Source organism: Arachis hypogaea, chromosome 6 (assembly GCF_003086295.3).
Source record: "Arachis hypogaea cultivar Tifrunner chromosome 6, arahy.Tifrunner.gnm2.J5K5, whole genome shotgun sequence".
Lineage (NCBI taxonomy): Eukaryota > Viridiplantae > Streptophyta > Magnoliopsida > Fabales > Fabaceae > Arachis > Arachis hypogaea.
Genome location: NC_092041.1, coordinates 88,363,484 through 88,435,572, shown reverse-complemented (window position 1 = coordinate 88,435,572; position 72,089 = coordinate 88,363,484). Strand labels below are relative to the sequence as shown.

The 72,089-nt window shown below is 35.9% G+C and overlaps 3 protein-coding genes and 1 long non-coding RNA gene across 5 annotated transcripts in view; 2 read left to right on the top strand and 2 right to left on the bottom strand.

Moving 5' to 3' along the window:
- LOC140173709 (protein MAIN-LIKE 1-like) overlaps positions 1 to 251 on the bottom strand; it is a 1,124-nt gene extending 873 nt beyond the window's left edge. Inside the window, exon 1 of the mRNA XM_072198231.1 lies at positions 94 to 251. Coding sequence (XP_072054332.1) covers positions 94 to 251 — 158 coding nt within the window. The remainder of the gene's footprint in view (positions 1 to 93) is intronic.
- Positions 252 to 19,133: 18,882 nt separating this feature from the next.
- Positions 19,134 to 23,862, top strand: LOC112696864 (NADH--cytochrome b5 reductase 1). Its single transcript, XM_025749785.2, has 9 exons — positions 19,134 to 19,586; positions 20,346 to 20,487; positions 20,588 to 20,678; positions 20,784 to 20,861; positions 21,393 to 21,473; positions 21,576 to 21,665; positions 22,031 to 22,096; positions 22,761 to 22,847; positions 23,494 to 23,862. The coding sequence occupies exons 1-9, from the start codon at positions 19,484 to 19,486 to the stop codon at positions 23,584 to 23,586; spliced, it is 831 nt and encodes a 276-aa protein (XP_025605570.1). The 5' UTR covers positions 19,134 to 19,483; the 3' UTR covers positions 23,587 to 23,862.
- A 2,192-nt stretch (positions 23,863 to 26,054) lies between these two features.
- Positions 26,055 to 30,930, top strand: LOC112696863 (probable arabinosyltransferase ARAD1). Of its 2 annotated transcripts, XM_025749784.3 has the most exons (3): positions 26,091 to 26,305; positions 26,419 to 27,497; positions 30,107 to 30,930. In XM_025749784.3, the coding sequence occupies exons 2-3, from the start codon at positions 26,529 to 26,531 to the stop codon at positions 30,671 to 30,673; spliced, it is 1,536 nt and encodes a 511-aa protein (XP_025605569.1). In that variant the 5' UTR covers positions 26,091 to 26,305; positions 26,419 to 26,528; the 3' UTR covers positions 30,674 to 30,930. The 2 variants fall into 2 exon arrangements, with proteins under 2 accessions (XP_025605568.1, XP_025605569.1); XM_025749783.3 differs by having other exon boundaries at positions 26,055 to 27,497.
- A 17,934-nt stretch (positions 30,931 to 48,864) lies between these two features.
- On the bottom strand, positions 48,865 to 57,021 carry LOC112696862 (uncharacterized). The gene is made up of 3 exons (XR_003150953.3): positions 56,303 to 57,021; positions 56,128 to 56,230; positions 48,865 to 49,130 (listed from the first exon to the last, which is right to left on the bottom strand). It is a non-coding gene; the product is annotated as an uncharacterized lncRNA (long non-coding RNA).
- Between the last annotated feature and the right edge of the window lie 15,068 nt (positions 57,022 to 72,089).

Genomic DNA, 72,089 nt, shown 5'->3' with positions numbered 1-72,089 from the left:
CAGCCGCTCACGTAACGCCCGTCCACTGGCAAACCCAACTGGTATGCCACGTCCTGGAGTCTGATCGTGCACTCTCCGAACGGCATATGAAACGTGTGCGTTTCCGGACGCCATCGTTTGACGAATGCACTGACAAGGGCCTCGTCTAACCGGAACCATCTATCGTTCAGCCTTGTAAGATGGTATAGACCCGTCATCTGAAAGTACGGAACGTATCTATCATCGAGTCGCATGCCCTGCTGCCGCCGCATGCTCCTGATGCATCGCTGAGGTTGTGTAACACCCCACCATACAGAGTCTTATGCTTAAGTCATAATTCAGAGATGGCAAGGTATTACGACCTCTATAATAAAAATTTAGTACGTATAGTAGTATGAATAATTGATTATAACTAGGAGCCTTTGTAGAAAAAGGGGTAAACAAAAATCGCAACTCAAAGCGCAACACTCCGATCGATAACGTAACGAACAAGGATAACCAACGCGTGATTATATATACACAAAGGAGTGTCCAAAAATAGGAATATCAAGACTCAAGATCCGGATGCGAAGATAACCGGTCCGAGCATAGCAACATATACATATGATAAAAATAAGGAAAGACCCCAAAGGAAACCCAAAGGGACACAAATACATAAAACCTAATCTCCAAAATCTCCCATAAGAGGAGTCATCACAGTTTGTATTATTTAATGGAGATAAAAGTATCTAAGCAAAATATACAACCCAAAACATAGTCCCGAGAACAAAGGATCTTCGCAAATCTAGAAGTCTCCAGCAGGCCTCAGCGGGAAACCTCATGTCCTGCATCTGAAAACCATAAAATTCGCATGGGTGAGAACCAGAGGTCCCCAGCATGGTAACAGCTCCCACATATATAATAAATAATAAAGGAGGAAAGCCGAAGGCAATCCTAGAACTTCCTCCAGATAATATCAAAGCTTATAAACAAGCTAAACCATATAAGGGCATCTAACTAAAGATACTTCAGTCTAACTAATACTTCCCTTTCCAATTCCTTCAAACCCCCCAACCACCAGCAGGAGTATAATGTAGCAAACACAGTTATATCAGACAAGAAATATACAATTAGGAACAAGTAAGACATGTAGACAATTAGCAAGTAATATGCAGTCAAATAGGCAATCTCAAACAATTCATATAGTATGCATATGATGAATGCCTGTTCCTAGTGGCTGATGATATCATCTGTCGGTTATAGAGCCAACCCAACAAGTCCTGGTAGCTAACCATTGGACTGTCCCTCTGTCACGCATCCCCAACTCGAGTTATACTCGTTATAAACTTGATCATAATCATGATCTATATCCATCACCCTCACTGGTGAATATTTACGGGGGCGAGCTCATCCGGGTCTTTCACAGTGCCCGGCCACACTTATGACATAGGGTCAAAAGAGCTTCGAGTCTCAACCTGGAGCACGTGGTGGCTAGCCACTGCTTCCTCCCAGGGAAACTCTCATCTCCAACAGTGGAAGTGCAACATTCACAATTCATTCAACAGCATATATGCATTTATACATGGCCATAATCATGGCTCCGCCGTAACACGGCAATAATCTAGCTATCCGGCTCACGGTTAAATCCATAACCAGCCAATCGGTATCACGGTTAAATCCATAACCAGCCAATATTCATAGCATACACAGCTATTCCGGCTCACGGTTCAATCCAGAACCAGCCAATTCATAAACAATTACGGCCCTCCGGCCAATGGCATAACAAGCACTTCCACCACCATCCTCCACATCTCACATAATCATCAATGACTCTCATTGATTATTCATTTTCCCTTGCTTCACTCGCAAGTTACCACATCCACTAGCTCCTTCTCTCATGGCTAGGCATATCATAATGATTTAAGATATAAGTGGTGAGATCGGAGGCTTAGAAGTATGAAATTTGGCTTTTAAAACTCAAAATCAACTTTGGGATGAAGACAGGGCCACGCGCACGCGCACTCCACGCGCACGCGCACTCCACGCGCACGCGCACTCCACGCGCACGCGTGGACGGCCTCAAAAACTTATCGACGCGCAAGCGTCATGCACGCTAACGCGTGGGTTAAAAGTTTGCCAATCGACGCGTGCGCGTCAACCACGCGTACGCGTGGGTGTTCTCGTGCCCCAGGCACAACACTAGCACAGTTCTGGCATAACTCTCTGGAAATTGGATGGGCATTGGGTGCAGCACCATCGGCGCGCCCGCGCACATCACGCGCACGCGTGGATGGCATTTTTGGGAAGAACGGCGCGCACGCGCCAAGTGCGCCCACGCGCAAGGGGTCATTCTGCTAAAAATTTTCTAAGTTAAAAGCTGCAGAATTCACCAATTTAAACCCCAATCTTCCAACGGACATAAATTTCTCATTTTAAATCGTTTTTCACCCGTTCTTCGAACGGCATGGACATCCCGGATCCAATTTCATTTCTAAATAGATTTGGCACAAAACAGAGATCCGTAGTTCAAGTTATGTCCCACCAAAGTGTGCCCAAAAACCATGTTTTTCATAAAAACCACAAATTGCCATTTGCAAACAAGCCATTTCCAATTCTTTTCAAAATCAATCAAGACATGCCATTTTCATCCCTTTTCTTTGAAATCAATCAAAATATATCAATTTCAACATCAAGCCTCCTCAACTCACACATTGAGATTTTACCACAATATACAAAATCACTATCTCATCATTCTAACCCACTTCACCCAAGTGGCTCAAACTCAAATATATTGACATATCATATACTCTTACTCATGCCAATTCTCAACAACACCAATTCCAATAAATCATCATGGTACATAATCAATATCATACTCACCATCAACATGGTTCCACCCACAATTCAACCATAACCAATCATCAAGCATATATCACAACATGCATATTTCTCATACATTATACCATCAAGGCATCATTAATCATCATCACATATATGACCACATCATATATCTCAATCATTCAACAACATCAACCATTCAATGCCTATCTTAGGGCCTCTAGCCTAAGTATTTCCTACCACATTACATATTAGATACGGGAAGCCGAAACCATACCTTAGCCGATTTCCCAAGCTCAACCGGAGCACTTCCAATTCACTTATCCACAAGCTCTCAAGGCCTCAACACCTCCAAGAACAGATTTTTTACCACCAAACCCTTTCCAAGCTTTTCAAAATCACCAATCAAGCTCCAATATTCACATATACACAACCTAAGCCACAATCATCATACCCATACACAACATCTCAATACCAAAACATCATAGAACAACAAAATTACACTAGGGTTGAGAATCTTACCACACCCAAGGTCCAAGGAGACAAGATTAACCTTCTCCTTCAAGAGAGTTGGGTCCTATAACATCAAAGAACCCAAAATCTCAACATTTCACCCATGAAACTCGAAAATAAGGGCTGAAATTTTGAACAGGAACACGTGGCTTACGTCAAGATTGATTGTATGGGTTTTGTAGAGCTCTCCGCGGTGAATGCGTGGCCGCAAACAGAGCGGCAATCGGAGCTCTAGACCAAAAGTTATGGTGGTTTGAAGATCAAGTGAGAGAAAGAACTTGAGAGAGTGTTCTTCCCTCCATGGCCTCCATTTTCTGCATGTGAGTGTGTTTAGTGAAGAGAGAGAATGCTGAAAACTAGGGTTTTAGTTTAGTTATCTTGGGCCAAGGGTCCACTTTGGGTCCGTTTGGCCCGGTTTGGCCCGTTCGGTCCAATCTTGGCCCGAATTCTATAAAATTGGTACCGAAATTCTCGTCTCAATCTCCTCTACCACATTTAGCCATAAAAATCACATTTTAGGCTTTCTAGAATAAATTCTCATTTATGGGTTAATTAGCCGTTAATTAACTGGGTTTTACATTCTACCCACCTAATTGGGAATTTTGCCCACAAAATTCAAATGCAAATACCTGAGAATAAATGCGGATAATCCGTTCGCATCTCCGACTCAAGTTCCCAAGTGTGTTCCTCAACACCGCCTCGACTCCAAGCCACTTTGACTAATGAAACCTCTTTCCCACGCAACCATTTGATACTAGTATCATCAATTCTGACCGGAGCCACTGGAAGCGTCAAATCTTCCTTTAACTGAATCGACTCAGTTCTAACACATGGCTAGCATCAGGGGTGTACTTCCGAAGCTGCGACACGTGAAACACGTCGTGCAGATTCGAAAGGTGAGGTGGTAGAGCCATCCGATACGCCACCGGTCCAATCCTCTCCAGGATCTGAAATGGACCAATGTATCGAGAATTCAACTTCTTTACCTTAATCGCCCTACCTACTCCTGTAGTCAGCGTAACCTTAAGGAAAACATGATCTCCTTCCTCAAATTCTAAGGGCTTTCACCTCTGATCGGCGTAACTCTTTTGACGACTCTGCGCCATAAGCATCCTATCACTGATTTTCTTGACTTGTTCAGTAGTCTCAGCTATCATTTCCGGCCCTAACAAGCTTTTCTCTCCAGCTTCATACCAACATAGCGGAGATTGACATTTCCTCCCATACAAGGCCTCATACGGTGCCATTCCGATGCTCGCATGATAACTATTATTGTATGCAAACTCCACTAATGGCATATACCGATCCCAACTCGCCGGTTGGTCCAAAACACAAGCTCTCAACATATCCTCTAGTGTTTGGATTGTCCTCTCGGATTGACCATCTGTTTGAGGATGGTAAGCCGTGCTCAAGCTTAATCGGGTTCCAAAAGCTTTCTGAAATGCACCCCAAAACCTTGAAGTGAAACGAGGATCTCTATCAGAGATTATAGTAGCAGGTACACCATGAAGTCTCACAATCTCCTTTATGTATAACCGTGCTAGCTCCTCAAGGGTGTAAGTCATCCGAATGGGTAAAAAGTGAGCTGACTTCGTCAGTCGGTCCACAATCACCCAAATAGCATCAAAACCAGCCCTAGTCCTTGGCAATCCCAACACAAAGTCCATTACAATACTTTCCCACTTCCATTGTGGAATCTCTAAAGGTTGCAACATCCCGGAAGGTCTTTGATGTTCAATCTTTACCTTTTGACAAGTTAAGCACTTTGAAACATATTCCGCCACATCATTCTTCATACCCGGCCACCAAAACATCGCCTTTAAATCATGGTACATCTTAGTACTTCCCGGGTGAATGGAGAATACGCTTTTGTGTGCCTCCTTTAAAATATCTTGCCTCAAAGTGCCAACATCTGGCACAATGATCCTACCCTTGAATCTCCATAACCCATCTTTTTCTTCCGAAACTCTCCATTATTTTCCTTGCTCAATAGCCGGTAACACCTTCCATAACGCTTCATCATTTTGATGAGCCTTTAGGAGTTCGGACTTAAAATCACTTGAGATCTCTAATCGGCTCAAACACAAAGTTCCGGATACTTCTCGAGCACCAATTTTTAGGCTCTCGAATCCCTTGAGCAACTTCTCCTCTTGAAGCATCATCCAAGCCGCATATAACGACTTCCGACTTAACGCATCCGCCACTACGTTCGCCTTTCCCGGATGGTAATGCAACTCAAAGTCGTAGTCTTTCAACAATTCCATCCACCTTCTCTGCCTCATATTAAGCTCTTTCTGATCAAATAGGTACTTCAAGCTCTTATGATCAGAGAAAACTTGGAACTTAACTCATAAAGGTAATGCCTCCACACCTTCAAGGCAAACACAACCGCAGCGAGTTCTAAATCGTGCGTAGGGTAACTAACTTCATGAGGTCTCAACTGTCGTGAGGCATACGCCACCACATTATGATGCTGCATCAGCACGCACCCTAAACCCTTTAATGAGGCATCACAATACACCTCAAATGGCTCATTCAGCTCGGGTAACACTAACACAGGTGCAGTGGTCAACTTTTTCTTCAATGTCTGAAAGCTCTCCTCGCACTCAGGAGTCCAAACAAACGGAGTATCTTTGCGGGTTAACTTTGTCATTGGCAAAGCTATCTGTGAAAAGCCCTTGATAAACCTTCGGTAATAGCCAGCTAAACCCAGAAAACTCCTTATCTCTGTCACGGTGGTTGGTTGCTTCCAATCCATCACAGCCTCCACCTTAGTTGGATCTACGGCTATTCCCTTCTTACTTACCACATGGCCCAAAAACTTCACCTCACTCTTCCAAAACTCACACTTAGACAGTTTTGCATAGAGTTTCTTCTCCTTTAGAATCTGCAACACGGTCCTCAAGTGTTCCGCATGCTCTTCTTCAGTCTTGGAATAAATCAGTATGTCATCAATGAAGACAACAACAAATTTATCCAGAAACGGACAGAAAACTCTATTCATGTAATCCATGAATACGGCAGGAGCATTCGTCAACCCAAAAGACATTACAGTGTACTCGTAATGACCATAACGAGTCCTGAAAGCGGTCTTAGGGATATCCTCACCCCTCACCCTTATCTGGTGATAACCGGATCGCAAATCGATCTTGGAGAAAACTCCAGCTCCTTGTAACTGATCCATGAGATCATCAATTCTCGGCAATGGGTACTTATTCTTTATTGTAACCTTGTTCAGCTGCCTGTAATCCACACAGAGCCGCATACTCCCATCCTTCTTCTTCACCAGTAACACTGGAGCACCCCACGGAGATACACTTGGTCGTATAAAATTCTTTCCCAACAAATCCTCTAACTGAGACTTTAGCTCGTTCATCTCTAACGGTGACATCCTATAAGGAGCACTTGAGATTGGTCCCGCCCCGGGCACCAATTCAATAACAAACTCAACCTCTCGGTTAGGTGGAAACTCATCAGTATCATCGGGAAACACTTCCGGAAACTCACACACAACCGGAATCTGTTCCAACCTTTGATCATCACCCGAAACGCCCGCGGCTAACAACATGATACCCTGACATTCGGTTCCGGAACAGTTCACCATCATCGAATTCAAGTAATAATTATTCACCACGACCGGCCCTTCGGTATCTTCCGGCATAAAGTACACCGACTTTATAGAACAATCTAGCAGAACATGGTTCTTAGATAACCAGTCCAATCCCAAGATAAGATCAAGACCAATCATCGGTAAGCAGACTAAATTATGAACAAAATCACACTGCTTGAACCTAAAGGAAACTTCCGGGCATCCTAGCCTAGTTACCATGGCTTCGTGGGTAGCATTGTACACTCTTAGATCATAACCTAAAGTTACAATCTTCAGTCCTAACTCATGGGCTTTCTTAAATGCAATGAATGAATGTGATGCTCCCGAATCAAATAAAGCATTTAAAGTTTGTCCAACCATTTCACAGTTACCTCGAATAAGTGTCTCAGATCCCTCAGCTCCTACAACTGAAGTGGTGAACACCCGACCAGTCTGTTGTGCTTTCCCAGCACCTTGTTTCTGCTTCTCAGGACAATTTGCGACTTTATGCCCCGCCTTTCCACAATTATAGCACAAACCCCATCCGGCCTTGCATGGTGCTCCCGGATGGTGACTTCCACACCTAGTACAAGCTTGATCATTCTGAGGTTGCTTCCCAAACTTCTTCCCTTGGAAATTGTTGTTGTTGCTGGGCCTCCTGAAAGAGTTCCCCCTCTTGAACGACGGACCTCTAGGCGCAAAGCTCTTCCCTCGGTTTTGTGGGAATGATCCTTTGTGACTCCCTTTCTCAGCGGTTACCCTTTTCACACACTCTTCAGCAACCCTACACTTGTTTACCAACTCGGAGAAGGTCCTAATCTCCATTGGTCCCACTGAACTGAAAATATCACTCCGGAGTCCTCCTTCATACTTAACACACTTCCATTCCTCATATTCCACCGGAGTCCCTTGGCACATACGAGAGAACCTGAACAGCTCCTCAAACTTGTCAGTATACTCTGATATGGACATAGTACCCTGCTTCAGCTGTAACAATTCAAGTTCCTTAGCCGTCCTAGCAGAAGTCGGAAAGTACTTCTTATAGAACTCCTCTTGGAAAACATTCCAAGTGATGTAGTCATCACCCTGCTGCAGAAGACGTCGGATACCTTGCCACCAATGCGACGCTTCACCTGTGAGCATATAGGTAGCAAACTCGACACGCTGTCCTTTAGGTACCACTTGTGCTTGCAGTGCTCGCTCTATAGCCTGAAACCATGTATCAGCCTCAGTCGGACTAGTAGTTCCCTTGAACTTAGGTGGATTAACCTTCAAAAAGTTTGCTAGTGTCATCGGGCCCTGAACTCCACCTCCATCATTACCATGGTTGTTCATCTGTTGACCAAGAGCCTCAGCAGTGGCTTGCGTAGCAACAGCCATGTTCTCCAACGCAGTCATAAAGTTCACCGGGTCATTAGGGTTATTCTCCGATGCACGAGCATTCGTACGACCTCTCGCACTACCTCTACCGCGTCCACGAGGCGCCATCTGGTTCCTATACGCACCAAACAATCGATATTAAGTTGATCAGTCTCAATATCGGAAGTCTAGTACTTCAAAGTCCCAAATGCATGCTCATGAACGTTTATGCCAATTATATCAAGCAGATATACTAATAGCACATAACACACACACAGAGAATGCACAGAAGCATAGTCAGTCCATCCCTCAGGCTCTACAGGAACGAACTGCTCTGATACCATAATGTAACACCCCACCAAACAGAGTCTTATGCTTAAGTCATAATTCAGAGATGGCAAGGTATTACGACCTCTATAATAAAAATTTAGTACGTATAGTAGTATGAATAATTGATTATAACTAGGAGCCTTTGTAGAAAAAGGGGTAAACAAAAATCGCAACTCAAAGCGCAACACTCCGATCGATAACGTAACGAACAAGGATAACCAACGCCTGATTATATGTACACAAAGGAGTGTCCAAAAACAGGAATATCAAGACTCAAGATCCGGATGCGAAGATAACCGGTCCGAGCATAGCAACATATACATATGATAAAAATAAGGAAAGACCCCAAAGGAAACCCAAAGGGACGCAAATACATAAAACCTAATCTCCAAAATCTCCCATGAGAGGAGTCATCACAGTTTGTATTATTTAATGGAGATAAAAGTATCTAAGCAAAATATACAACCCAAAACATAGTCCCGAGAACAAAGGATCTTCGCAAATCTAGAAGTCTCCAGCAGGCCTCAGCGAGAAACCTCACGTCCTGCATCTGAAAACCACAAAATCCGGATGGGTGAGAACCAGAGGTCCCCAGCATGGTAACAGCTCCCACATATATAATACATAATAAAGGAGGAAAGACGAAGGCAATCCTAGAACTTCCTCCAGATAATATCAAAGCTTATAAACAAGTTAAACCATATAAGGGCATCTGACTAAAGATACTTCAGTCTAACTAATACTTCCCTTTCCAATCCCTTCAAACCCCCAACCACCAGCAGGAGTATAATGTAGCAAACACAGTTATATCAGACAAGAAATATACAATTAGGAACAAGTAAGACATGTAGACAATTAGCAAGTAATATGCAGTCAAATAGGCAATCTCAAACAATTCATATAGTATGCATATGATGAATGCCTATTCCTAGTGGCTGATGATATCATCTGTCGGTTATAGAGCCAACCCGACAAGTCCTGGAAGCTAACCATTGGACTGTCCCTCTGTCACGCATCCCCAACTCGAGTTATACTCGTTATAAACTTGATCATAATCATGATCTATATCCATCACCCTCACTGGTGAATATTTACGGGGGCGAGCTCATCCGGGTCTTTCACAGTGCCCGGCCACACTTATGACATAGGGTCAAAAGAGCTTCGAGTCTCAACTTGGAGCACGTGGTGGCTAGCCACTGCTTCCTCCCAGGGAAACTCTCATCTCCAACAGTGGAAGTGCAACATTCACAATTCATTCAACAGCATATATGCATTTATACATGGCCATAATCATGGCTCCGCCGTAACACGGCAATAATCTAGCCATCCGGCTCACGGTTAAATCCATAACCAGCCAATTGGCATCACGGTTAAATCCATAACCAGCCAATATTCATAGCATACACAGCTATTCCGGCTCACGGTTCAATCCAGAACCAGCCAATTCATAAACAATTACGGCCCTCCGGCCAATGGCATAACAAGCACTTCCACCACCATCCTCCACATCTCACATAATCATCAATGACTCTCATTGATTATTCATTTTCCCTTGCTTCACTCGCAATTTACCACATCCACTAGCTCCTTCTCTCATGGCTAGGTATATCATAATGATTTAAGATATAAGTGGTGAGATCAGAGGCTTAGAAGTATGAAATTTGGCTTTTAAAACTCAAAATCAACTTTGGGATGAAGACAGGGCCACGCGCACGCGCACTCCACGCGCACGCGTGGACGGCCTCAAAAACTTATCGACGCGCAAGCGTCATGCACGCTAACGCGTGGGTTAAAAGTTTGCCAATCGACGCGTGCGCGTCAACCACGCGTACGCGTGGGTGTTCTCGTGCCCCAGGCACAACACTAGCACAGTTCTGGCATAACTCTCTGGAAATTGGATGGGCATTGAGTGCAGCACCATCGGCGCGCCCGCGCACATCACGCGCACGCGTGGATGGCATTTTCGGGAAGAACGGCGCGCACGCGCCAAGTGCGCCCACGCGCAAGGGGTCATTCTGCTAAAAATTTTCTAAGTTAAAAGCTGCAGAATTCACCAATTTAAACCCCAATCTTCCAACGGACATAACTTTCTCATTTTAAATTGTTTTTCACCCGTTCTTCGAACGGCATGGACATCCCGGATCCAATTTCATTTCTAAATAGATTTGGCACAAAACAGAGATCCGTAATCCAAGTTATGTCCCACCAAAGTGTGCCCAAAAATCATGTTTTTCATAAAAACCACAAATTGCCATTTGCAAACAAGCCATTTCCAACTCTTTTCAAACTCAATCAAGACATGCCATTTTCATCCCTTTTCTTTGAAATCAATCAAAATATATCAATTTTAACATCAAGCCTCCTCAACTCACACATTGAGATTTTACCACAATATACAAAATCACTATCTCATCATTCTAACCCACTTCACCCAAGTGGCTCAAACTCAAATATATTGACATATCATATACTCTTACTCATGCCAATTCTCAACAACGCCAATTCCAATAAATCATCACGGTACACAATCAATATCATACTCACCATCAACATGGTTCCACCCACAATTCAACCATAACCAATCATCAAGCAGATATCACAACATGCATATTTCTCATACATCATACCATCAAGGCATCATTAATCATCATCACATATATGACCACATCATATATCTCAATCATTCAACATCATCAACCATTCAATGCCTATCTTAGGGCCTCTAGCCTAAGTATTTCCTACCACATTACATATTAGATACGGGAAGCCGAAACCATACCTTAGCCGATTTCCCAAGCTCAACCGGAGCACTTCCAATTCACTTATCCACAAGCTCTCAAGGCCTCAACACCTCCAAGAACAGATTTTTCACCACCAAACCCTTTCCAAGCTTTTCAAAATCACCAATCAAGCTCCAATATTCACATATACACAACCTAAGCCACAATCATCATACCCATACACAACATCTCAATACCAAAACATCATAGAACAACAAAATTACACTAGGGTTGAGAATCTTACCACACCCAAGGTCCAAGAAGACAAGATTAACCTTCTCCTTCAAGAGAGTTGGGTCCTATAACATCAAAGAACCCAAAATCTCAACATTTCACCCATGAAACTCGAAAATAAGGGCTGGAATTTCGAACAGCAACACGTGACTTACCTCAAGATTGATTGTATGGGTTTTGTAGAGCTCTCCGCGGTGAACGCGTGGCTGCAAACGGAACGGCAATCGGAGCTCTAGATCAAAAGTTATAGTGGTTTGAAGATCAAGTGAGAGAAAGAACTTGAGAGAGTGTTCTTCCCTCCATGACCTCCATTTTCAGCATGTGAGTGTGTTTAGTGAAGAGAGAGAATGCTGAAAACTAGGGTTTTGGTTTAGTTATGTTGGGCCAAGGGTCCACTTTGAGTCCGTTTGGCCCAGTTTGGCCCGTTCGGTCCAATATTGGCCCGAATTCTATAAAATTGGTACCGAAATTCTCGTCTCAATCTCCTCTACCATATTTAGCCATAAAAATCACATTTTAGGCTTTCTAGAATAAATTCTCATTTATGGATTAATTAGCCATTAATTAACCAGATTTTACAGGCTGCGCATGAAATGCACCACATTGTTAGAACCAGCTTAATAACCAATGACAGACATAACCAACACGAAAAATCATCAACAAAACATTATACTAAATAAACCACATAAAAATACATGAACAAGGACCACATGCAAAACAACTTACATAAAACACCAAAATATGAAACCAACATAAACCACTAACATAAATGAGCTAACATAAAACAACTAAAACAAACCGCTAACATAAACCACCAACATAAACCACTAACATAAACCGGCAACATAAATCACTAACATAAACCACTAACTTCAACCACTAACATAAACCACTAACATAAACTAGCAACATAAACCACTAACTTAAACCACTAACATAAACCACCAACATAAACCACCAACATAAACCACTAACATAAACCACTTACCTAATCCACTAATATAAACCACCAAGATAAACCACCAACTAAACCACCATCTAACCCACATGCAAAACTACTAAGTCACAAATACCGCTAGCATAAAAAATATTTCCGTACTAACCTCGTCGTTGATGACCCCGACTATATGAGCAACTCCGTTCAGGCGATATAACCGTGCCGGATCATCCCCCATCAGCAGAGTATTCCGTTCAGGTCTTCATCGGAGAGAATCTGGGTCATTTTCTCTGAAATTTGGTGGGGTAGGGGAAGGAAGAATGGTTCGAATGAGGCTGATTCGAACTCCTTATATAGCCGAATCACTACTAATTCGAACCAGGTAGGTTCGAATTATGAAGGAGCCACGCTAACGGTAATTTGAACCAGGGTGGTTCGAATTACATACGTTGCAAACTTGGCTATAGTTCGAACGAAGCTTGTTCGAATTACGTTGGATTGAAGTTCGAACCAGGTAGGTTCGAATTACATGCAAAGTTTCCTCAGCCTAATTCGAACTAAGCTGGTTCGATTTATTAAGAAGTCTAATTCGAACCATGCTGGTTCGAATTATATAAAGATAGGGCATGGCTCATTGCTGAAACGAATTTCACTTTGGCTTATTTAGGTTATTTGCAACTTGCCTTGGCTTATTAGGGTTTTTTGCCCAAAATAAAATATTTAAAAGTTTGAGGTTAAAAACATAGATAACAAGAGTTTAAAAATAAAAGTTTTACGAAGCTAAATTTTTAAGAACAGATATAAATATTATTTATTTACCATTTAAAATATCTTATTTATATTATTGCTATTATTTTATTAAGAATATTAATTAGTAAAGATAGCATTAATATTGTTGTAGGTCAGAAAAGAGCAAACAGAGTGATTTTAAAAGCTTTAGGAAACACCGACTTAATTAAAAAATCTTATGATTGTCTTTCCATAAAATACTTAGTGGGTGATGAGAGAACAGTATGAAGATAGTTTGAACTATTAAGGATAATTAAGTAAAAGAATGAAGAAAGAGAAAAGAGAATACGACACGTGTGATTATAAAATGATTAAAAGGTCACGAGAGGGTGACGGAAAATAAATAGTTATAGTTCGATATGAAAATGTTAAGTCATGGGCTTTATATGTGAATGATTGTGTGGGAACGCCCGTGTATATGGAATGGCCTCCAAAAGAAAGGGTCACATACTTCAGCTGAAGAACCAGTGCCTGCAAGAGGTTGGAACCTTGCAGAGATTATGCCGTTGGAATGCCTTATCTGACTTGCGAGTCAGATTGCGTCAGGTGCGCGTCGAAACCGACAAATGAGCTCATTACCTGCGATAGGAATAGACATGCATCATCTCTGTTTGTTTATTTTGCATTTAGTTTGGTGTTGTGAATTGTTTGTGGTTGCTTGAGTGTGTTTGTGATTTTTACTTATTGTTAATATTTGAATCTCTATGACTGGTTATTGTTTTGGCTCTCTATGTTGGGCTACGATTAACTGAACTGCGATACATATATATATATATATATATATATATATATATATATATATATATATATATATATATATATCTTTGTGATTAAGTAATTAAAAGAAAGGACTTTTCCTTTTCTTATTTAAAGTTTTGATTCGTATTCGCGAAAGCTCAATATTAAATAAAGATAATATAGAATAAAAAGGATTAAAGGTAAGTAACGCCTTGAGCTTTTGGTACGATTATGAGGTACTAAAATTAGGGTATTACACATAATAATAGGAAGCTTTGCTGCTGCCTTCGAGGCTCCTTCCCCAACTCTACTCTCACACACTCACAACACTAACCACACAACAAAGGCAGAGCTTCCTCAACCTCTCTGTCGTCGCCTCTTGCGCAGCCTCCGTTTCGGCGGCGCCGCGCCACTCATCGTCTCTCTCCAACCTAGTCTCTCACACTCGAACGCGATAAAAGCAGAGCATGAAGCCTCATCCTTCTCTGTCATCGCCTCTCGTCGGCCTCCATCTCGTCACTATGCCATCGCCATCCCTTTTACGTCACCAGGTCGTCTCGTTTTCTCACTTTGCTGCTGCCTCCCTCTCTACTTGTTGTCGTCATTGCTCGTGCGTATGCACTATTCTCTTATCTCCTCTTTGTCTCTTTTTGTCTCTATTTTTTTTTGGCTCGGTCTCTCCCTCTGCGTGTAGTCAAGATGAGTTTTTTTAGTTATTCCATCATTATTATTTAATATTCTGGATGATTCTTGTTTTTGATTCTGTTTTAATGTAGCTCCAATGATTACTTTTTTATTTTGTAAGTGTTGTTGATTTTTTCTAATTGTTGCTATTTATTTTTGTGATTGTTGGTGTTCCTATTCTGATACAGAGGTTACTTGAAGTTCAAGGCATGATCATATCTAAAACTCTTTAAAATTTTAAAGAAAATCAATGAGACGTTGACTTGCAATTTATTTGAGTTGGATAAAATATTAGTGAGTCTGACTTTTGTTTAGGTTGATTGATGCTTGTTATTTAAGTTGATTGATTTTTTTATTGTTGTTGATTTTTTTGGAATCATTGCTAGTTTTTTTCAATAATTTTTGCTAATTTTAATCTTTTATGATGATGTTGTTACAGTGATGATTAGATTTGAAAGGTGAGAATAGTTGAAGAGAGTGAGAGAGAGAATTCGGTGAAGATGGTGAAGATAGTTTGGAGATTAAAATTTTAAAAGGGAAAAAGGAACCAAATTTTAAAAATAAAATTTTCTTTGCTACGTCAGCTAATCATTATAGTGCTAGCGTGGCAGAAATAAGTGCAATTCAGTTTTTCGATGGTAAGTGATAGACGAAAAGTGTTTTAAAGACTATTATAAATCTTGGAGTGTAACTTCAAAAATAAATTTGAGTAATTACTAACTTTAAAAACTACATTAAAATTCTAGTACAATTACTAACTTTAGAAACTACATTATTAAGACTTAACTAGGGGTGTTTGTGGTGCGGTTTGAATTTTGAATAAAAAACTTATCCGATTCAAACGCTAATTTTACTTGCGGGGCGGTCTAGATTATTGAAAGATTTAAAATAGAAAATCTGATCCGATCCGATCCAATTTCAAGTAGATTGAATTGGATTGAATTTACGGTTTTGTAAATTAAAAAATTAAATATATATAACAAGTCTTAACATTAAATTTTAAATAATCAATAATGACATAACAAATCTCTCGACAATATCTTAAAAAGCCAATGATAACATAACAATAAAAATAAAATTATAGATTAGTTAAAATAAATAAATAAATAATATTTTGAACATAAAATATTTATTAAATAATAATAATACATGAATAATATAAAAATATATAATAAATTGAATATGTTATAAATATAATTATAAATATAATAATAAAATCATAATATTATAACACATTGTGCGATTTGGATTGAATTGGATTGGTTATAAAAAGTAAATTTAAAACCTGATTCGATGCAGTGATTTGCAAAAAATAGAATTCAATCAAATTCGAATTAATACGATTTTAATCAATTTTCAATATAAAATAAATTAGATAAACAATTTAATTTAGATCAGTTTAAATTTAAACACTTTAAACTTAACTCATCCTAAAACACACCAATATAAATAATATATGGAATGAAAAATTTGGTGGAACGGCATAAATTAGTAAACCATTTGCGCGTACCATATGTGTGTGCCATAACCAGAAAGCTGAAAAAGAATTAAGAAAACCACGTAGGTCCCTGCTAATAAATTCTCACTACTCAACCAGGAAGTAGTTTACCCAAATTTTGCAGATTAAGAAAACAACAATAAAATCAAAGAGGAGAAAGGGGGAATAAAATTAAATAAAGGGCGATTTATACATTTAAATAAAATAAAGATTAAAATTATTCAAATACAACATTTTTATTAAACAGCTATATTTCAATTTTATAATTAATCAATATAAATTGCTATTATTGATAAAATTTTTAAAATTTATACATAAATTATTATAAATAATAAAAATTTATATAAAAACTGACTAAGTCATATATAAACCGATAGAAGTCGTAGCAGTTTATAAAAAAATAACTTCAATATGTAAACCGCGATAAGATATGACAGTTTATGAAAATATTTATATTTTATATTTAGTTCTAAATGCATACACAAATTAGATAAATAATTTTAAATATAAAAATATAAATATTAAAAAAATCTATTTAAATTTGTAAAATATAAAATTTTAAATTAATTACATAATTTTTTTTATTCTATTTTGTTGGATCGATTGATATTGGCTTAAAAAAATTATATTTTTTTTATATATATTTAAGTCTAGTTAAAAAGTTTAAATATTTTCGTAAATCGCTATGCGTTGAAATTGATTTTTCATAAATGGCTATTGCTTCTATCTATTTATAACTTAGTCAATTTTTACATAAATTTTTTATTCTATGGCAATTTTTGTATAAACTTTGAAAATCCTAAAAACCGTAATGATGTATATAAATGATTACAGAAATAAATGTAACAATTTTTTAAATATTGTTATTCTAAAAGTTACATGAAACTGAATTATTTTTTGGGTTTGAATGTGAGGTCTAAATTCTTTTTGAATAACTTCCAATATTTTTGGTGTCGAGGTAACACTGTTCAAGTTTCTTGTGAATAAATAAAGGGACATCTGAAAGGGACTTCGATATTTAAATTAGTAAGGATTTAATTAGGATTTTAGTAGATTGAGTTTTAAATATATTTGAGAGTGTCAGTATATTTATAATAGAATATGTAATCATTTTTTAGAATAGTTTCGCTTTTATTGGTGAATGACTGTTCTTTTTTTTTTTTAAAAATTATTGAAATCTTCTTTCTAGATAAATAAAGGATATTTTGAGAGTTAATTACTTATTTAGATAAGTAAGATTAAATTACTGTCGTCGCGTTCGACCTCTATAATATCGAATAAGTGTAGATGAGGTCAGATTTTTTAAGTGTAGACTTTTATTCGTTTTAGACATAACTATATTTTTGGGACAGAATTTTAAATCCTATCTATCTAAATATGTAATTTACCCTAAAATAAAATTGAGTTGAGCCAACATTCATTATTTTTAAACCATCACTGATTTCCTATGCATGCTTTAATTTTAATGCTGCTCCCATTGCCTATTTTTATTATATCCTTATCCTTAAATAATAAGTAATAACTATCACAAATGTACCGAAATAAAGCCCTAACATACATTGACAAAGACATCCCACATCCTCTTGACAATGTCAAAAACACTCGCTCATTTTGCGAAAATAGAATGCAATTATCTCAACATTCAACAAAATACTGAAAATAGTAAAATATCAATTCAATTATTCAACGGTCAAACGTAGAAAACTGGAGTTTATAGATCAAATTGAAAACTGAACCCCAAAAATATTTAAAATGTTTATTTAATAGTTGTATTTTAAATAAGAATTAGTAAATCTTCTGGCATACATATATAATGCAAACATTATATTTTCCCCCTACAAAATACGCATAACATACAAACATTATATGTTTCATAGTGTCTTTTAAGTTAGTGATGAATAGTTTTTAAAGCATATTTACACCTTTAACGACATATAATTAGGTATTTGTATAAAATTTTTAATTTTAATATAGATAAGATAAAAGACTATATTCAAGCCAATTTTATTCGTATTCAAAACTAATATAGAAAAGAAAAATCTTACAACTTTATAAAAATATTCAATAAAATAAGAAAGCAAGGATGTTTAGATGATTTTAATGAATTATTTATCCTATAACATTATAAAAAATTTATGAATCTTTAGACGAGTTCAATTATGATACGTTGAATTATGTTTATGTTTATTCAAATATTTTTTTCACAGATGTAGTAAGGGGAGAAAATGAGAGTCCATGCTAAAAAAGATGCAAAATTAACCATTAAAATAAGGGAGCCACCCAGATAAAGACATCTAAAATGTCTTTTTTTAAAAATGTTTTTTAATAACTAAAATTTAACATATATAATCGATTAAACTGTGTATTTTTTTTTGTCAAAATTAGACTAGACAAATTAATTTGACAAAAAAATGATAAATCAAATCTTGAAGCAGTTTAAATTAATATTATTTTTTTATAAAAAATAACTATAATATTTTTATTATAGAAAAGGACTAAAATACTCTTATTTTATATATATATATTAATTTTAAAAATTCTAAATCCTAACTCTATGACAACAAAGAAGTAAAGGACTAGAATTTACTATTCTCAAAATTAATATATATAATAAGAGTATTTTAGTCATTTTCTATAATAAGGATATTGTAGTCATTTTTATAAAAAAATATTAATTTAGACCAATTCAAGATTTGATTCACTATTTTTCAATTAAATTAATTTGTCTAGCCTAATTTTGACAAAAAAAAAACACTGTTTAATCGATTATATGTGTTAAATTTTAATTACTAAAAAATATCTTTAAAAAAAGACGTTTTAGACATCTTTATCTGAGTGGCTCCCTTAAAATAAAAATAAAAAAATGAAGGAAATGACACACCGTATTTGAATGAACATCATTTAAAAATTTGTTTTGTACTCTACAAAATACGATTATTTTTGGAGATGTAATATTATGTAATTAAATCCATAAAATAAGTCTATTTTACATTTTTGCTTTTGTTAGGAGAAAAGTAATTGTGTAAATCTAAAAATCCATGAATGATGCAAAAAATTTGAACCTCTAACTTGGAGAGAGGTTGGTAGTTGCAGCAAGCCACCAATCCCTTGAACGTTTGCTGAGTTCTGAGTTTTCACTTTTCAGGTCTCACCTACCACACCCACTCTCACTCTCTCTTAAATTCTCTCCCTCTCTCTAACCCCCTTCATTACTACTTCTTTACCATTCAAACGCCATGGTTTTCACGCCCGAGGATCAGATTCTCGTGGGTTTGGCCGTTGCTGTTGTGGCCATTGGTGTTGGTGCTTTCTACATCTACTCATCCAAGAAGCCCAAAGGTCGAACCTTTTTCTATGCCACTTTCAAATTCTTATGATTTTATTCATTTCAGTCTTGATGTCGTTTGATTCCTTATTATGAGGATCTGGATTCTATTTATTTGTTTGTTTTCTTTGTTTTTCAGTGATTCGCGTAGAGAATTTGAATTTGTATCTGTTTCAATAAGCAAAATTAATAAATCAGTTTGTCCATTTGGTGTATTGGTTGGATTCATAGACGTTGATGTTTCGGTTGCTTTGTTATTCATTTCTTCATATTTTAGATAATGTTTGGATTGGATTGGAAGTGGTTTTCGCTTCTGAAATGCTTTTAATTGCACAAGTGATCTTGCATGTTGATTAAAAGGGAGCTTTCTTTGATGAAAATGTCGCCTTAATCTTGTGGCAATTATGGTACCTGAAAAAATATAGGAATGTTTGATGAAATGACACCGCATGAGTGCATTGAAAATGGAAATTTTCAAGTATTAACCTGTTTTATTTTAAATCAAGCTCTTGTGCATTAAGTCTAGAAAGTTGAATTGCTAATTTTGCAGGGAATGGCATTTGTATGTGTCATAGTGAAGGGCTTGCTTTTAGATTGCTGATTATGAAACTAAAGATAAAGTTAACACTAATTGAAGCTTGAGATAGTGTAAAACACAATTCCATTAGTCTTATGCGGCATAATTTCGTGTCCTTACGTTTCTTCTGTATGATTAATTTTAGTTCTTGTTGTATCTCGTTAAGTGATCATTGTTGTTGTTCCTATGCTTCTAGCTTGCTTGGACCCAGAGAAGTTCAAGGAGTTCAAGCTTGTCAAGCGTCTACAACTGAGCCATAATGTGGCAAAGTTCACATTTGCGCTTCCAACACCGACTTCTGTTTTGGGTCTTCCAATTGGGCAACACATAAGTTGCAGGTTCTGTTGCACAATCTTGTTTCATGTGTCTAATTTATCTTGTGACTAATTTTCTCTGTTTTCTTGTCATATTTTGAGAAAAGTTGCTTTTTTCTAACAGGGGTAAGGATAGCCAGGGTGAGGAGGTTATCAAACCATATACCCCTACTACTTTGGATTCAGATGTTGGACATTTTGAACTTGTTATTAAGGCATGTCTGAATTGATTGAATAAATTGTTATGCTATTTCTATATATGTACATTAATCTTCATGTTCATTAATCTTTTAAATGTCTTTGTAATATGTCTTGATTAGATGTACCCACAAGGTAGGATGTCACACCATTTCCGTGAGATGAAGGTTGGTGACTATCTTGCTGTAAAAGGACCCAAGGTAAATATTTCTATCCACATTTCTGGGCATTTTCTTTGTAACTATGATGCTTTATCCTCTTGGATATTTGTAGTATTTACTTGGTATATATTTGACCTTTTTTTATTTTTACTTTTTGGTATGGTGGTAGATATCTTATTGAAAGAAGTCAAAATTTTATTTGGCTAATAGTAACAGCAATGGTATTCAAGAGTTTCCATGATCACAATTCACAACCAAAAATCAATGTTTGTGCTTTAGTGCTGATCATAGGAAGCACAGATCAATCATAGTAGCATACTCTTTTTTTTGGACTCTTTTTAATATATCTGTTAGAGTTTTTGTTCTAAATAGATGCTTATTTCTAGACGGTTCTGCTTTTCTTATCTGCCTTAGTACCAACCATTTTAAATCGTCTTGATCTTGTGAAAGTTGTATTGCTCTTTTTTGTTTCTTCGAAAAGTGGTTATGTGCAATTTGAATTCAGAGATTTTATACCAATTTGAAAAGTCGTTATTTAGGTATTGAGCTTTTAGACATTATTTCTTCCAGGGACGTTTCAAGTACCAACCTGGCGAAGTTAGGGCCTTTGGGATGCTTGCTGGAGGATCTGGAATCACTCCAATGTTCCAGGTATCATCAAGATGGATGCTGCTTTTATTCGTCATTAAGATGAAACCTTGTTTATACCATTCTATGCATTATACTAATTTATTTGTTTTTTTGTTGCTCAAGGTTGCTAGGGCTATTTTAGAAAACCCACAAGACAAGACTAAGGTTCACCTTATCTATGCCAATGTGACATATGAGGACATTCTTTTAAAGGTAATATCTTTATCTTTTTTGTTGAATACTATATTCTTAACTTGTTTATACATGGACCAGCTTGTTAATTCAGTTGATGATCTGCTTGTATTGCCTTGTAGCCAATTTCATTTCATAATATAATATGCTAGAATCAAATATATCAATCAGCTAGTTTGTTGTATCCTATTGTAGAAACAATGAAAACTATTTTCTTATAGATGTCTAAGAATTTTTATCATAATCCTTATCCTTCATTTCTTTTCTTGTTCTTTGTCAATATTATAATAGGATATTAAGTTTCTATAGCATAACGCATTACCATCTCATTGGTCAATTCCTGCAATTTGATTTGTCATTTAATCGAAACTTATGTTTATGTGCAGGATGAACTTGATGGCCTTGTTGCTAACCATCCAGGTCAGTTCAAGGTGTACTATGTCTTAAATCAGGTAAGTTGCTATAATGCGTAACTGTAATTCTGTTCTTGGCTGTTGATTTTGCTTTATAATCGTCAATCAAGGAGCTATATACTATTTTTTATCTTCACACTGAAAAAATGATAATATTTCTACTGAATTTTTTTGGTATCCGTTTGCCTACTAAATTTGATTAAAAATACAAGCAACAATTCAATATTTTTATCATAACTTGACGTAAACAGCTTATAGTCACTAACAGGGGAAAAACTTCAGTGGACCTTAACAAGAAAGGACTAATTTTCCAAAATGGGTAACTAAACCTTATTTGGATGAAATTAATGGAACTAGGGATCATATTTATGAATTTCTTAATCTACTTAACCCTCAAGTAGTTGACATATGTCTTCCTATGAGTTTTCAAATTGTTGAATGCATGTGTTCCGTGATATTATTCTAATAAGTTCACAGTATCCTAACTTCAGATAGCTGTCGCAATAGAAAATTGGGAGCTGCTTCTTTGATAGTATATTAGTAGCTTGGTGTGGTGTGTCCGCACCCGTCAAGCTATCTGCATTCAAACTTGATTTTTGTATGATATGACTAAAACATGATGATGCTGTATGGTATCATGACTTTAGATTACTCAATGTTATGATTAATGATCATTTGCTTTGATGTTATTTAATCTCCTTAGCCTCCTGAATCATGGAGCGGTGGTGTCGGATTCGTCTCAAAAGAAATGATTCAAGCTCATTGCCCTTCTCCAGCAACTGATATTAAGGTAACGATTTTAACCCTCCAAAATGTTTCCTTTGTGCTTTAGATATCATCATGTTTTGTTTTGCCTAATGTCATATATAAAGGGATGTTGGTATTAAACCAAGTTACTCCTATACTACTACTTTTAGTACTTGCTTGGAGTACAATTTATGCTCTGTTAATCATAGATTTTCAGTTAAACAAGTTTTATGTATAATAGCTAGAATCTTGATTTAACTCTTAAAAATCTTTTGATATCACAATTTTAAATGAGTCAATCAATTTTACAAAATTTGTACTAGGTTTGACGATATTACGATTTAAATGTTATTACAATTTTATGGTTTACGTACATAATTTACTTTTCTGACTTCACAATTTACTTTTCTGACTTCACGTAAAATCTCGATTTTCTCTACCTTTTATGAGATAGAATTAGACATTTGGCCTCTATCGCTTAAGCTCAACATCTTTACACAGGACTTCTCTCTCAGACTTGTTGAGAGATGGGAAAGTGACACATCACTTATTTTTGTTTGTTTTTTGCTTTTGTACACAGAATCTCTTATCCCACCATCTTTGGGACATTTTTTCTACTGTCTTAACGATATTATTCTTTTGTTAAAAAATGAAAAAAAGGTTTAATCATGTTACTTATGAAATTTCAGATCTTAAGATGTGGGCCACCACCAATGAACAAGGCCATGGCTGGTCACCTTGAGGCACTTGGATATGCTCCTGAGATGCAGTTCCAGTTCTGAAGTGATAGGCTTGATTTTGGTGCTTTTAACACTTCATTTTTAATGGCTTTGGTTATTCAAGAAACAGACATCAAAATTTTCCCTTGGCTACATAAAGCATGGTTCAACTGTGCTTATATTTTTCATAGGCGTTAGAGTTAAAATCTGCAATCTGCAATAATTGCTTCTCATTGTCATAATGAGATTGATACATTGACATGTGTTAGAATTGCAAATTGAGTTACACTATTGTATTCACTGAAAAATTTTCATTGCTCATTACCTAAGTTGGATGCATAGTTGGGTGTTGATTACCTAGGGGAATTTTTAAAATAAATAAATAGCAAAAGAGATTATTTAGTAGCCAGGGATTAAAGACTTCTTTATTGGAAGATTCAAATTTGACACTTCTAATTAAGCAACTAAGATATTTACTACTTTAAATAATCTTTACATTCCGGGGTAGTATTAATTATACTATTATTATTTGTTGATACTTTCAAACGGTTTGGTGAGTCCGTGATTGAAACCATCTACTATTTTCAAAACACTTGGTCATATTTATTTTGGCAACCAAACCAAGGACACGATCAACTAAGAAATATTCTAGCTCTCTAGTATATTTTATAAGGAGTATAAACCTTAAGACAACTATATATAATTATTGGTGAATTATAAGGTACAGATGTAAGTTTACAGATATTTCCTTTAATAGGATGAAAGAGAAATTGATAAAAGTAGGATCCACATTTTAAATAATAATAAAATAATAAAAAATAACTATAAAAGGAATTTATATTCCCTCTCTATACCACTCTAATCATTATAGTAGAGAAATAGAAAACTTTGTTATTGCTCAAAATTGTTTTCTAATATTTTTTCGAAATCTTTTGATATCCTCCTTCTACAGATATCCATTTTCCTTCACCACAATTATAGCCATTACCACAACAACAATCAAACTCACCACCGAAGTCAACACAACCACCAAGCCTATCACTGCTACAAGACTACTACCACAACCATCATCACTACAATATGAGCTTAATTTTTTATACAATTATTGTTTAACTCATTTTTATAGAAGGTTTAGAATAAAATTTAGTATTTAGAATAAAAGAATATTTTAAAAGAATAATTAGTATTAGCCGAAAAATAGTTAGTTCCTTAGTTAGTTAAAATATTTTTTAATCCTAGATAAATAATTTAATTTAGCATAGAAGTTATTTAGTAATATCCCTATATTCAATTCGGACTAGTTGAAACTTCGAAGTCGTAAAATTTTGCCGTCCCATGATATTTGTCCTCACGTAGGGACGGTCTTACCCGAAGTGCTACCCCATAAAAAAAAGTGATTATATTAAATAATGAAACCTATATTGAACCTATTAATCATCCCACAGAACAAATAAATAAGCAAGTTTATTATATAAAGAAGTTAACTTTGATATATTAATAGTATAAAAGGCTTTATATAATTATCCAATCAAATTTATTTATTTAAATTATTTAAAAATTATAAATTTAATAATTAATTACTTGAAATATATAAAAAAAGTCATAGTGAATACCATTATGTACGAAATAGAGTAGAGGTGTATATATGGATAAAATTTTAATTTGATTTGCACACAAAATATTGAATTTGATCATATCTGATATTTATATTTTTTGGAGATAGGACCAGATTGAATATCAAATATTACGGACAAAAAAATAATTAATTTTTACCCTTTTTTTTAAACAGTAATTTTTTTTATTTTTTTAAATTTATTTACTTCCAAAATATTATTAAAGATTTTTTTAAAATAATAGAAATAAAATAATCAAACTTATATAAATAATAAAAATAAAATAATTAAATCTAATTATCCAATGTTTCAATAACAGCAAACTAATTAATAGTACAAGTTTTAATATAACAACATTTTAAATGCAACACAAATTAAAAACTAAATGAAATTAAAAAAATATGTAAACACTTATCTAATATACCAAATGTATAATTATTTATTTGATTAGATATGCAGATGAAATATATAATATATTTATAAAATCTGATATCCAATCTAATTTATATGAAGATCAAATTTAATAGACTTGTGAATTAGATAATATTAGCAAAATGTAATTTAAAAATATTATAGTATATTTAAATTAGTCACTAAAATTAATTATTAATAAATTTGTATATAAATAAATGTGTAATTTAATTTATTTTTAATATGTATTTATATTCTAACATATATTATATAATAGTAATTTTAGTAGTTGATTTTGATGTATATGCGGTATAATCGTACAACTAAATACAAGTTCCTAACGTTTTAGTAATAGTACCGACTATTTGAGTATCTTTTGAATTCAGCAGGTGATTATAAAATTTGTTACATTAATTATTTTTCCATTGAATGATGTGTTAGCACATGATTCAGTGTTGAAAATTACTTCTAGAAGAATTAAAAAGGATAGAAAATAAAAAGGAAATTAGTTCTTGAAAATAGAGAAGAAAGGAGGCAGAGTTTGGTGTAGTTGCTCGTTAGTTGTTTCCAATAGACACAAAATACTAAAATAATGGACACCTCTTAAGCTTAGAAGAACGCTTCCACAGTTAAGACCCTATTCCCACGCTTCCTCCTCCTTCTTCCATCTCCAACTTTTGCATCATATCACAAAAAAAGAAAACACAACAACACAATCAGACAAAGATCTTCCGTGACCAAAATAACTACTAATTAAGGTAACACTGACCTTTGTAGAATTGTAGTGTTCTTTTCAAGTGTTTTTGAATCATACACCCATAAAGTTTTTCAACTTGAGTTTCAACCCATTTCTTCCTTTTTCCTTTTGAAGGAATGTGGACAATTTCAATGTGCAACCATAGTAACATATCATCCATGGTTATTTATTATTTCAAATAGCATAGTGAAATTTGGTTGGAATGCTATTATTACACTATAACAATGGCTGAGAGGAATGTGTCACACTCACATTTCAAGGTTGTTTCTAGAAACTCCTTACTCTCCTTCTTTTCATTGATAACTATGTTGTTCATGATGTCATGGCTCTTCATTCTCCGATCCACCCGACCGGAGGACAATCCTAATGCGATCGACCGCAATGCGTTACCTGATTCCAATCAATTCTCCACCATCAACACCGAGTCTCCGTTTGGAAACCGTGCAATCCTCGGCAATGAACAAGATTTAGAACCAACTAGCCATGAGACCAAGAAAACATTGCCTGATGAAACAAATGATTCTGGAAAATGCAGCACCAAACCAAGAACAAGGGGCAAAAAAAGTGTCCTAAAAATTTTCATGTATGATTTACCTTCTGAGTTTCATTTTGGACTATTGGATTGGAAAGAAGACGGGCATGGTGTTTGGCCTGATCTCAGAACAAAATTACCACATTACCCCGGTGGATTGAACTTGCAGCATAGCATAGAGTATTGGCTTACTCTGGATCTTCTTGCTTCAGAGCAGCTACCTGAATCCTCGGATTCAAGAAGTGCAATCCGAGTTCATAACTCGAGCGAAGCCGACGTCATATTCGTCCCATTCTTCTCTTCTCTGAGCTACAACCGGTTCTCACGAACCGATCCGCACGAGAAGAGAAGCAATAACAAGGTGCTTCAGGAGAAAGTGGTGAAGTTCGTGACGGCGCAATTAGAATGGAAGAGGTCAGGGGGGAGGGATCATGTGATCTTAGCACATCATCCGAATAGTATGTTGGATGCAAGGACGAAATTGTGGCCTGCTACCTTCATACTTTCGGATTTCGGAAGGTATCCTCCCAACATTGCCAATGTTGAGAAAGATGTGATTGCACCTTACAAGCATGTTGTTGAATGCTATGAAAACGATTCATCTACCTTTGATAGCCGTCCAACTCTTCTCTACTTCCAAGGAGCAATATATAGAAAAGATGTATGTTCTTTCTTCTTCTTCTTTTATATTCTAATATGCAGAGTTGCTTGCTTTTTCATTAGCAAATTATAATTAAAACAGGGGTTAACTAAGTTTTTTTTTTTTTTTAATCTTTATTAGATTTAAATAGTTGGTTATCTTCATGTGACCTCGGAATTATATGTTCAATCCGTAGAAATAGCCACTAATGTAATTATTTGCTTATATTACCCTCTTTGAATGTAGTGCTTTCTCAATTTCTGCATTAACATAGAATACTTATGCACCAGACTGCCTTTTTTATTAGATTTAGATTTTATTCTCCTAGTGTTCAAAGCATAAGTTGATTTGTATATAGAATGATGCCATAAACTAATTGCACTTAGTATTGAAAACTTATGAACTAAAGTCTCAAGAAAAGTTTAAAGATGATAGATTATTTCATGCTTTTCATATGCAAATTACAATTAGAGCTATTGGGAATGGGACAGTGCCTTTCGGGTTCGAGATGGGTCGAAGTCAACCTAGACTTAGTACATGATAATTACCAAAAGGATTTAAGTAATAAAAATTGCACCTTAACTATCAAGAATAGTGGGAAATAGTTTGGGGTAGGAGAGGGTCACCTCTAAATAATGGATGGTGGCCATACCTATATTAGTACACATAGTTATGCAACATAAAGGGTTGATTTGTGGGGAATCAATTTTTATTTTTTCTAAGGGTTGTACCGGACCCCCTTATTATAAAAGATTAGTAACTACCCCCACTAGACAGCAGTCCTGTGATGACTTTTAATTTGATCCATGAAGTTGGGACCTTTCTTGATATAGTAGTAAATGTCTGCTTGTGTGGTCCTTTCTGGCTATTAAATCATTGCATAATGTATATGATGGGAAGCCAGTGTGACTATGCTAATAGGTGTTTCTCCTAGTCCTAGCTATTCCATTATTAAAAAAATTGATGAGATTCAAACCCAAGAATTCTACCTAGGTCCTTGGGAGTTATGTTTGATGACTTAGGGGGGTCTAGCTGATTTTGTCACTTCAGATGGAATTGCAAGATTATAGACACTTAAGAGCTAAATTTACGTGCGTTACTAGCTAGAAAATCAAGGTAGTTAATTTTTATATTGTTGATAATGTTTTCCTGGAGTATAATGAACCTGTCCTAGCTAACTAATTATGTGGTGAATAGCAACTGAACATGCTCATGTTTTGGAACTTGGAAGAGAGTGGTTTCCAAATTCCAACTTTATTATTATTATTATTATTATTATTATTATTATTATTATTAGAAACTTTATTTTCAACAATAACATATTCTACCTTTTCCACACCACTTTATAAGCACTTATTTATTTTTATTTGTAATTATTCAATTTTTATTTATAATTTTATTAAATTTTTAATTATATTTTTTATCGTTTAGAAATTTATAATTGAATTCATATATTAGATAAGTTTTTTTAATCAGAATATCCATTTTTATTTTAACAAAATCACTCGTAAGAACTTAACTGAAAATTTTTATATTGTATAATGACTAAATTTAAAACCTTTAAAGTCTAATCAATAGAATAACTATTTTTTAATTATATTTACTTTCTTTTTTATTGAACTTTTTGTGGTAATAAATAAATGGTGCATTCTATAATAGCTATGATTATAGTGACTATAGTGGCTACGCAATTTTTATAACAATTAAAAAATATAATTAAATTAAGATTATTTTTTTAAAAAAATAGATCCTTAAATTTTTAATTTACAGATATTTAAATTCTCGAAAATTTGAAAATACATTTAAATTCTTGATATTTTTAAAACTTGAACATATCGACTCTTTATATTCACTTGGGTCTATTAGACCAAACGAAAAATCAAACGTAATTCCTGTTGTACTGACTTGGTTGATACGAATATACGAATCGATGTGTTCAGATTTTAAAGAAGTCATGAATTTAAATGTATTTTAAATTCTCAAAGACTTAAATGTCCGCAAACCAAAAACTCAGGGATCGATTTGTTATTGATGGATACTACTATGAATACTTTATAATTGTCTTCATATGAAAATATTTTCTTTTGATCCTTGGATGATAGATTGTATGATTAGATTTTGATATATTATAAAAGTGTTGTCTTTGTTTAAAATGTGACTAAATAAATAAGTCGCATTTTAAAATAAATTATTTTTATTGGAGGATGTTTTTGCCATCTTCATTTGAGTAATTGTTTTTGTTATTTTCTTTTTTTTATCATTGATAACACTTTTTAATTAAAAATAAAAATATAATCAAATTAAAAAATTATGCCAACTCATAAAATGAATAACCTTAATTTTAGCTATGCATTTTAAAGTATTATCAAAATGAGTTATGCTAGATGGATAACTAAAATTAAGTATCAATATAAAACACATACCGAAATATAATATATATATTAAAAATTAATTAAATTATACATATATTTATATATAAATATATAATTAATTTAATAACTAAATTTTAGTATCTACATGGAATTTTCTTTAAATATCTAAAATTGATAAGCATAGCCAGAATTGACAATTTAGTTAGATGTGTATAAGAATTTATCCTTCCTTCCAATTAATATTGTTTACATGTTCAGGGAGGGCACGTAAGGCAAGAGCTATTTTACCTCTTAAAAGAGGAAAAGGACGTACACTTCTCATTCGGGAGCGCTCAAAAAGGAGGAGTCAAGGACGCATCCGCCGGCATGCGGTCATCGAAATTCTGCCTGAACATAGCCGGCGACACGCCGTCGTCGAACCGCCTATTCGACGCCATAGCAAGCCACTGTGTCCCGGTGATCATCAGCGACGAGATTGAGCTCCCATACGAGGATGCAATCGACTACACCGACTTCTGCATATTCGTCCGCACCAGGGACGCTCTCAAGAAAAGGTTCCTCATAGATTTCGTCAGGAGCGTTAAAAAGGATGAGTGGACTAGAATGTGGAATAGGTTGAAGCAGGTTCAAAAGTACTATGAGTTTCAGTTCCCTTCCAAGGAAGCTGATGCTGTTCAGATGATTTGGCAGGCTGTGGCACGTAAGGCTCCTCTCATGAGGTTGAAAACAAACAAGTCTAGAAGATTTTTTAGGTCTGTTTATGGTACTAATATGGGCAATGTTAGGGTTAAATCATCATTACCTACACCCAAAAACTTTTGGTGACTGTTATTTATATTTATTTTTGTCTACATATTAAGTGTTGGGTATATGAAGATGGTAAGATGACAAAATCTTATATTTGTGTAGTGGTTTTAAGGCACGATTAGATCATTTTTTTTAGAGAGATATTTGTCCTGACACTTAATTGCTATAGGGTTGATGACAATACTCTCCCAAGATACAATGAAACCTAAGAATTTCTTAATTAGCAATAGTAAGAAATTCTCAACTCTCTTGAACAAAAAAAATCTCTTAATAGTAGTGTAAATTGTACGCTTAGTACTTTATATCTGAAATAGTGGACAAGGACATATTTATACATATTGCACGTAGCAATTATAATTAGTTACGTATACAAATGGTTGTGTCATTTCTATTGCCAATAGATACAATGTTTTGAACATATACAACTCTTAAAGAGTTGTGTCCCTTTAGCCAATAAACACAATGTTTTGAACATACACCATTCTTAAAAGGTTGTGTCCCTTCAACCAAATGGTACAAAACGGTTAGTAACCGTTTATTAATATTAATAATAATATTAATAATATTAATTAATCAAATTTGTAAATACCCTTCAATCCCCCACTATTTACAAAATTTAAATGTCATACAAGTATATGCATAAAGAATGTGTCACTAAGATTAAACATTCTTTTAGTGTAAATTTTAAAGTTCTAACGAAGTAATAGGTGTCTAATCGATTAAACCTATACTCCATATGCTAGTACCAAAAATCACACACATTACTTATATCCTCCAAGTTCAAGAATTTACAATTTTAAGCACTTATATGGCCTTGTGCTCATCCTGGTTTCATGAATATTTACGAGAATAAAACCTCTAAAATTCTCGATTAGAGCGGCACCACTCTTATATTCATATAGGTGGAATCTTTTGATAGATAATATTATCATTCCATTAAGAGTTTAAATTCACCCTCCTAATTTATTGTAAATAGCAATAAATCCTATACCTTAATGCTCCAATTGCTAAATAACTTGTTATTACCCATTAAACCTTGAAACTAGTGGTCTACTAGAATAAGGTTGGGTTCCCATCATTTAGCAATAATAGGTTTTAATCCCATTTTAGCAGTAGTTTCTTTGATTTTATCCCTTGACAAACCTTTAGTCAAAGGGTCTGCTAAATTTTCTTGAGATCTTACATAAGTGATGGTAATTACACCATCATCTATTAGTTGCCTCACAAATTCATGTCTCAAACTTATATGTCTAGATTTTCCATTATAAACCTTAGTATATGCTCGAGACATGGTTGATTCACTATCACAGAAGATTGAAATGGCTGTCGTCTGCTGTGGCCACAGCTTTATATCATATAACAAATTTCTTAACCATTCCGCTTCTTTACCTGCGGCTGATAAAGCTACAAACTCAGCCTCCATAGTAGAATGTGTAATACATGTTTGTTTCTTTGAGGCCCAACTTATTGCTCCACCACCTATGGTGAAAATCCATCCTGAAGTGGATTTGTTATCACTAAGATTTGTAATCCAACTTGCGTCGGAATGACCTTCTAAAACTGCGGGATAATAACTATAATGTAATCCCAAGTTTATAATTTTCTTGAGATAACCAAGAATTCTTGTTATAGCTTTCCAATGTTGATTGCTAGGCTTTCCTGTAAACCTTGATAATTTACACACAGCAAGTGCTATATCAGGTCTGGTACAATGTATTGCATACATTAAACTTCATATAGCACTAGCATATTCTAATTGTGCTATAGATCTTCCCATGTTTCCTTCTAATTTAAGATTAGGATCATACGGCGTATTGGATTCTTTAATTGTGAGATGATCAAACCTTTTCAATACCTTTTTAATATAATGAGATTGACTTAAAGTAAAGCCAACTTCATTCTTATGTACCTTTATGCCTAATATTGTATCAACTTCATTCAAATCCTTCATCTTGAATTTAGAAGTTAGATACTCCTTCGTTATACGAATTCCTTCTAAATTTGTTCCGATGATTAACATATCATCAACATATAAACAAACAATTACTCCATAATCTTTAGTAAATTTTTGAGTAAATACATTTATCCGCACTATTATGTGAGAAGCCATTTGATAACACCACTGAATCAAAATTCTCATGCCATTGTTTAGGTGCTTGTTTTAGCCCATACAAAGACTTAATTAATTTGCAAATTTCTTTTCATTTCCAGGTAGCACATAGCCTTCTGGTTGCTCCATATAAATTTCTTCATTAAGATCTCCATTTAGAAAAGCCGTTTTAACATCCATTTGATGTATATGAAGCTTATGTATGGATGCTAATGCTATAAGAGCCCTAATAGAAGTCATTCTTGCCACAGGTGCATAGGTATCAAAATAGTCTAGACCTTCTTGTTGTCTAAACCCCTTGGCCACTAACCTTGCTTTAAAGGTTTGTAATGAACCATCAGTATTATACTTTTTTCTAAATACCCACTTACATCCTATAGGCTTTGATCCTGAAGGCAAATCAACCAAGACCCAAGTATTGTTAGATAATATTGAGTCCATTTCATCATTTATTGCTTCTTTCCAAAAAGCAGAATCCCTTGAAGCCATAGCCTCTTTGAATGTTTGAGGATCACCCTCTATGTTCATAACAATAGGAATCTTGTTTGTTACAGAATTCCTAGTTCCTTCTACCAAAAAGGTGATAGCCTGAGAAGAAATAAAATCTGGACCCAAGTCCTTTTCTTTTCTTACTCTCAAGCTCTTCCTTGGTTCAATAAACTCTTTGTCGCTTAGACGTTTATTATTTTGATTATTTATTTCTTGTGAAATATTAGTATCATTTTGGGGATACTCTGAATTAGAAGTTGAATCATTGATAAATTTATTTTCAATAAATTCTACTCCTCTTGATTCAACAACTACATTAGACACTAAGTCTAATATTCTATATGCTTTAGAATTTTGAGCATATCCTATAAAAGTGCCTTTTATGGCTCTTGCCCCCAATTTGGTTCTCTTTTGATCAGGAACTCGATAAAAGGCTAAACACCCCCACACTTTAAGATAATTTAAATTAGGTTTCCTTCCTTTCCAAATTTTATAAGGAGAAATCTTTCTATGTCTTGATGGTATCCTATTATGAATATGACATGATGTCAATAATGCTTCACCCCACAAATTGTAAGACAATTTTGTAATTAGTAACATTGAATTAACCATATCCACTAAGGTACGGTTCTTTCTTTCTGCCAAACCATTTTGTTGTGGAGTATATGGAGCAGAAGATTCATGCACAATACCATGTAATTCACAAAAGTGATCAAATTCATTAGAAAAATATTCTCCACCTCGATCACTACGAAGAACTTTTATTTTCTTATCATGAATATTTTCTACTTCCATTTTATATTTCTTAAACATTTCAAAAGCTTCATCTTTATTTCTAAGCAAATACACATAAGTAAATCTAGAACAATCATTAATGAAGGTTATAAAGTATCTTTTTCCTCCTCTAGTAATATTGCCATTTAGCTCACAAATATCACTATGAATCAATTCTAATAAATGTGTATTTCTTTCAACCTTAGGAAAAGGTTTCTTAGTAATTTTAGATTGTATGCAAATATCACATTTCTTACTAAAATCCTTGTTACTAAGATCAATATAGTTATTCTTTTGCATATATTCAATTGATTTGTAATTTAAGTGTGCTAATCTACTATGCCATAAATCACAAGAATCAACAACATACAAGGAAACATTCACTTTATTAATACTAAATTTAAACATGCCTTCAGTACAATATCATTTTCCTATGAATACATCATTCTTAAGCAAGATCACTTTATCGGATTCCATAACAACTTTGAATCCTTTCTTACACAAGAGACTAACAGAAACTAAATTTTTTCTCAAATCTGGAACACGAAGTACATTTATTAAACTTAATTTCTTTCCAGATGTAAAATTTAATTCCACACTTCTTTGACCACAAACTTTGGCTGAGTTGTCATTGCCCATCAAGACTTCTTTATTGTTCACTTCTTCATATGTTTTGAATTGGTTGCGATCATTGCAAACGTGAACAGTAGCCCCAGAATCTAACCACCACTCAAGTGATTTTTCTTGTGTTGCTATGTTGACTTCTGTAACCATGCCAATATGCATGTTTTGTACTTTTTCTACAACCATAGCAATTAGATCCTTTTCTTCCACTAAGTTGGTCTTTGGTGCTTCCCTTTTCAGAAGTCTACATTCTTTGATATAGTGTCCTTTCTTGTGACAATGATAACACTCTCTTTGTCTCTTCTTATCTTGCTTTGAATCTTTAGAGAACTTTTTTTCTTCTTATTGGTGTTGTTTTCACCAATATGATTCACTTTAGAACTTTGAGAAAGATACACAACATCACGTTTTCGATTTTCCTCCTGTACACGTATATGCCTTAGTAATTTCTCAATTGTGAAGTCCTCACCAAGATGTAAAAGTTTCTTCCTATAACCATTCCAAGATGAAGGAAATTTTGAAATAATTGCTCCAACTTGTAATGATTCAGGGATCACCACTTGTAGATCACGAAGTCTACTTACAAGGATTTGTAATTCATGAATTTGATCCATGACAGGCATAGTATCATTCATAATAAACTCAAAATATTTCATCATAATAAACTTATCTGTTCCTTGTCGTTCAGTATTGTACTTTTCTTCCAAAGATTTCCAAATCTCTAATGGTGATTGAATTGACATATAGAAATCATAGAGTCGGTCGGATAAAGTATTGAGAATATGACCTCGACATGCAAAAGTATCTTCATCAAGTTTCTTTTTCAATTGAACAATCTTTTCTTTCTCTTCCGGTATGGAATTTTCAGCGGCATCGGCAATTGGTGTAGTCTTTGGGTCAATCACATATGCAAGATTAAGAACTGAGAGAAGAAACATCATCTTGTCTTTCCAATAGTTGAAGTTCGTTCTATCAAAGCGATCTAATTTGACAAACTCTTGATTCATGACCTTAAACGTAGTGTTTTGATCTTGTGCCATCTTTAAGAAATATCTCTCTAAAATTGTTGGGTATATGAAGATGGTTAGATGACAAAATCTTATATTTGTGTAGTGGTTTCAAGGCACGATTAGATCGCTTTCTTTAGAGAGATATTTGTCCCCACACTTAGTTGCTATAGGGTTGATGACAATACTCTCCCAAGATACAATGAAACCTAAGAATTTCTTAATTAGCAATAGTAAGAAATTCTCAACTCTCTTGAACAAAGAAAATCTCTTAATAGTAGTGTAAATTGTACGCTTAGTACTTCATATCTGAAATAGTGGACAAGGACATATCTATACATATTGCACGTAGCAATTATGATTAGTTACGTATACAAATGGTTGTGTCATTTCTATTGCCAATAGATACAATATTTTGAACATATACAACTCTTAAAGAGTTGTGTCCCTTTAGCCAATAGACACAATGTTTTGAACATACACAATCCTTAAAAGGTTGTGTCCCTTCAACCAAATGGTACAAAACGATTAGTAACCGTTTATTAATATTAATAATATTAATAATATTAATTAATCAAATTTGTAAATACCCTTCATTAGGTCAATATACAAAATGGATTTTATATGCTTAGCAGGTGGGGATTCAAACAAGTAATATTTCACCACACTAATAATTAATAATACGCACATTTTATGATCCAATTGAGATGGCTATTGGGTAAAAATGTGGGAATAGATGGTGGTATGATCCAATTGAAAAAAAAAACACGTTGTGACCTCTTGGGGGGTTATTGTACTAATGGGGTTGGGTCGATATATATGGCTTGTCATGTAAAAGAGGATTCCTCTGTTTTGAGAATTAGATAGAAACTTCTTCCTCCCTCTTTATGATAGTTTTCAATTTATTGAGGATATGACTCAGAAAAATCAGAAGCAACTTGGAGTTCAAATATAGGAAATTAAAGTGATATATGCTTGTTGAACTTATTCAAGGAATATTAAAAGGATACACGGTTTACAACAACAATCAAAGTGTTGGCAGGAATCCAATTAATAATAAGTCACAATTATTTAAGAAATTAGCTCATAACAAAGAAAAGAAAAGGTTTTTATTGTCTCTACAAGCTCAATACTGTAAATACAAATCAAGAGAAATCATAGGAGACTAGAAAAGTTTAATTATGTCAAATCACTACTAGATTGTTTTAAAAAATGTTCTTCGTATTTCTCATTCTTTTTTTACAATAAATCTCTTCTTACTTTGGAAGAGTAACTTTCCTCATCTAAATTTAAAATTTAGTTTTATCTTAGATAGTTTCTATCATTTGATATATTTTGTGTTAGGTTTGGATTTCCTTTTTATGTGGAGAAAAAGTCCAAATATTAGTATCTAATCCCATAAATAGTTAATTATTAAGGTGAGTTAGGGCTGAATGAGAAAGGTCACATTTTGTAAAAAATACAAGCATTGCGAGAGAAAAAAAAAGAAATAATACTATCCACGTTTTTCATCAGAAAAGCAGAACTTGAGCGTTCGTTTCGCACTCATTCACCATTAGATTGGCGTAAAATTTGGATTGCATATTCATCTCATCTTATTCTTCATTCTGAACGGTAAAAATTCTTATTAGAGATTTGCAATTGGAGAAATCAAGCTCGGATAGAGGCTCTATTTTGTGGTATTTTCATTTTCTTATTCTTGTCTTGTAAGCTTTGATACTTGGATGGTTTGACTTATTGTATGCACGTTTTGTGCAATAATTTGTGATTCTCTTATACCCTATTTTTTTTAATCATAGTGCAGCTATTTTCTGATCCTGGTGACTCGTGGTTTTTACTTCTCATATTAAGGAGGTTTTTCGCATTAAAAATCTTGGTGTGATAGCTTGCCTTTATTTTCTAGTTTATGTGATTTTTTCACTGGTATTGGGTATTATTGTGCGCTACCATTTATTGTTGTATGTGGATATTGTTGCTCCTTTAATTCTTGCAAGTAGAAAGTTTTATTCCTATCATTTGGTATTAGAGCTCAATTTTGGACATTTGGTTATTACTTGCTTGAAAGATAAAGACAAATAATTCTACTAGGATGATAAGTTTGAATGGCACTATCTATATATGGAAGGACAAAATAAAAGATTTGTTGTTTGTCAAAAATCTACATTTATCCTATTTTCTACATAAAAACTAGAATCTAAAACAGATGAAGAATGAGAGTTTGAACACGAACAAATTTGTGATTTTATTAGACAATGAATGTGACTCATGCTAGGACTTTGTAGAAACAAATTGAATCCTTGTACGCTTTCAAGTTTGGCAATAATAAATTATACTTGTTGAACATACTGATGAATTTGAGATACAAGGAGGGGTCACAGGTATTAGATCACTTGAATGAATTTCAAGAAATTATGGATCAGTTGTCAAGTATGGGAATCAATTTTAAAGATGAGGTTCAAGAATTATGGTTGTTAAATACTCTACCAGATTTTTGGGAGACATTTCATATCTCTCTTACTAATTCTACTCCAAATGGTAAAATGAGCATGCAACTTGTTAAAGGTGGCATTTTAAATGAAGAGATAAGAAGGAAGACACGGAGTTTTTCGTCATAATCTGAAATGTCAGTCACTAAAAATAAGGAAAAAAATTAGAGCAGAAGTAAAAAGGTAAAGGTAAAAGTAGGAGTAAATCCAAGTCAAGATATAAGAATGTTGAGTGTCATTATTGTCATAAAATGAGTCACGTCAAAAAATATTGCTTTCTTTGAAAAAGGAGAACAAAGATAAACAAAAAAAGAAGGATGATAAAAGTAATGATCGTGTATCTGCTATTTCAGATGATCTTCTCATTGTTGACATTGTTGATTAAGAGTACAAGGTCAATTTTATTTCTGATGATGAGTTCAGTTGAGTAATTGATAGTAGCGCCTCAATACATGTTACATCAAAAATTGATAATTTGGAGTGCTTAAGATGGATAATGATAGTTTGACCAAGGTTATTGATGTAGGAGATATTTTTCTTGAGACTAATATGGGAATGAAGTTGCTACCCAAAGATGTTAGACACGCTCTAGATGTTCGCTTAAATTTGGTTTCAGTTAAAAACCTTGATAATGAAAGCTTTGTAAACACTTTCGGCTTTGGACAATGGAAGCTTACTAAAAGTAACTTAGTGGTGACTCGAGAAAAAGGTACTTCAAGTTTGTACATGATGCATGCCATAACTACAAAAGGTAGTGCAAATGCGGTTGAAAGTAAAGAAGTTTGTAGCTTGTGACATAGAAAACTTGATCATATTAGTGAAAAAAGACTTAATTGTTTGGCTCGAAAGGACGTTCTTTCCAATTTGAAGAATGCAGATTTGGAGAAATGTTCTCATTGCATGGCTGGCAAACAAAGAAGATTATCTTCAAGAAGCATCAACCTTCAAAAAAATCAGACTTCTTAAAATTGGTGCATTTCAATATTTGTGGTCCTTTAAAGGTACAGATTTTTAATGGAGCTATTTACTTTATTACTTTTATTGATGATCATTCAAGAAAGCTTTGGACTTATGCTTTGAAAACAAAGAACCAAGCTTTGGAAAAGTTCAAACAATTCTAAGCTTTGGTTGAGAGACAAACAGGTAAAAAACTTTAATGTATTTGCACTGATAATGATGGTGAGTATCGTAAACCATTTGATGAGTATTGCAAGTAGCAAGGTATTAGGCTTGAAAGGACACTTCCTAAAATACCTCAGTTGAATTTTTTGGTAGAAAGGATGAATAGAACACCGATTGAAAGAGTTAGGTGTATACTTATTGAAGCTAATCTACCTAAAGTCTTTTGGGGTAAAGCATTACTTACAATGACTCATGTGATTAATTTGAGTCCTACAATTACTTTGGATAATGATGTTTTGAATCATGTTTGGTCAGGTAAAGATGTCTCGTATGATCACTCGAGAGTCTTTGGTTGCAAAGCATTTATTCATATTCCAAAGGATGAGAGGTCCAAGTTGGATGTGAAGGCAAAACAATGCATTTTTATTGGATATAGTCAGGATGAGTTTGGTTGCAGGCTTTATGATCCCATTGAAAAGAAGCTTATAAGAAGCCGTGATGTAGAGTTTATTGAAGATCATACCATTGAAGACATTGATAAGACAAAGAAAGGTCAATCACAAGAGAATAGTGACTTGACTAATGTAGATCCAGTTTAGCTGCCTTCTTTACCAAAACTAGCAAAGAATCAAGGAGCATATGTAGTAAAATGAGCCTTTGGTTCCTAATAACCAATAGATGGGAGATCCAACTTATGCTCCAATTGATGACGATGTTGATAGTCAGCCTGAGCTACCTGAAGATCCACCAGGTTTCCATCCTAGGAGGTATACTAGAGAGTTAGGACCTTCAATGAAGTATCCTTCTAATGAGTATGTGACATTTACTAATGGATATGTGACATTGACTGATGGGAGAGAACCTGAATGTTATGAGGAAGCTATGAAAGGTGACGACAATAAGAAATGGTTTGATGAAATGCAAGATGAAATAAAATTCTTTCACGATAATCAAACATTTGAGCTTGTAAAGTTGCCAAAAGAAAGAAAGCTTTGCAAAATAGGTGAGTTTATAGGTTGAAGCATGAAGAAAATTCTCAGTATCCAAAGTATAAGGCTAGATTGGAGGTCGAGGACTATAGGTAGAAAAAGAGAGTTGACTATAATAAAATATTTTCACTAGTTGTGAGAATTCTTCTATTAGAATTATTTTAAATCTGGCTGCAAGTCTTGATTTAGAGATAGAGCAGATGGATGTGAAAATGACTTTCTTTTATGGTGATCTTAAGGATGAAATTTACATGGAACAACCTAAAGGTTTCATGGTAAAAGACAAAGATGATCATGTTTGCAAATTGAAGATGAACTTATATGGTTTAAAGCAAACTCCGAGAAATGGTACAAGAAGTTCGAGTCTATTATGGCAGAACAAGGCTACAAGAAGACTACTTCTGATCATTGTGTATCTGTAAAATAGTTTGCCAGTAATGATTTTGTTATCCCTTTGATATATGTTGATGACATGCTTATTGTTGGTCAGAATACTTCTAGGATTAACATGTTAAAGAAGCAACTTGTGATGTCATTTACAATGAAGGAACTTGGGCCAACAAAGGAGAAAGCAAAGGCTGTTAGTACTCCTCTTGCTACACACTTCAAATTGAGTTGCAAGCAAAGTCCATCAAGTGAAGAAGAGAAGAAAGCAATAGAAAAAGTTCCATATGCATCACCCATGGTAGTTTAATGTATGCTATGGTGTGCACAAGACCAGGTATAGCTCATGTTGTTGGTTGTGTTAGCTGTTTTGTTTCAAACCCAAAAAGAGAGCATTGGAATGCTGTAAAATGGATAATGAGATATCTTTGTAGTACTTCTAGCATGAAGTTGTTTTATGGAAGTGAGAATCCTATTCTAATTGGTTACACTAACTCAAATATGGAAGGAGATATTGATTCTAGAAGGTCCGTTTTAGGCTTATTTTTGCGGGTGGAGCTGTGTCTTGGCAATCTAGGTTCCAAAAATGTGTTGCTTTGTCTACTATTAAGGCCAAATTTATTGCCATTACCAAAGCGTGGAAGGAGATACTTTGGATGAAGAAATTCTTGAATGAACTCGAGTTTTCTCAAGAGAGGTATGTCTTGTTTTCTGATAATTTTGGTAAAAATTGTACTTTTAATTCTCAATCTAAACATATTGATGAGAGGTATCATTGGATATGTGATGTTTTGGATGCTGAGTTGTTGGAACTTAAAAAGGTTCATACTGATGAGAATGGTTCTGATATGATGACCAAGACATTATCAAGATAGAATTTTGAAACTTGTTGCTTAATCGCCGGATTGGCGGTTACCTCTACATAGTCATAAGGGAGAGATTTGTTAGATTTTAGATCCCTTTCAATGTGGAGAAAAAGCCCAAATATTGGTATCTAGGTCCATGGATAGTTGAAGTTGCTGAGGTTAGTTAGGGTTGAATAAGAGAGGTCTTATTTTGTTAAAAGCACGAGCATTGAGAGAGAAAGAGAAGAGAGAACACTATCCACTTTTTTCATCAGAGCAACAGACTTTCAGTATTTGTTTTGCACACGTCTCACCATTGGAATGCATATCTACCTTATCTTGTTCTTCATTCTGCACGGTGGAAATTTCGATTGGAGGTCTGCAGTTTGAGAAATCGAGCTCGGACAGAGACTTTATTTTGTGGTATTTTCATCTTCTTGTTCTTGTATTTTAAGCTTTGATGCTTGGATTGTTTGGCTTGTGCAGTAATTTGTGACTCTCTTACACCGTATTTTTTATTATAGTGAAGCTATTTCCTAGTTTTACTTCTCATACTGAGGAGTTTTTTGTAAAATTCACAAAATTAGTAAATAATTAGCCAATAAATTAATTATTAATCCAAAAAATTAGAAAAGAAAATTTTATAGTTAAATGAGATAGAACTAATTAAAATAAGAATTTTGACACTAATTTTTAAGAATTTAGCCCAATATTAGGCTGAACGGACCGAATCGGGCCCGTATTGAGCCCAAGGCCCAACCCAATCCATTACAACACAAAAGACCTTAGCTTTTCTTTCCTTCCGCAAATGAAAAGTAAGCTGGGCATGCATGGAGGAGAAGAGAAATAAGAAACACCCTTAGGCCTTAACCTTCCACTTTAATCTCACATAACTTCCTCCTCCGAGCTACGATCATTACACCATTTACGGCCAGGCGTCCGCAGTGTCGAGCTCTACAAAGCCCACTAACTAATTGGTAAGGAACCTTGGATCTCACTCTCAGCCTCTCTTTTCCCCCAATTTTTTGAAATTATTTTTCAAAATTATGATCCATGAGTATTGAAAGTCCTTATGTCTTGATGTTAAAGTCAATTTAACTTGAGAAATTAACGGACTTTTGTTAGCTTGAGGCATGATTAAGGTAAAGTCCTTTGAACCCTAGTCAATACCTTGATTATATGTGTTTGGGTATTGAAATTTGGTATATAAATGTGATAATATGTGTTAGGTAGTATATATATAAAATTGGAACTCATTTGAAGAGATTGGAAGCTTGATTGGGAATATTGGATGCTAAATTTTGGTGGTGGAGTTTGTGAACTTGCATAGTTGGGTTGTCTTTAGGCTATATGAGGAAATTGGCCAAGGTATGATTTTGGTTTCTCATATCTAAAATATAATGTCTTGTGAAAACTTAGGTTAGTGACCGTAAGATAGGAATTGAATTGTTGATGGTGTTATTGGTTGAGATTGCATAATATGTATGTTAGTTAGTGATTTTGGAGGTTAAATTTGAGGCTCTTATGAATTATGTGTTTGACCTTGTATGACATTGGTTGGTATGTATAATGATTAGTAAATTTTGAAGTTGTTATTGGTGCCATATTTGTTGTGTTGTTGAGATTACATTTGTTAGAGATAATTGATGAGGCATATTGAAATATTGTTGTGAACTTGAATTATTGAACTGAAATTGATGAAAGTGGTGAATCGATAAGTTGTGGGAGGAATAAGGAAGATTGAAATATGATTGGGGAGTGTTTGATGCAGTTATGGTAAGGTTTGGTTTGGTTTTTGAAAGGTTTGAAATTGGTTTATTTTGAAAGTTGAGGTTTGTAAAGTTTAAAGAAAACTATTATTTTTGACCAATTTTGACATAGCAATAACTTGGCCTCCAAACTTCCAATATTTATCAAACTTGTCTAGATAGAAAATTGGTCCGAGAGGTTTACACCATTCGCAGAAGAGATGAAAAAATTTTTAAAACAAAAAAGTTATACTCGTCGGAAGTTTGATGTGCAAAGTTGAAATTCTGCGACATTTGAACATTTTGGCCACCTTGCATAACTCACGTACGGAGCCTCGTACACGACGCGAGCTCTTGTTTCAGGCTACAGCAGTAGTGGTTTAATTTCACTTGCTCTGGGTTAAGCGGGTAGTAGCAAGGGGGTTGTAGCTCAGAGCCACTTGCTCCGCGATGGGAGTTTCTGTCCATGGTTAGCTACCAAGACGTGTCGGATTGGCTATATAACTGACAGATGATATTATCAGCCATAGGACAGGCATGCATCATATGCATTTGTGTGTCTTGTTTGATTTTGCATTAATTGGTCTTGCCTATGTGATTATTATGCCTACTTGCTAAATTTGCTACCTGTTGTAATTGTATTCTACTTGTGTTTGCTTTGTCTGTATTTTGGTTGTCTGTGCTGTGGAGTTGTGGAAGAACAAAGGAAGGTGAGAAGCTAAAAGATCAAGTTAGGTTGAGTTAGAATTTTGAACCCTTAGCTACCCACTTTGTTTATGGCTTATTTATGGTCATAAAGTGTAGTTTTAAGATTAAATCTTTTGTCGAAAGTTCTAGGATTACCTTCGGCTTTCCCGGGACATTATATGTTAGAGATGTGTGAACTGTTACCATGCTGAGAACCTCTGGTTCTCACCCCATACATATTTTGTGGTTTCTAGATGCAGGACATGAGGCACCTCGCTGAGGCATACTGGGAGCTTCTTACAGCAAAGACCCTTTGTATTTTGGGACTTATTTTGGCTTGATGTATATATGTAGATACTTATTATCTCCACTATTTATTTATATGATGCTTTATCCCTCTTAGAGATTGATTTGGAAAAACAGGTTTCGTAATCTGTATTTTGGGTTCTTTTATATATATATATATATATATATATATATATATATATATGCTCTGTTCGATTTTAACTTCGCGAACCAGACTAGAAGCTTTGTTATCTATATCTTGAAATTCCATTGTATATACCCATGTGTTGTTTTAGTCTTACCTTGCCTCGGTTACGCTAACGTTTACGCGAGTGTTGCGCTTTTCGGTTTAACGTTTTGTTTTGAACTTTTCTCTAAAGGCTCCTCGATAAAATTTCCTTTCAATTATATTATATATATAATTTACTTTTACAGGTCATAATACTTCACCACCTCAGTTTTATGACTTAAGCATAAAATTAAGTGTCGTAGGGTGTTACATTTTTCACGTTAAAAATTTTAATGTGATAGCTTGCTTCTATTTTCTAGTTTATGAGATTTTTCTGCTGATATTAGATATTATTGTGCCGCTGCCCTTTATTATTGTGAGTGGATATTATTGCTTATCTAATTCTTACAAGTAGAAAATTGTGTGTTTTATTCCTTTCATTTTAGAACTAGAACATTAGAATCTATAAAGTGTTTCACACACTCTTTACTCTTTGTAACTTGATCCATTAAGGTAAGATACAATATCTATGTTTTTTAGATCAATCTAATTGGTCCGAGTCATTGTGATGTCTGAAAAAGTTCTAAGTATATGTAAGATCCTTTAATCAATGTGTTTGATTTGAGTTAAACTTATTCTGAGAAAGTTTGAGGCAATAATAATAGTTCTTAAACTAGTAAAAATCTAAGTCAAATTAGCTTGTAAAAATTTGAAGAATATCTTGTAACACTTATTCAAATAGTAAAACTCTCAACTTGATTGAAGATTACTATACATAGCTATTGCTAGCCAAACTGCTATATATCTTGATGTTTATCTTCTTGACTCCATCACCATTTATCTATTTTGTTTATCAAAATTGTTTTAAAATATTTTTAAGTAGGCTACACACATGAGAATATTTCTTCCAAGGAAATATATATCATTTTTCTAAACATATATCTTTTACTACTTACAAGTAAAACAACTTGATAAACTTTCTTAAATACATTTTAAAAAAAAAAGTTGTAACTAACTTCGATTCAACCCCCTTCTTATGAATATCTATGTATTTCAATTAATATTAGAGCTAATACTGCAGGCATTTGTCGAGAAAAAAGATCTAACAAATGGAAGATTTTTCAAGTCACAGTGAGAAACTCTCTCTTAATTGTTTTTCATACATTGATGGAAAAACTATTTTTATTGGAGAGACAAGATGGAACTCTTGATGGAATTTACTAGTCTAAATTTGTGGGAGATTGTTTAACATGAAAATTAGGTAGTTACCTACACAACTAATGGGGAGATGACAAGGCTATCAAAACAAGCATACCTACTAGAGATAAGTGGACTGATAACCATAATACTAAGGTTCAGTTAAATTCAAAAGTCAAGTACATCATGATATGTACTATTAGTAAATCAGAATATGAAAGATCATATCCTATGACACAACTAAAGAAATATAAGAAAAAATGAAAATGTTGCATGAAAGCATCAAAGAGGTGAAAGAAAACAGCATATACATCTCATATAGTAACCACATATGAACTTAAGATGAAAGAAGCAGAAATTAGTTTTGACATATCAACAAGATTCATGAATATACTCAACTCTATAAAAAGCCTAGACCATATATTCATCAATGCATAACTAGTTCAAAAGATTTTCAAAAATTTGACAAAAAAGTAGCTACTCGTGTCAACAACCTTCAAGCAAACAATGGATCTAAACACTCTTTAGTCTTGATGAACTCTTTGTTTCATTAAAGACATATGAATTTGAGCTTGATATGCTTCTTGGTGAGATTACTAAGAAGACCAAGTCTCTAGCTTTGCAATCTCAAAAAGGAAAAAAAATGCTCTAGAGGTCAATGAAGATTTTAAGAATGAAAGTTCAAAAGACATTGGAAATCAACCTAAAAGAGAATGATGAGCTGGTCATCTTCATCAAAAGAACCAAAAAGAGTTGGTTTATGAAACAAAGAAGAAGCAATCAAATCTATGATTGATAATTGTTTAGAGAATGATTAAAGCCGTGTATTTGTATATATGTAAATAAAAAACTTGAGGTCGTAGGGTACCTTTCTATATCTTATGAATGCTTTTGAAAGACATATTTTGATAATAATATGTTTCGTCATGTATCTATTTCATGAATATTTGAGTGTACAATTACGATTTGTTAAGCTTTTAAGTAGTATCAGAATTTAAGAACAAGTATATACATATTTTGGTAAAAAAATTTTAACTATAGAAATAAAATTCTTTTGAGTGCGATAAAGTTGTAAAAAGTATATAAAAAAAGAATCGTGCTTTAAATTTTTTTATCTAAAATAAACTTAAAAGTTTTTTAAATTTATGACTTATTTGTAATGAAAATATATATTAATTAGTTCATATTTCAAACTTGCTTTACATTTGTTGAAAAATAGATTTTGGATGTAAATATTTAAAAAATATCTTATGAAATTTATAACTGACTTCAGATGTATTTTAAAAATGATTTCTAAAAGTTCAAATTCTTTAAATATGAAAATTACTTATGAACTCGAAACAAATAATTGAATAATAAAAGAATCATAAATGCAAGAGACAATAGCTCAGAAAGAAATTATAGTTTATAAGTGATATATACTAATTCAGTTTAAAGTGCTTATGTTCAGTTCACAAAAAATTTAAAATTTTCACTACTAGAATAAGTGTACAAAAGTATTATTTGCACAGAATTTGTCTAGAATACAGTTGTAACGTAGATCATACCGTATGTAAATTCCGTTAAATTAGTAAATAATTAGTTAATAAATTAATTTTTAATAAAAAAATTAGAAATATGAATATTTTATTAAATTAGGATAGAGTTCATCAAAATGAGAATTTTGACACTAATTTCAAAAAATTCGACCCAAGATTGGACCGAACGGACCGGACCGATTGAACCGGATCCAAACTGGTCCTATAGGCCCAACTGACCCAGCACACTTAAATGAAGCACGGTTTCTTCTTCCCCATTTCAGCAAGAATGCTAAAAGCAATACACAGGGGAGAAGAAGAAAAGAAATTTCCTAACCCTTACGGTAATTCAAATCACCGTAACTCATCCGTCTAAGCTCCGATCGCCGCACCGTTTGCGGCCACACGACCATCACGTTGAGCTTTACATTTCTATCGAAAAAATTTTATAGGTAACTCACTTATTCACTCTTAGCTTCTTCTTCCCCCAATTTTTGAATATTGTGTAGGGGTATTGAATTTCTTTGCTTTTTCATGTTTTAGGATCCAATTAGCTTGAGAAAAAACGTTCACTCTTGCTTATGTGAAGCTTGGGTAAGGTGAGGATATTATAATTCTATCTAAATATTCTAAATTTGTGCTTTGGGTATTAAATTGGGTGTATATGTGTTATGAATGTATATTAGGTTGTGAATAAATAATTGGAGCTTGAAATTGTGGATATTGGAACTTGGAGGAAGCTGAACACTAGTATTTTGTTTAGGTTTTTGGGGATGTGTTGGTTTTAATAAGTTGCCTTGATCACTATGAGAAAATCGGCCAAGGTATGGTTTAGGTTTCTTGCATTTAATATATAATGTTCTGTAAAAACTTAGGCTAGATGACCATAGGATAGGTTAGAATGTATGTGTATATATATTGTTTAGTGTTTTGTTAATAAATATGTTTGGTTGGTGCTACAGGTTGGTTGATGGTTTAGTGAATAATTGATTAATCATTTGAGGACATAAGCATATAAATTTAGGATTTGTAAGCTATGGTGTTGGTTGTTGGATTTGAGAAGTATATGTGCAATTATTGTTGGTACGAGGCATGATTTTTTATGGTGGTTGATGTGTTAATGAAGAAGGACATAATGTGTTAGAAAGTGCAAGTTTGGTGATCAATGGCATGGGATTTGTTTTTATTGAAAATGAGGTTTTAAAAGTTTGTAAAGAATTTGGTTTTGGGCTGAACTTCGGCGAGTCATAACTTGGCTTTCGGACCCTCAATATGCTTCCAGCTTGTTTTAAAATAAAAATTCGGTTCATGAAGTTTATGCCATTTGAAGAACGGGTGAAATATATTTTAAGTTGAAGAAGTTATGGGTGTTGGAATATTTGAACCAAAAACTGTTTTCTTTCTTTCAATTCTGCAGCTTGCTACTGAATCAGATTTTTTTAAAAAACGTACGTCCACGCGTACGCTTGGCATGGAATTTTGACGATGCGTATGCGATTGGTCCACGCGTATGCATGACATGAAAGATTCACCTACGCGTACGCATGACAAAGGGATGCGCACGCGTGCTACATTTTTACACTCCCACGTATATGTAACACCCTAATTACCAAAGCTCACGCTTTCGGCTGCGCGACTCTGATAGCTCGGACATTACGATGACTCTTATACTATTTAATACTAAAATATGAGCTTGTTTAAAACTTTAAACCGCAATACCGCTCCAAAACACTTTTGTTATGTAACGTACATCCAAACATACAATACAGATTACAAAAAACTCACAAAGAGTACATACATACATATATATACAAAGATAAAGGCGAGGGTACAATAATATTACAAGCTTATCCAATACAATTCCTATCCCTCTTACATAATATATAAAGATAAAGGCGAAGGTACAATAAATAATAACTATAGCAATACAAAGCATCACGACAACAACTAGATAAACTCTTCGTGACTTCCGCGTCTATATCCTGAAATGGGAAAGTTGTAGGGGGTGAGAACATCATCCTCGAAACGGTTCTCACCGTAGGGTTGCAGAATTACTATAATAGGATACACGAGATAAAATCGTTATAGTGATTGATAACCGCCTTATGTATCTTTTCAAAAACAACGGTTTATTATAAAAGAGAAATCTGAAACCTTTTCTAAAAGAGGCACTTTTCAATTCTTAAAAACTCAAAAGCCTTTCAAAAGGTTTATCTATGCTGAATCAAATTAGCCTTTCATATTTTTCCAAACCAGAAACACAAAACCAAAACCAAAACCAACCATCGGTCCAACTCATTTAAACCACGGTCCTAGGCCCAAACAATCCAACAGCAACCAATCCACCACAATCCAACAGAGTTTCAGTCGCAAACACAAGTAGGAAGGATCAAGCAAAAACAAACAGTTACAGCAAGTAGAACAATTAGCAGTTAATAACAAGTAATCACAAAGGCAAACCAAGTACAATATGTACACCCAAACAATGTCACATAGATGCATATGATGCATGCATGTCCTAGTGGCTGATGATATCATCTGTCAGTTATAGAGCCAACCCGACAAGTCCTGGTAGCTAACCATTGGACTGTCCATCTGTCGTGCATTCCCAACTCGAGTTATTCTCGATCATCATCGTGATCATAATCATAATCTATATCCAACACCCTCACTGGGAAGGTGGCGTGGCGGCGAGACATAGGTCGATGGTAAGGCGCGGGTCCATCTCTCCCTATTTTGCGAGCTTTCTCTTCTCATTCAGATCTCCCATCCCCTTTGTTAGCCACGACGATGATGGTGGCAGTGGCGCCCACCGCGCTGCCTCCCTCTTCTCCCCTCTTCCCTGATTCTTTGTTTGTTTCCCTCTGCCTTTCTTTCTTTTATTGTATTTTGGGGGAAACCGCGTGTGTTGTGGCTGTTGGGACATGGGGAAAAACGGGTAACCGGGTAGGGTTTCAGGGATAGGGTTTTTGAGTAAAATTAGAGTTAGGGGCATATTGATAATTTCAAAGACAATTGAAAATAATATAGTAATTGAAACCCAAATTAAGTCAAACACTAATTATATATAGAGAAATACTATTTGCTCATCAATTTTACAAATTATTTTCAATAAAATGTTCAAATAAAAAAATTAGAAATAATATACTTAATTTTCCAAAACAATAGTATCAAAATTTTAAAATATTAATTATTTAGTCTAAATCATATAAAATCCTTATTATTTCACAACTGCCAACTTTATAATTTAAATATAGAAAATAATCCAATAATTATGAAATTAAGTAAAATCTTCACTTTAATTATCAAAACTTGATTTAATCATTCTCAATGAAATTCTCTACGAAATAATTTCTGAAAGTAAGATCTCTAATAATAAATATATTCAAAATCAGCTCATAATAAGATTCTTCAAAAGTTCTGGGTCTTACATTCTATCCACCTTACCAAAATTTTTGTCCTCGAAAATTAAAGTAGTACATAAGATCATACATAATCTTAGTACTTTCAAATACTTTTAGAAAAGTATGAAATCTTAGCATATATGTATAAATGCTCAAATACCGAATAACCATAAGATTTAAATATAGGGATAAAGTATGGTGTAAAGCAGAAGATACTGGATAAGTTCGATGCACAAGGTCATATGATTTCAAGGCTTTACAAAAACTTGAGGTAACAGTATAGGGTGCAAATCAAGATAGGCATTCACAAAACGAAGGGGTAGTCAATGTGATATAAAGGCTACCAAAACAGGTTGGTATGAAAACAACGGCTATAACGTTCCTTGACAAATCTCTTACCCACTTCAGAACTTCAACTTTGTAAACTCCACCAATCGCTTTATAACTTCATGGCTGATCATAAGCCTAACACCCACAAGCTCGTTTGCAAGAAACAAAATACCCACAACTCATAATGCCGTACACCTACCGCTTCACCTCCCATATACAAATATCATGTCTTAAAGAACTAACGCATCGCATTACTACGTCTACAGATTGCACGCGACATCAAAATAATTCTTGAGTCTACTCAGAAGGATACAAGATTTAGAAAGGAGAGTCAAATATCAAGGATAATACTCATAGATTTGAGAGAATGTATGCAATTCCAGGTAACCAAGGATGCTCAAGCAAAGAAGTTTGCTAGAAATAAATCGACTGACAACTTCAAAGATAACCTTTGGATTAAAGAAATTCAACAGGATCAATAAGAATAAAATCAGTGCATTAGTTCGAAACAAAGTCAAGCTAAGTCGAAGGAGTATGAGGCTTACAAAAGAGAATATCTCAAACCTAAGGCAAAGCTCATAGGACTCAAGTGCACGATTAAAAATACTTCCGAATACATTGTTCATAAAAGAATAGAAAACTTGCAGAGAAATCATTTCGCAGTTTAAAAGAAAGTTAAGCAACAGACATTCTTCAAGAGAGTAACAAAAGCAAAAATGTGGCTTTACTTTAATACAATTTCATGTTGAAGTAGATTATGTAGAATTTTAAAAACAATGCACACCGGTTTGGCTAAGAGTTAAAACATTTCCTCAAATATCTTAGAAAGATAGTTAGGTGCACAACTTAACCAAAAGTAATTCATAAAACTCAAAAGAAATCAAATGCTTGTTCAAAAATTCTCAAAGTTCATAGTCAAACAAGCGCGTATAAAAATTATAGCAAGGACGAAAGAAGAAGTTAAACTCTATTTAGAAAAGAGAATCTAAGGTAAAAATTTGCTTATAAGTTGGTAAGAAAAATCAGTAGTGTGTTACAAATGGACAGATTTCTACTAAATAAGGAAGCTTTCAAAACTTCATTTAAAATAGCGCATGCCAACCTTAAAAACTACTTTGTCAAAATTGAACCATAGTTTCAATCTCAATCAAGCAACAGAAAATAAATTCCGTTTAGAATTTCTTCTAAGAGAATTCAAAACTCTTAAAAAGTTTAAAACAAGGCTCCAAAAGTATACTTGAAATCACCATCTCAGAAGGGCATTCAAGGAGTTTAGGATGTACTTAAAAATGAGTCAAGCCATATAAGAAAAGATCTTAAATCAAGGTAGTTCGCACGAGATCCGCTAGGCATGAGACATCAAACAAGCTTTCAATTAATCCAAAAGAATACAAAAGTCATAGGAAAAGACAACTCAATCATTAGTAATTTCTAAAGGATAAATCTTTAACTAAAAACTCTAGTAGAGACAATGAGAGAATAAACGATGCACGAAATTGAAAAAATCAAGCCGACTCATATAATGATGAGGTTCACAAGAGAAGGGAAACTTGAGTGATGGTAGTGCCCACAAGAGGTAAAAGAATGATTAAAACATAATCAAGTATGACATTCATGGATATGGAAAAGCTTAAGAGAGAATGAGTTCGTTCACAAGAAGAAAGCTATGAGTCCAACATTTTCAAAAGAACAACAATGGCATAGAAAATGTAGTATGCTAAACCAAACTCAAGACAAAAATAGATTAGGTAAAGTTCATCAACGAAAATCAACTGGGATTAAAGCGAAAAATCCTTTTTTCCCAAAATTTTGAAAAACACCTAAATCAATAGTCAAATTAAGATATGCATTGGAACTGTAGTAAAATCATTAGAAAGTCTAATTGTAGTTAAAATAAGTGTAGTTCTGTAAACCAGTAAAAGCACAGGCGAGGTATTAGAATTAAACAGTTGTTAAACTGTATAAGGAATTTTCAAAGTTTCATATATGGATAAGTATATATCTAATCAACAATATTTTTTATAAAATCTCAAAATTGGCTGTGATCACTGTCAAATAAGAGAAAAACTGAATCAACAATTTCTTTAATAATGGACTCGGAATCAGGAGTTAAAATGCATAGCGCATTAAGACAAGTTCAAAGCCATATCAAAGGATACATGAATCAAGAAGAACTCAAACAGAGGAAGGTAGATGCAACAATGATTTCAAACAAGCAGATGCACTTAAGATCAAACAAGAATGCATATGAATAGAGGAATAGAGTTGAAAAATCAAACTACTTTTCAAAAGGAGTAGCAAACAAGAACTTCAAGTTAGGATATGAAAGAACAGGTCGACTCAAACAAAATTCAAGACACACAACTGAATAGTCTCGAGAAATAGTTTCCAACGTTCCCAAAACCCGCGATTCGCTTTATCCAAAACTCGTATATCATCTATGATAACCCATCAGTTCTTTCATATACATAATTCATTAGTATTAAGCCGGCCAAACTTAATATCGGGAATTATGCAATGCAAGACTAACAGTGTTAATCAATAGACCGTCATGTGCATAAAGCTCTAATTCTTATCATCCGACCAAGACCTATTACATGACAAACGCTCAGAGTATGCAATTGAAGCATAGTCAGTCCATTCCTCAGGCTCTACAGGAAGGACCGCTCTGATACTATAATGTAACACCCTAACTACCAAAGGTCACGCTTCCAGCTGTGCGACTCTGATAGCTCAGACATTACGATGACTCTTATACTATTTAATACTAAAATATGAGCCTTTTTAAAACATTAAACCGCAATACCACTCCAAAACACTTTTGTTATGTAACGTACATCCATACATACAATACAAATTAAAAAAAAACTCACAAAGAGTATATACATATATATAATATTGCAAACTTTAACCAATACAATTCATGTCCCTCTTACAAATATATAAAGATAAAGGCGAGGGTAAAATAAATAATAACTATAGCAATACAAAGTTCACGACAACTAGATAAACTCTTCGTGACTTCCGCGTCCATATCTTGAAATGGAAAAGTTGTAGGGGGTGAGAACATCATCCTTGAAAGGGTTCTCACCGTAGGGTTGCAAAATTACTATAATAGGATACGCGAGATAAAATTGTTATAGTGATTGATAACTGCCTTATGTATCTTTTCAAAAACAATGGTTTATTATAAAAGAGAAATCTAAAACCTTTTCTGAAAGAGGCACTGTTCAATTCTTAAAAACTCAAAAGCCTTTCAAAAGGTTTATCTATGCTGAACCAAATTAGCCTTTCATATTTTTCCAAACCAGAAACACAAAACCGAAACCAACCATCGGTCCAACTCATTTCAACCACGGCCCTAGGCCCAAACAATCCAACAACGACCAATCCACCACAATTCAACAGAGTTCCAGTTGCAAACACAAGTAGGAAGGTTCAAGCACAAACAAACAGTTACAGCAAGTAGAACAATTAGCAGTTAATCACAAGTAATCACAAAGGCAAGCCAAGTACAATATGCACACCCAAATAATGTCACATAGATGCATATGATGAATGCCTATCCTAGTGGCTGATGATATCATCTGTCGATTATAGAGCCAACCCGACAAGTCCTAGTAGCTAACCATTGGACTATCCCTCTATCGTGCATCCCCAACTCGAGTTATTCTCGATCATCATCATGATCATAATCATAATCCATATCCAACACCTTCACTGGTGTATATTCACGGGGGCGAGCTCATCCGGGACTTTCACAGTGCCCGGCCACACTTACGACATAGGGTCAGCAGAGTCTCGAGTCTCCACCTGGAGCACGTGGTGGCTAGCAACTGCTTTCTTCCAGGAAAACTTGTGTCTCCGATAGTGGAAGTGCAACAATCACAATATCAATAATTCATCATATTTGCATTCATTCTCAGCCATCCGGCTTAAGTTCATAATTCATATTCAGCCATCTGGCTCATGACATATTCCGCAATCAGCTATAATTCATTATCATATACAGCCATTCCGGCTCAAAACAATATAGCACCTCCACCATTCAACATCATCAAATTCATAAAAATCAATATTCAAAGCCATAAATCACTTTTTCTCAATTCACTTCACTTTGAAATCAAATTTCAATGCTTTTCAACCTTGCCTTTAAAGTTCTCATTTCTCAAATCATCTCAGGCTCATAAGCCACTCTTACTTAAGGTAAGTTTCCCTTTTTTTAAAAAAGACAAAGCCACCATCGACATTCTCTTTTCAAAACTTCCAAAACCATGGCAAGTTAAAGACTTATTTTGAAATATTCAAAATCGTCCATCCAACAACGGGAATTTATAACAAAAATTCCTTGGCAGAGTCTCAAGTCTTTAGGGGAGAATAACATAATTCATTTCCTCAAATTCACTTAAAATCATTAAAACCTTGGCTTCCTGATTTGAGTAATAAAAGTAGGATCTAAGCCAAACCGAATCATGTAATCAATTACTTTTTTCAAAGCCGTTTTCTTCACTTAAACAAAACCAGCTTCAACCCCATGATAAATTCTAAAAGCATTTCAAACTACTCAAAAATTGTTTTAATCTTACAAAAATTCTGAATTCAAAGAGTACTTAAAACTTTTTCCAAAATATTTTAAAATGAAACTTGTCAATAGACGTTCAGGTTCTTTCAAAGTCACTGAAACTCCTCTAATTGATACCGTCTAGTCAAATTCAAAGACTTAGCCCTTTTTACATTTAAAACAGCTTTAGAACATAAGTTTCATCTAAATAACTTTCTCCCAAAAAGATACAATGCTTTTCTTAAGAAACAAGACTAAATCATAATTTTCTCTTTAATAATTCATTTCAAAAGCATGAATCATCCTTTTTTTAATAATTCAAATAAAATAGTAGAAGTCTTTAACTCATCATTTTTCCAGAAAACATTTCAATAAAGTCACGGATTCTACCGGAATTTTGGTAGCACCTCCCCTAAAACTTGGACTTTACCACCCGGTTTGGGTCCTAACAAAACCGTTCCACAATCCTTTTCAATGGTCCAAATCCAAAATCAGTTCAAGAGGAAGCTAAATCCAACAGTCACTCATTTTCATATTTCGGCTCTGCTTGCTCTCTCAAAAGCAGAAACAGCTACAAGCGGCACAAGCAAATCGGATTCTAATTCCTAAAACCATTAACATTGCCAATACTTTATTACACGGAATAGAACACTAACGCAGGGCTTTCGAAAGAAAAATACTCACTGAAATAGCGAAACGAAATAGCTGCGGGTTCTGAACCAGTTTGGCAGCGGCCCCGGCAGTCACCTCAAGCGGCAGCGGCGATGAAAAACCCCAACAACTGCGACTGCACAACAACGTCATGACCATAAAAACCCAAAAAGAGAAAACAAAGAAAACCAAATGCAGAGATCCTTACCGGCTGCGGTTTCAGTGGCCAAGGCAATTTTCTTCGGCGACCATACAGTGGACCATAACCACTGCGGCAGCTAAGAGGGTGGCGGCCTTGGCAGCAGTTCTTAATGGCAACGGCAGTATGCGTGGCAGAACAACCCACCACCATCGTGCCTCACCCTCTCCACAACATACTCCTCTCTCCTCGAAGCTCGACGGTGACAGCACACGGCGGCTCGGAAGGAACGGCGACAGTATTGCGACGCCAACTACCATGGGAGCTCGGTGCTAAGCTGACAGCGACGATTCCCCCGCGGCGGTGAGGACACAGCTGGCTTCACGACTCCCACTCCCTCTTCGCGTCTTTCTCTGGCAGTGGGCTGAGCGGCGACGACACGGCTCCACAAGACGGCAACGCTCCTCCTCTCACGGTTCTGACAGCAGCTCGCGAATGGACCGAATGATGGTGGCACAGGGAAGGTGGCGTGGCGGCGAGACGTGGGTCGACGGCAGGGCGCAGGTCCATCTCTCCCTGTTTTGCGAGCTCTCTCTTCTCATTCAGATCTCCCCTCCCGTCTGTTAGCGATGGCGGTGACGGTGGCAGTGGCACCCACCGCGCCGCCTTCCTCTTCTCCCCTCTTTCCTGATTCTTTGTTTGTTTTCCTCTGCCTTTCTTTCTTTCATTGAGTTTTGGGGGAAAACCTCATGTGTTATGGCTGCTGGGACATGGGGGGACGGGTAACCGGGTAGGGTTTCAGGGTTAGGGTTTTTAAGTAAACTTAGGGGTAGGGGTATATTGGTAATTTCAAATAAAATTGGGAATAATATAGTAATTGAAACCCAGATTAAATCCAACACTGATTATATATAGAAAAATACTATTTGCTCATCAATTTTATAAATTATTTTCAATAAAATGTTCAAATCAAAAAATTAGAAAAAATATACTTAATTTCCCAAAAAAGTAGTATCAATATTTTAAAATATTAATTATTTAGTCCAAATCATATAAAATCCTTATTATTTCACAACTACCAACTTTATAATTTAAATATAGAAAATAATCCAATAATTATGAAATTAAATAAAATCTTCACTTTAATTATCAAAACTTGATTTAATCATTCTCAATGAAATTCTCCATGAAATAATTTCTAAAAGTAAGATCTCTAATAATAAATATATTCAAAATCAGCTTATAAAAAGATTTTCAAAAGTTCTTGGTCTTACAGCATACGTGTAAGCCACGCGCACGCGTGGCCCCTATTCCAGCAAACATGGTTTTCTAAGTTTTAAACCCTATTTCAAACTTCTAAACCTCTATTTTTAGTCCTTTAGTCATAAATAATAGTATTAAACCTGATAATCAGATGAAGTTAAGAAATGGGGATAACTTGGAGGTGAAGTAAAGCTAAAAAATGATTAATTGCTTATGAAATGTTACGGATAATCATGTATGATACTTGGCTTGAATAATCAAATGATCTGAGATACAAGATTCCCTGGGTAAAGTACCGTGGCTTGCCACCACGTCTACTAGGTCGAAAACTCGATACTCTGTTGACCCTGTGACGTAAGGGTGACCGGGCACTTATAAATTCCTGGGAATGTTTACCCCCATTGAGCAATATTATTTATTTGAGAAAAAACTTTGCATAAACTCTTAGGGATGCATGTCGAGGGACAGTCCAAAGGTTTAGCAAGCCGGACTTGTCGGGTTGGCTTGATAACCTACAGATGAGACTCATCAGCCATAGGACAGGCATGCATCATGTGCATATTACTTGAATTACTTGTTTGTGCATTAACTGGGAGTGCCTAATTGCATTTGCTATGTTAACTGTATATTTGTTACCTGTAGTACTTGTAACCTTTTTGTGTTTGCCATTATCTGTTTATTTGGCTGTGATATGTTCTCGGAGATGGAGGTACGAAGGAAAGGCGGTAAGACTAGATTTAAGATTAAGTTAAGTTAGGCTTAGATACTCCTAGAAAACCACCTTTTATGGTTTCTATTTAATATTTTAAGCTTTATAATCTGAGTGTCGGTGTTCTAGGATCACCTCTGGCATTCCCAGGACCTTATATCTTATATTTGTGGCACCTTTACCATACTGAGAACCTCAGTTTCTCATCCCATACTATATTGTTGTTTTTCAGATGCAGGTCGAGAGGCACCTCGTTAGGCGTATGGACTTTTGAAGCGAAGTGGCTGTCGGGTTACTTTTGTTGTATAGTTATGTATATATATGTACTTAGTTTTCTCTCCGCATAACTTGTTTCTCTTGATTCTCTTCGAGGCTTATGGAGAGACAGGATTTTGTTTATGTAAATTTGGGTTTTGGATATGTTTATATATGTGTATATATTCTCCGGCCAGCCCTGACTTCGCGGGCTGAGTTAGGAGCTTGTTACTTTGTATCTTTGGCCATCTATTCCTACTTTTGTTATCTTATGCTTGATAGTTATAGTTTTCCTAGCACGCAAGTTAACTCGTTTTCTGAACATTGCGCTTTAGTTCGCGATTTTTATTTTATCTGTTCTTCAAGGCTCCTAGTTTATTATATTCTTTCTGCTATTATATGTACACATTTTATTCTAGAGGTCATAATACCACACCACCTCTGTATTACGGCTTAAGCGTAAAGCTGAGTGTGGTAGGGTGTTACTTCGCATGACAACATATGAACTTTTTATGTATATTATTTCCCTAATCCTTCTAAGGACTATGATCGATTCAATTGGATACCCTCTCAACCAAGAACCTTAGATATTCAACTGATCTTTTCAGGTAAGATTCGAATTGGATACTCTGCCAACCTAAAAATGTTAGATACTCAAACTTTTTAAGTTAAGAAATGACTCGATTGGATGCCCTACCAAACAAAAACTTTAGATATTTTCTTGATCTTCTCAGGTAAGACTCAGATCAAACCACTGCTTGATATAAGAACATTAGATATTCTTTCCTTAAACCTTCTTAGTACTAGGAATAACAAAAATGATCAAAGGTGTGATGTCTGAAGACTTACAAGATAATTTAGCATAAAGATGTTTTCAACTTCTACAAATGAGTTGATGAATTATTTTTAGATTCTCTGATACTGTACTAATATGATACAGCTAAGTTCAGACAAGTCATCTCAGAATTTCAAAAATGTAATATGATCTACAGATAAAAATCAAATGACAACCTAAATTACAAGTCGAAGAACAAAATATTTTTCTAACATAGAAGAATGAAAAAAAAAAGGAATAAACTAAGAATAAAAAATCTAAAAATTTGCAGCATGTTATAAAATTAAAAGTGTGGGTATCCTACTACTTAATGGAGCATTATCAAAGTTTGATAATACGTGCTTCCACAGTTCCACTAAACAATAAGTGGGTTAGGTAATCAATAGTTTATTACTGTTTGATTCAATTTTCATACATAAATAAGTGCTATAGATGAAAGTTTTAGGACTATAACAAGCATAAGAGAATAAGTCATTAGCTATATAGCTATGTTAGTATTCTTTTGTAACTCCGAATATTGTTGAGAGTGTGTTATAAATTACTAAGTGTTATAGTATAAGGATATTGTTAATATATAACTCTCTTATTCTTAATTATATATAAATCTCTACATCTATTTTTCTACTTTCATTATAATTTCACAACATAGCACTTTGTTTTAAAAAATGTTCTTGTTTTGTCAAAGACCTAGATCGACTTTACATAAGTAGTGAACAATTACTACAATAAAAATGCTAAGTATCATCGGATTCCTCAAATATATCCGATGGTAATCAATTTACCATCAGATTTATCGTCAAAAATAATCTAACAATATAAACCTCGCCGGTAAATATTTACCGTCAGATTTATTTTGTCCAACAGTAATTACCATCGAATTTTGTGACAGATTACTAGCTCAGGAAACCAATTGCCAAAGCATGTTTTTACGCGCCATATTACCATCGGATTATTTCTATGGTAATGCCATTTTTTTTTGAATTTGAAATAAATGATCAATTTTAATTTTAAATTTAAATATTTTTCACACAATTAGTAGTTAATTAGTAAATAATGAAGAATTTTTATTTAAAATAAATAAATAATACAATGTGAAAATTAAATAAAGTGTAAAGTATACTTTTTGTCTCTGAAGTTTGACAAAAATTTTAAAAATACCCCTAAATTTTATTTTGTTTCAATTTTATCCCAAAAGTTTTCGATTTTCATCAAATGCATCCCTGACGACTAATTTTTTAAAAAATTTAAGACCAATTCAATAACAATTTCATAAGAACAACTCTCAACACAAACAAATTAAGCATAATTTTCATGCATTATTGTTAAATTGGTCTTAAATTTTATGAAAATTTAGCCGTTGAGAGTATATTTGATTCAAATCAAAAACTTCTAGGACAAAATTGAAACAAAATAAAACTTAGAAATATTTTTTAAACTTTTACCAAGCTTCAAGGACAAAAAAATATACTTTACCCTTAAATAAAAGTAAAGTAAAGCAAATAAATCTATGAAACAATAAAAAAACCTAATATCTACAGTTCTAGGTAGTCGTCAACGTTATCAGTCCTGTGGCCTTGAATCAGTGGTGCAAAAGGTGGTGATGATGTTCGTGAGCACTAGCGCTACCGATGCCACATACAGCAGGATCGCTGCCATCAGCAGCGGTGCTGCCACTAGTAGGGTCGATGCTAGTGTAAAACCCGGTTAATTAACGGCTAATTAACCCATAAATGAGAATTTATTCTGGAAAGCCTAAAATGTGATTTTTATGGCTAAATGTGATAGAGGAGATTGAGACGAGAATTTCGGTATCAATTTTATAGAATTCGGACCAAGATTGGACCGAACGGGCCAAACCGGGCCAATTGGACCCAAAGTGGGCCCTTGGCCCAACATAACTTAACCAAAACCCTAGTTTTCAGCACTCTCTCTCCTCATTTGTTACACACACAAGCTGAAATTAGAGAGAAAGGGAGGAAGAACACTCTCTCAAGTTCTCTCCCTTGGTTGATCTTCAAACCACCATAACTTTTGATCTAGAGCTCCGATTGCCGCTCCGTTTGCGGCCACGCGTTCACCGCGAAGAGCTCTAAAAAACCCATACAATCAATCTTGAGGTAAGCCACGTGTTGCTGTTCGAAATTTCAGCCCTTATTTTCGAGTTTCATGGGTGAAATGTTGAGATTTTGGGTTCTTTGATGTTATAGGACCCAACTCTCTTGAAGGAGAAGGTTAATCTTGTCTCCTTGGACCTTGGGTGTGGTAAGATTCTCAACCCTAGTGTATTTTGTTGTTTTATGATGTTTGGGTTTTGAGATGTTGTGTATGGGTATGATGATTGTGGCTTAGGTTGTGTATATGTGAATATTGGAGCTTGATTGGTGATTTTGAAAAGCTTGGAAAGGGTTTGGTGGTGAAAAATCTGTTCTTGGAGGTGTTGAGGCCTTGAGAGCTTGTAGATAAGTGATTTGGAAGTGCTCCGGTGGAGCTTGGGAAAATCGGCTAAGGTATGGTTTCGGTTTCCCGTATCTAATATGTAATGTGGTAGGAAATACTTAGGCTAAAGGCCCTAAGATAGGCATTGAATGGTTGGTGTTGTTGAATTGTTGATATATATGATGTGGTCATATATGTGATGATGATTAATGATGCCTTGGTGGTATGATGTATGAGAAATATGCATGTTGTGATATATGCTTGATGATTGGTTATGGTTGAATTGTGGGTTGAACCATGTTTATGGTGAGCATGATGTTGATTGTGTATAATAATGAATTATTGGGATTGGTGTTGTTGGATTTGGCATGAGGAAGAGTATATGATATGTCAATATGTTTGAGTTTGAGCCACTTGGGTGAAGTGGGTTAAAATGATGAGATAGTGATTTTGTAAATTGTGGTAAAGTGTCAATGTGTGAGTTGAGGAGGCTTGATGTTGAAATTGATATATTTTGATTTATTTCAAAGGAAAGGGATGAAAATGGCATGTTTTGATTGATTTTGAAAAGAGTTGGAAATGGCTTGTTTTGAAAATGGCACTTTGTGGTTTTTATGAAAAACATGGTTTTTGGGCATACTTTGGTGGGACATAACTCGGACTACGGATCTCTGTTTTGTACCAAATATTTTTAGAAATGAAATTGGATCCGGGATGTCCATGCCGTTCGAAGAACGGGTGAAAAACGATTTAAAATGAGAAAGTTATGTCCGTTGGAAGATTGGGGTTTAAATTGGTGAATTCTGCAGCTTTTAACTTAGAAAATTTTTAGCAGGATGACCCCTTGCGCGTGGGCGCACTTGGCGCGTGCGCGCCGTTCTTCCCGAAAATGCCATCCACACGTGCGCGTGATGTGCGCGGGCGCGCCGATGGTGCTGCACCCAATGCCCAGCCATTTTCCAGAGAGTTATGCCAGAACTATGCTAGTGTTGTGCCTGGGGCACGAGAACACCCACGCGTACGCGTGGTTGACGCGTGCGCGTCGATTGCAAATTTTTAATCCACGCGTTAGCGTGCATGACGCTTGCGCGTCGATGAAGTTTTTGAGGCCATCCGCGCGTGCGCGTGAAGTGCGCGTACGTGTGGACCTGTTTTCATCCCAAAGTTGATTTTTGAGCTTTAAAAGCCAAATTTCATACTTCTAAGCCTCCGATCTCACCACTTATAGCTTAAATCATTATGATATGCCTAGCTATTAGAAAAGGGCTAGTGAATGAGGTAACTTGCTAGTGAAGCAAGGGGAAGATGAATAATCAATGAGGATCATTGATGATTATGTGAGACGCGGAGGATGGTGGTGGAAGTGCTTGTTATGCCATTGGCCGAAGGGCCGTAATTGTTTATGAATTGGCTGGTTCTGGATTGAACCGTGAGCCGGAATAGCTGTGTATGCTATGAATATTGGCTGGTTCTGGATTGAACCGTGAGCCGGAATAGCTGTGTATGCTATGAATATTGGCTGGTTATGGATTTAACCGTGAGCCGGATGGCTGATATGGATGTTGATCCATAGATGAGAATTCATGCATGTTTATGCTGAATTATTGATAATTGTGATTTGCACTTCCACTATCTGAGATACGAGTTTCCCTGGGTAGTAGCAGTGGCTAGCCACCACGTGCTCCAGGTTGAGACTTGATACTCTGTTGACCCTATGTCGTAAGTGTGGCCGGGCACTGTGAAAGACCCGGATGAGCTCGCCCCCGTATATATTCACCAGTGAGGGTGATGGATATAGATCATGATTATGATCAAGTTTATGACGAGTATCACTCGAGTTGGGGATGCATGACAGAGGGACAGTCCAATGGTTAGCGACCAGGACTTGTCGGGTTGGCTCTATAACCGACAAGATGATATCATCAGCCACTAGGGACAGGCATTCATCATATGCATACTATATGAATTGTTTGAGATTGCCTATTTGACTGCATATTACTTGCTAATTGTCTAAATGCCTTACTTGTTCCTAATTGTATATTTCTTGCTTGATATAACTGTGTTTGCTATATTATACTCCTGCTGGTGGTTGGGAGGTCTGAAGGAATTGGAAAGGGAAGTATTAGTTAGACTGAAGTATCCTTAGTCAGATGCCCTTTTTGGTTTAGTTTGTTTATAAGCTTCGATATTATTTGGATGAAGTTCTAGGATTGCCTTCGGCTTTCCTCCATTATTATGTATTATATATGTGGAAGCTGTTACCATGCTGGGGACCTCTGGTTCTCACCCATGTGGATTTTGTGGTTTTCAGATGCAGGACGTGAGGTTTCCCGCTGAGGCATGCTGGAGACTTCTAGATTTGCGAAGATCCTTTGTTCTCGGGGCTATGTTTTGGTTTATATGTTTTGCTTAGATACTTTTATCTCCATTAAATAATACAAACTGTGATGACTCCTCTTATGGGAGAATTTTGGAGAATAGGTTTTATGTATTTGTGTCCCTTTGGGTTTCCTTTGGGGTTTTCCTTATTATATCATATGTATATATTGTTATGCTCGGATCGGTTATCTTCGCAGCCGGATCTTGAGTCTTGATATTTCTGTTTTTGACACTCCTTTGTATATATATAATCTCACGTTGGTTTATCCTTGTTCGTTACGTTATCGATCGGAGTGTTGCGCTTTTGAGTTGCGGTTTTTGTTTACCCCTTTTTCTACAAAGGCTCCTAGTTATAATTAATCATTCATACTACTATACGTACTAAATTTTTATTTTAGAGGCCGTAATACCTTGCCATCTCTGAATTATGACTTAAGCATAAGACTCTGTATGGTAGGGTGTTACATTATGGTATCAGAGCAGTTCGTTCCTGTAGAGCCTGAGGGATGGACTGATTATGCTTCTGTGCATTCTCTGTGTGTGTGTGTGTTATGTGCTATTAGTATATCTACTTGATATAATTGGCATAAACGTTCATGAGCATGCATTTGGGACTTTGAAGCACTAGACTTCCGATATTGAGACTGATCAATTTAATATCGATTGTTTGGTGTGTATAGGAACCAGATGGCGCCTCGTGGACGCGGTAGAGGTAGTGTGAGAGGTCGTACGAATGCTCGTGCGTCGGAGAATAACCCTCACGACCCGGTGAACTTTATGACTGCGTTGGAGAACATGGCTGCTGCTATGCAAGCCACTGCTGAGGCTCTTGGTCAACAGATGAACAACCATGGTAATGATGGAGGTGGAGTTCATGGCCCGATGACGCTGGCAAACTTTTTGAAGGTTAATCCGCCTAAGTTCAAGGGGACTACTAGCCCGACTGAGGCTGATACATGGTTTCAGGCTATAGAGCGAGCGCTGCAAGCGCAAGTGGTGCCTGAAGGACAGCGTGTCGAGTTTGCTACCTATATGCTTGTCGGTGAAGCGTCCCATTGGTGGCAAGGTATCCGACGTCTTCTGCAGCAGGGTGATGACTATATCACCTGGAATGTTTTTCAAGAAGAGTTCTATAAGAAGTACTTTCCGACTTTTGCTAGGACGGCCAAGGAACTTGAATTGTTACAGCTGAAGCAGGGTACTATGTCCATATCAGAGTATACTGACAAGTTTGAGGAGCTGTTCAGGTTCTCTCGTATGTGCCAAGGGACTCCGGTGGAATATGAAGAATGGAAGTGTGTTAAATATGAAGGAGGACTCCGGAGCGATATTTTCAGTTCAGTAGGACCAATGGAGATTAGGACCTTCTCCGAATTGGTGAACAAGTGTAGGGTTGCTGAAGAGTGTGTGAAAAGGGCAACCGCTGAGAAAGGGAGTCAAAAAGGATCATTCTCACAGAACCGAGGGAAGAGCTTTGCACCTAGAGGTCCGTCTTTCAAGAGGGGAAGCTCTTTTAGGAGGCCCAACAACAACAACAACTCCCAATGGAAGAAGTTTGGGAAGCAGCCTCAGAATGATCAAGCTTGTACTAGATGTGGGAGACACCATCCGGGAGCACCATGCAAGGCCGGATGGGGTTTGTGCTACACTTGTGGAAAGGCGGGGCATAAAGCCGCAAATTGTCCTGAGAAGCAGAAACAAGGTGCTGGAAAAGCACAACAGACTGGTCGGGTGTTCACCACTTCAGCTGTAGGAGCTGAGGGATCTGAGACACTCATTCGAGGTAATTGTGAGATAGCTGGTCAAACTTTAAATGCTTTATTTGATTCAGGAGCATCACATTCATTCATTGCATTTGAGAAAGCCCATGAGTTAGGATTGAAGATTGTAACTTTAGGATATGATCTAAGAGTGTACAATGCTACCCATGAAGCCATGGTAACTAGGCTAGGATGCCCGGAAGTTTCCTTTAGATTCAACCAGCATGATTTTGTTCATAATTTAATCTGCTTACCGATGATTGGTCTTGATCTTATCTTGGGATTGGATTGGTTATCTAAGAACCATGTCCTGCTTGATTGTTCTACAAAGTCGGTGTACTTTATGCCGGAAGATATTGAAGGGCCGGTCGTGGTGAATAATTATTATTTGAATTCGATGATGGTGAACTGTTCTGGTGTTGAATGTCAGGGTATCCTATTGTTAACCGCGGGCGTTTCGGGTGATGATCAAAGGTTGGAACAGATTCCGGTTGTGTGTGAGTTTCCGGAAGTGTTTCCCGATGATATTGATGAGTTTCCACCTAACCGAGAGGTTGAGTTTGCCATTGAATTGGTGCCAAGGGCGGGACCAATCTCAAGTGCTCCTTATAGGATGTCACCGTTAGAGATGAACGAGTTAAAGTCTCAGTTAGAGGATTTGTTAGGAAAGAATTTTATACGCCCAAGTGTATCTCCGTGGGGTGCTCCAGTGTTACTGGTGAAGAAGAAAGATGGGAGTATGCAGCTCTGTGTGGATTACAGGCAGCTGAACAAGGTTACAATAAAGAATAAATACCCATTGCCGAGAATTGATGATCTCATGGATCAGTTGCAAGGAGCTGGAGTTTTCTCCAAGATCGATTTGCGATCCGGTTATCACCAGATAAGGGTGAGGGGTGAGGATATCCCTAAGACCGCTTTCAGGACTCGTTATGGTCATTACGAGTACACTGTAATGTCTTTCGGGTTGACAAACGCTCCTGCAGTGTTCATGGATTACATGAATAGAGTTTTCCGTTCGTTTCTGGATAAATTCGTTGTTGTCTTCATTGATGACATACTGATTTATTCCAAGACTGAAGAAGAGCATGCGGAACACTTGAGGGCCGTGTTGCAGATTCTAAAGGAGAAGAAACTTTATGCAAAACTGTCTAAGTGTGAGTTTTGGAAGAGTGAGGTGAAGTTTTTGGGCCATGTGGTGAGTAAGAAGGGAATAGCCGTAGATCCAACTAAGGTGGAGGCTGTGATGGATTGGAAGCAACCAACCACCGTGACGGAGATAAGGAGTTTTCTGGGTTTAGCTGGCTATTACTGAAGGTTTATCAAGGGCTTTTCACAGATAGCTTTGCCAATGACAAAGTTGACCCGCAAAGACACTCCGTTCGTTTGGACTCCTGAGTGCGAGGAGAGCTTTCAGACATTGAAGAAGAAGTTGAACACTGCACCTGTGTTAGTGATACCCGAGCTGAATGAGCCATTTGAGGTGTATTGTGATGCCTCATTGAAGGGTCTAGGATGCGTGCTGATGCAGCATCATAATGTGGTGGCGTATGCCTCACGACAGTTGAGACCTCATGAAGTTAGTTACCCTACGCACGATTTGGAACTCGCTGCAGTTGTGTTTGCCTTGAAGGTGTGGAGACATTATCTCTATGGGGTTAAGTTCCAAGTTTTCTCTGATCATAAGAGCTTGAAGTACCTCTTTGATCAGAAAGAGCTTAATATGAGGTAGAGAAGGTGGATGGAATTGTTGAAGGACTACGACTTTGAGTTGCATTACCATCCGGGAAAGGCGAACGTAGTGGCGGATGCGTTAAGTCGGAAGTCGTTATATGCGGCTTGGATGATGCTTCAAGAGGAGAAGTTGCTCAAGGGATTCGAGAGTCTGAAAATTGGTGCTCGAGAAGTATCCGGAACCTTGTGTTTGAGCCGATTAGAGATCTCAAGTGATTTTAAGTCCGAACTCCTAAAGGCTCATCAAAATGATGAAGCGTTATGGAAGGTGTTACCGGCTATTGAGTAAGGAAAACGGTGGAGAGTGTCGGAAGAAAAAGATGGGTTATGGAGATTCAAGGGTAGGATCATTGTGCCGGATGTTGGCACTTTGAGGCAAGATATCTTAAAGGAGGCACACAAAAGTGGATTCTCCATTCACCCGGGAAGTACTAAGATGTACCATGATTTAAAGGCGATGTTCTGGTGGCCGGGTATGAAGAATGATGTGGCGGAATATGTATCAAAGTGCTTAACTTGTCAAAAGGTAAAGATTGAACATCAAAGACCTTCCGGGATGTTGCAACCTTTAGAGATTCCACAATGGAAGTGGGAAAGTATTGCAATGGACTTTGTGTCGGGATTGCCAAGGACTAGGGCTGGTTTTGATGCTATTGGGTGATTGTGGACCGACTGACGAAGTCAGCTCACTTTTTACCCATTCGTATGACTTACACCCTTGAGGAGCTAGCACGGTTATACATAAAGGAGATTGTGAGACTTCATGGTGTACCTGCTACTATAATCTCTGATAGAGATCCTCGTTTCACTTCAAGGTTTTGGGGTGCATTTCAGAAAGCTTTTGGAACCCGATTAAGCTTGAGCACTGCTTACCATCCTCAAACAGATGGTCAATCCGAGAGGACGATCCAAACACTAGAGGATATGTTGAGAGCTTGTGTTTTGGACCAACCGGCGAGTTGGGATCGGTATATGCCATTGGTGGAGTTTGCATACAATAATAGTTATCATGCGAGCATCGGAATGGCTCCGTATGAGGCCTTGTATGGGAGGAAATGTCAATCTCCGCTATGTTGGTATGAAGCTGGAGAGAAAAGCTTGTTGGGGCCAGAAATGATAGCTGAGACTACTGAACAAGTCAAGAAAATCCGTGATAGGATGCTTATGGCGCAGAGTCGTCAAAAGAGTTACGCCGATCAGAGACGAAAGCCCTTAGAATTTGAGGAAGGAGATCATGTTTTCCTTAAGGTTACTCCGACTACGGGAGTAGGTAGGGCGATTAAGGCAAAGAAGTTGAATCCTCGATACATTGGTCCATTTCAGATCCTAGAGAGGATTGGACCGGTGGCGTATCGGATGGCTCTACCACCTCATCTTTCGAATCTGCACGACGTGTTTCACGTGTCGCAGCTTTGGAAGTACACCCCTGACGCTAGCCATGTGTTAGAACCTGAGTCGGTTCAGTTAAGGGAAGATTTGACGCTTCCAGTGGCTCCGGTCAGAATTGATGATACTAGTATCAAACGGTTGCGTGGAAAAGAGGTTTCATTAGTCAAAGTAGCTTGGAGTCGAGGCGGTGTTGAGGAACACACTTGGGAACTTGAGTCGGAGATGCGAATGGATTAGCCGCATTTATTCTCAGGTATTTGCATTTGAATTTTGTGGGCAAAATTCCCAATTAGGTGGGTAGAATGTAAAACCCGGTTAATTAATGGCTAATTAACCCATAAATGAGAATTTATTCTGGAAAGCCTAAAATGTGATTTTTATGGCTAAATGTGATAGAGGAGATTGAGACGAGAATTTCGGTACCAATTTTATAGAATTCGGACCAAGATTGGACCGAATGGGCCAAACCGGGCCAATTGGACCCAAAGTGGGCCCTTGGCCCAACATAACTTAACCAAAACCCTAGTTTTCAGCACTCTCTCTCCTCATTTGTTACACACACAAGCTGAAATTAGAGAGAAAGGGAGGAAGAACACTCTCTCAAGTTCTCTCCCTTGGTTGATCTTCAAACCACCATAACTTTTGATCTAGAGCTCCGATTGCCGCTCCGTTTGCGGCCACGCGTTCACCGCGGAGAGCTCTACAAAACCCATACAATCAATCTTGAGGTAAGCCACGTGTTTCTGTTCGAAATTTCAGCCCTTATTTTCGAGTTTCATGGGTGAAATGTTGAGATTTTGGGTTCTTTGATGTTATAGGACCCAACTCTCTTGAAGGAGAAGGTTAATCTTGTCTCCTTGGACCTTGGGTGTGGTAAGATTCTCAACCCTAGTGTATTTTGTTGTTTTATGATGTTTGGGTTTTGAGATGTTGTGTATGGGTATGATGATTGTGGCTTAGGTTGTGTATATGTGAATATTGGAGCTTGATTGGTGATTTTGAAAAGCTTGGAAAGGGTTTGGTGGTGAAAAATCTGTTCTTGGAGGTGTTGAGGCCTTGAGAGCTTGTAGATAAGTGATTTGGAAGTGCTCCGGTGGAGCTTGGGAAAATCGGCTAAGGTATGGTTTCGGTTTCCCGTATCTAATATGTAATGTGGTAGGAAATACTTAGGCTAGAGGCCCTAAGATAGGCATTGAATGGTTGGTGTTGTTGAATTGTTGATATATATGATGTGGTCATATATGTGATGATGATTAATGATGCCTTGGTGGTATGATGTATGAGAAATATGCATGTTGTGATATATGCTTGATGATTGGTTATGGTTGAATTGTGGGTTGAACCATGTTTATGGTGAGCATGATGTTGATTGTGTATAATAATGAATTATTGGGATTGGTGTTGTTGGATTTGGCATGAGGAAGAGTATATGATATGTCAATATGTTTGAGTTTGAGCCACTTGGGTGAAGTGGGTTAAAATGATGAGATAGTGATTTTGTAAATTGTGGTAAAGTGTCAATGTGTGAGTTGAGGAGGCTTGATGTTAAAATTGATATATTTTGATTTATTTCAAAGGAAAGGGATGAAAATGGCATGTTTTGATTGATTTTGAAAAGAGTTGGAAATGGCTTGTTTTGAAAATGGCACTTTGTGGTTTTTATGAAAAACATGGTTTTTGGGTATACTTTGGCGGGACATAACTCGGACTACGGATCTCTGTTTTGTACCAAATATTTTTAGAAATGAAATTGGATCCGGGATGTCCATGCCGTTCGAAGAACGGGTGAAAAACGATTTAAAATGAGAAAGTTATGTCCGTTGGAAGATTGGGGTTTAAATTGGTGAATTCTGCAGCTTTTAACTTAGAAAATTTTTAGCAGGATGACCCCTTGCGCGTGGGCGCACTTGGCGCGTGTGCGCCGTTCTTCCTGAAAATGCCATCCACGCGTGCGCGTGATGTGCGCGGGCGCGCCGATGGTGCTGCACCCAATGCCCAGCCATTTTCCAGAGAGTTATGCCAGAACTATGCTAGTGTTGTGCCTGGGGCACGAGAACACCCACGCGTACGCGTGGTTGACGCGTGCGCGTCGATTGCAAATTTTTAATCCACGCGTTAGCGTGCATGACGCTTGCGCGTCGATGAAGTTTTTGAGGCCATCCGCGCGTGCGCGTGGAGTGCGCGTACGCGTGGACCTGTTTTCATCCCAAAGTTGATTTTTGAGTTTTAAAAGCCAAATTTCATACTTCTAAGCCTCCGATCTCACCACTTATAGCTTAAATCATTATGATATGCCTAGCTATTAGAAAAGGGCTAGTGAATGAGGTAACTTGCTAGTGAAGCAAGGGGAAGATGAATAATCAATGAGGATCATTGATGATTATGTGAGACGCGGAGGATGGTGGTGGAAGTGCTTGTTATGCCATTGGCCGAAGGGCCGTAATTGTTTATGAATTGGCTGGTTCTGGATTGAACCGTGAGCCGGAATAGCTGTGTATGCTATGAATATTGGCTGGTTCTGGATTGAACCGTGAGCCGGAATAGCTGTGTATGCTATGAATATTGGCTGGTTATGGATTTAACCGTGAGCCGGATGGCTGATATGGATGTTGATCCATAGATGAGAATTCATGCATGTTTATGCTGAATTATTGATAATTGTGATTTGCACTTCCACTATCTGAGATACGAGTTTCCCTGGGTAGTAGCAGTGGCTAGCCACCACGTGCTCCAGGTTGAGACTTGATACTCTGTTGACCCTATGTCGTAAGTGTGGCCGGGCACTGTGAAAGACCCGGATGAGCTCGCCCCCGTATATATTCACCAGTGAGGGTGATGGATATAGATCATGATTATGATCAAGTTTATGACGAGTATCACTCGAGTTGGGGATGCATGACAGAGGGACAGTCCAATGGTTAGCGACCAGGACTTGTCGGGTTGGCTCTATAACTGACAAGATGATATCATCAGCCACTAGGGACAGGCATTCATCATATGCATACTATATGAATTGTTTGAGATTGCCTATTTGACTGCATATTACTTGCTAATTGTCTAAATGCCTTACTTGTTCCTAATTGTATATTTCTTGCT

Excerpts from the sequence above, each read along its gene's own strand:
- LOC112696864 (XM_025749785.2), top strand. The coding sequence starts at position 19,484 with ATGGTTTTCACGCCCGAGGATCAGATTCTCGTGGGTTTGGCCGTTGCT. Across the intron at positions 21,666-22,030 it reads ATGAGGACATTCTTTTAAAG|GATGAACTTGATGGCCTTGT; the intron begins GTAATATCTTTA and ends GTTTATGTGCAG. Across the intron at positions 22,848-23,493 it reads CTCCAGCAACTGATATTAAG|ATCTTAAGATGTGGGCCACC; the intron begins GTAACGATTTTA and ends ATGAAATTTCAG.
- LOC112696863 (XM_025749783.3), top strand. The coding sequence starts at position 26,529 with ATGGCTGAGAGGAATGTGTCACACTCACATTTCAAGGTTGTTTCTAGA. Across the intron at positions 27,498-30,106 it reads GAGCAATATATAGAAAAGAT|GGAGGGCACGTAAGGCAAGA; the intron begins GTATGTTCTTTC and ends TTACATGTTCAG.